At 46.0% G+C, this 71,709-nt stretch overlaps 1 protein-coding gene across 1 annotated transcript; it reads right to left on the bottom strand.

Annotated features, from left to right (window-relative positions):
- Positions 1-25,382: 25,382 nt before the first annotated feature.
- On the bottom strand, positions 25,383-40,707 carry AKR1B1 (aldo-keto reductase family 1 member B). The gene is made up of 10 exons (XM_055307251.1): positions 40,563-40,707; positions 32,272-32,439; positions 31,471-31,587; positions 30,665-30,742; positions 30,242-30,364; positions 29,652-29,758; positions 29,041-29,122; positions 28,567-28,650; positions 27,663-27,745; positions 25,383-25,760 (listed from the first exon to the last, which is right to left on the bottom strand). The coding sequence occupies exons 1-10, from the start codon at positions 40,626-40,628 to the stop codon at positions 25,718-25,720; spliced, it is 951 nt and encodes a 316-aa protein (XP_055163226.1). The 5' UTR covers positions 40,629-40,707; the 3' UTR covers positions 25,383-25,717.
- Between the last annotated feature and the right edge of the window lie 31,002 nt (positions 40,708-71,709).

Below are 71,709 nucleotides of genomic sequence, written 5' to 3'. Positions count from 1 at the left end.
ATTTGAGGACCTTTAGCTCTTACCTGGAAACGGGGATGCTGTGTTCCCCACCCTCTGTAAGTTTTAAATTAGACACCTAGGCTCACAGGGGCTGTATTTACTTCCAGATAGAGAAAACGGTGGTTTCTCTGGCACTTGTTTTCTCCTGGAGGCCAGGACGGTGCGTGACGGAAAATGATCGCAAATATTTGATGAATGGAATGGATAGGAGGTGATGGAAGGAAGGGGGGAAGGAAGGTGGGTAGGGGGTAGAGAGGGCTGGAGGAAGGAGGGAAGGAGGAGGGAGGGAGAGGAGGAGCTGAGCAGATGTGGCTGTCCTCTTCTTTCTTCTCCCTTCCAGTCCATCCCTGTAACCTGCCCCAGTGGCAACTCTGATTTGAGTCCCACTGGGTCCTTTTCCACAATGGCTGATGGGGAGGGAACAGCTATACTTTGGAAGCTCAGTAGTTATATGCAAACAATCTGCTAATCTGAGGACCTTTCGGTGACTGATAAATGTAAAAACCAAACCAAAGCTTTGTTCGTATCATTTGCCCATTTCTGTGGTGTAAATACCTCCACTGTGGCCTATGTTGAGCCACCGTGTTGGCATCACTGAACACAGAAGAGATACACAGTCTCGGAATATTTTACCATACAGATGTAATTGTAACCCCAAGAGTACAGATCATAGTAAAATGTAATAAAATAATTAGGAGGTGATTAATTTTGAGTATTTTTACCTTTGTGTCTAATATGATTTATTTAATTATAAGTTATCCTTTTTTAAAAAGAAATCGTGTTTTTGCAAAATTACTGAAACCGTGGCAGTCGAGTCTCATGGGCTGGTAGCAGCAAGTTCCAACATATCATCATTTTGCCCCGGGAAATGTCCTATCACTACTGAACAGGGGTTTTCTTTCTGGATCTCTCCTCTTGAGGTTAGCCCTCCACTGGGCATGGAGCAGCTGTTTCCAAGTCCTCCCTGATCCACTGCCCAGTGCTGGGGCTATGTGGCCTGCATGTGGACTTCCAGATCAACCATGCCCAGCACCCAGTGAAGTCCCCAGCCCACAGGAGGGAGGTTCAATGAACATTCACTGGTGAATGAATTATCTGGCACAGAAGGTACTGTGCCAGGGTCAGAAGAGATCAGTTGGATTCTGGTCTGGTCTTGGGTCTTGGGTCTGCCATTGCCAGGTTGTTCAACTCTGTGGTTTCCGGGTCTCAGTTTCCTCATCTATTGGAGGAAGGAGTTAAGCTACGTGATTCTGAGGACTCTACCAGTATCCCCAGGACTCTATTCTCCAAGATGATTGGCCCTGGGACCCCCCAGCCTGAGGCCTTGGCCTGCTCATCTCACCCTCAGGGCTTGACTTCATCGTGAGGTCAGGGTTCTCTAACCCCTTATGGCTAGATCCTGGTGCCACTGATGTTAGAGACTGATAATGGAAAACTTTGCTTAAGAATCCACTTGTTCCGGGATGAGCACTGGGTGTTATTCTGTATGTTGGTAAATTGAACACCAATAAAAAATAAATTTATTAAAAACAAAAAGAATCCACTTGTTCCATTAGTGGCACGATTCCAGCTCCTGGGACAGGATTTCCCCCAGAAATTCCAGAGAAGGGTGTGGCTACATCACCAGCTGGAGCAGGTCTTCACCAGCTGAGCCACCAGAGGTGACTTACTACCTTGTGGGGGAGGCTTCCAGTCCTAGCTCCTTTCCTCTCTGTCCTGGGGAAGATGTCAATGGGATAAGAAGTCTCACGTAATAGAGACTATAATAAAAGCCAGTGAACTGTATGCTTTAAAATGGAGAATTTTACGTTGGATGATTTATCTCAATATTATATATAAATTTTTAAAGATTTTATTGCTTTATTCATGAGAGACACACAGAGAGAGGCAGAGACACAGGCAGAGGGAGAAGCAGGCTCTCTGTGGGGAGCCTGATGTGGGACTCAATCTCAGGGACCCCAGGATCACGCCCTGAGCTGAAGGCAGATGCTCAACCGCTGAGCCACCCAGGTGCCCCCAAATTATCTGTTTTAAAAAGCATTAGAAACGACAAATACCCACCATTTGCTTCGACATGGATGGAACTGGAGGGTATTATGCTGAGTGAAGTAAGTCAATCGGAGAAGGACAAACATTATATGGTCTCATTCATTTGGGGAATATAAATAATATAAATAATAGTGAAAGGGAATAAAGGGGAAAGGAGAAAAAATGAGTGAGAAATATCAGAAAGGGAGACAGACCATAAGAGACTCCTAACTCTGGGAAATGAACAAGGGGCAGTGGAAGGGGAGGTGGGCGGGGGGTTGGGGTGACTGGGTGACGGGCACTGAAGGGGGCACTTGATGGGATGAGCACGGTGTGTTATGCTATATGTTGGCAAATTGAACTCCAATTAAAAATATGTAAAAATAAAATAAAATAAAATAAAAAGCATTCGGATACTTGCTGAGGCAAAAGCAGAAGCAGAAGAGGAGGAGAAGGAGGAAGAAGTCACAGAGTAGCTCTTAGGGGTAAAGAGAAGTGAAAGAATATTCTAGGATTTTCTGGACTAATTCCGGCAGAGGGTTTTCCTTTTGGAAGAGAAATTAAAACTGAGTGCAAGTAAGGGGGATGCCCTTACTTGATTTAATATGTTGGATAATTAGTGCTCAGATGGAACCCAAGTGCTGAGTTCTGGAAGAAGCACAAGTCAGAGTGTGAGAGCCTCACCCTGTGGGGGTGAGGGGATGGTGGGAGAGCAGAGCAGGGTATTGCCTGGGCTCCCCGCAGCCCCAGTCCCCCTGGGATTTCCCTCCCGACCACTCTCAGTCCTTGGTTGTTTACAGCTTTCAGACAAGCGTCAGCTGGCGGCTTTGGGTTCCCCTCAGCCACAGCCTCTGTGGAAAAACCCTCTTTCCTTTTTATTCAGCTGAGACTGGGTTGGCATTTTCCCAAAGGAATCTTTCCTCAGAAACTCAAACCAAAAAAGCACAGAGGTATTAAAAAACAACAACCCACAACCACCCATTTTCCCGGAGGGTAGATTTCCACTGTGGTCAAAATACAGGCCAAAGCTGGGGCAAGAGACCTGGTGGGATCTCCTCTCTTATCTCAAATCTGAACAGGGACCCTGCTCACAAAGACTCCTCTTTGAGACCATTAGTGTCTTTCCTTCCCAGTCTCCTGTGCCCCCCCCCCCCCGCCCCTTCCCTGAAGCCCTGTCTGACGCTGGGCCTTGGAGAAGGAGCCTTGAGTGGCCGCATCTCCGAGGGCTTAGGCAGGACTTTTTATGATGCTCCTTTCCAGATTAATCCCAGAGTTACAGAGCGACAGATCTGTTAGAAACCGTGTTGACCTCCTGGTCCAACTCATCCTCCTGGTAGAAGTATTTTGCCCAGGATGACCCCCGGGGGGGTGGTGGAAGGTGCTTATATGGGGCACAGAGCTGGGCCCTCGGCATGGGGCACCTCAGAAGCCAGCGCAGGCCCTTTTGTGGTTTTAGAGAAGAGACTAGAAAAACCTTGACAGGTGGCGTGGTGGGACAGGGGAGAGAGGAAAGCAGTGCCACCTCCGGAATTCTGTTCCCTAGTGGGTGGTGGGTACTTTGCTGTAGGCAGCGCTGGGCTGGAGGGAGCAGGCCCAGGGAGCCTAGGGGCTAGCAAGGCCACCTTCAGAGAAACAGGGGGCAGTAACACCCAGCTTGGGTCTTCCTCTGCCTGGGGAGACAGGCCGGTCTGTGTACATTACCTGACAACTCAGGTCCCTGAGCTGGGCCTGCCCTGTTGGCAGGGCCCCTGTCCTCCTGCAGATTGCCTCGCTCCACGTCTCTCTGAGTTTTGCTGCCTGTGCTCACAGATGTCTGTGAGTTCGTCCTGGCAGCCCCCTGTTAGCTGCACTTCTCACACCCCTGGCAGCCCAAGGCCCACAGAGGTGGGATCCACTGGGGCCTGTGTCTGCTGACCACTCTGTGCAGGCCTGCTGGACAGCAGACGTCTTGTAAAGGGGAAGGACTGCTCGTTCCCTCTCTGTCACCTTCCCTCAGGGACAACCCCCAACAAGGTATGACAAGCCTGGGGCCCAGATACTGCCGTTTTGAGGGGTGCAGCTTTTTCAGGTCTCACCATGCACATGCATGCACGCACACAGACGTTTCTCTAAAGGTAGGTGTCCAGGGGGTCTTCAGCGCTCCCCTGTGCCCCTGGGTTCCTCCCTCGGAATGTGCCCTGTGGTGTCTTCTGGGGGATTTTCAATTTGGCCTTTTATGGGGTCACCCAATATTTAGAATGTATTCTTTCTTTCTAGAAACACAATGGAAGTTAGAATTTGTTGTGTGTGTGTGGGGGGGTAAGATTTTATTTATTTATCCATGAGAGACACACAGAGGCAGAGACACAGGCAGAGGGAGAAGCAGGCTCCCTATGGGGAGCCCGATGCAGGACACGATCCTAAGACCCTGGGATCATGAGCCTGAGCAGATGCTCAACCACTGAGCCACCCGGGTGCCCCTGGAAGTTAGAATTTGGATCACTTTTTTGCTCAGGGAATTTTATTTTTTTAGCCAGTGTGGATTCAAATAGGTATGTGGGACAGGAGCTCAGCAGGACTCCACATCTAGCAGCAGGCAAATCCTCCCCTGGACAGCTGAAGGAAGGTGCTGAATACACCAGCAGAGGCAGCCTCAGGCTTGGCTCCCCACCATGTTTCAAGGGGTTGGGGAGAGGGACATGGGGAAGGGAGATCAACTCTCTCCAGCAGCATCTGACTTCGTTCCCATGCCCTTGTATTTCAAGAAAATAGCTCACTAGCCATTTTGCTCTAAATTCTTTGATTATCAAAACTTTTTTGAGGTTGGACTGAGGCTTCTGGTGCAGGGATCTTAGCTGTAAGAAAGGATCTGTGGCAGCTTCCACCTCCTGAAGGACTGTGAGGTCACAGGCGTGTCTGTCTGTGGAATCCTTTCTAATGACAGGCCTGAATCAGGCTTGGTGGGACTAGCACAACAGAGGTGGGAGCAGAAGGGAAAGACAGGAGCCCATAGGAGCTAGTCCCTGGCGAGCCACTGCAGAGACAGAGAGCTCTGGGGGAGACCCACTCTCTAGTGCCCTTTGGCTCTCCATGGCCAGGAGCTGCCGGTGTTGGTGATCCCGTCCTGCCCTAAGTATCGACTTCCTAGGACTGAGCAGGGTCTGCCTCTAGCATACATCAGGGGGGCTGGGCAGAAATGTGCTTCCTCCAGGTCAGAGGTCTCCACCGGGTGAGGTCCGGCTTGCCAATAGAACCACCTAGTTATCCTCAGAGCTGCTCTGAAGCTTGCCTCAGAGCTTGGCTTGCAGGATAGCTGGCTGCGAGGCCTCACCAAATCTAGATCAAACTCCAGCCCCAGGCCTGCTGGTACCCAGGATCTGGGGATCTTTTTACTGCCAGGTACCCTGTGAGTCCTAAGTAAGACTCGAGCATCCTGGATCCAGACAAAGGGATTCCTGTGGGCTGGCCAGAGAAGGTGGCCACAGCCGGGTCGAACGAACAGGAGGGGAGGCTGTTCCAGGGAGGAACCTTTTTTTTTTGGAAGTTACTGAGGTGATCATTTTGCAATATATGTGCATCAAGTCATGATGCTGTACACCTTATACATACACAGTAATGTTTATCTATTCTTTCTCAATAAGACTAGAGGGGGGGGGAATGATAAACATGGATGCTTTTTGCAAGTCTACATGAGCAGAGAGGGGGGCAGAAAACCGGGATGGGAAATAGACTATTTCCACAGAATCCTTTCCAACCAGTGTGTTTTATTCGCACATTAGTTATTGCAGTTTACACCCAGGATGTCTCAGAGCCGCAGAAAGGACCTTCACTGAATCAGCTTCCATAACAGTGTTTGTCACAGCCAGGACTTCCAAATTCTCATGGGTCCTAACCACGGAGCAGAAGTCTTGCCACCAGAGAAGACACTGATTGCTGCTTCCTGGTTCAGTGGACTGGAGGGGATCCGGGTTGAGTGCATACAGTTGAGTGATGGTCAGGCTGAGATGAGCCGGTCACCAAGACTGTGGGGCAAGCTGAGGCCCAGGCCTAGTCAGGGCAGCCTGCAGGAAATCTTGGGCCTGGAGTGACCGTGTGGCTGACAATGTGCCCTTACCAGGGAAGGGCGTGAGAATGACAGAGAAGGGCCTGGAGCCAGTGCAATGACTGTCAGTGCAGTGACTTAGGAGAGGAGCCCATCTTCCAGCGGGCAACCACCACGCCCGAGGATGCAGATGCCCGCAGCCGCCGGCGCTTCAGCCACGCTTTCCCATCCAGCCTTCAAAACGGTTCTGAGACGCGGGTATCAGCGCCTCCGTTTTGTAGATGGTGAGCTGCTGGGGTACAGGGAGGCTGCGCGACTTGCCCAAGGATCCACCCGCAAGCGGGGGAGCCACATTCACCGCGGGAGTGTGGATCTAGAGCCCACGCGGCACCTAACCATTAGGCCTGACTTCCCCTCAGGTCAGGACCTGAGGAAAATGCACAGCAGAGGACAAAACGTGGCTTTGCTCATGGGACGCCGGAGTGCACGCCTTCCACGTGGCTGCTTGGTTCACTTCAATGGCGGAGCCTGGGGATGCGAGGGGGAATGGATTCTCCAAACTAAATAAACTCCTAAACTGGAGAGAGTGGCAGCATCGAGGGCTCGCCCGAATAGCCTGTGCAGAGCAGGAGCCTCGTGCCCTCGTGGCACAAATGCGGGCAGGGAAGCCGGAAAGACCAGGGTGAGGGCACGTGTCCTCACCAAACCCCAGCCCTCGCCTGGGGGCGGGCCCAGCGGGCAGCTCACCACCCAGGGCCTGAATACACAGCGTGAAGCAGGCACTGGTAGCCCCGTGCAGGGCGCAGCAGGAACCAAGGCCCACGGGACCAAGAGACCCTGGCATGGCCCGAGAAATGGCAACTTCCAGCTTGGCTGGAGGGAAGGATCTGTGCAGGACAGAGCCAGCTGCTTCTGGAAGTTTGGCACCAGTTGTGAAGAGTTTGGGTCTGAGGAAACGGCACCTGCTGTGGGCCTTCAAGTGGAAAACTCGTGATCAAACTTTCATTTTATAAGAGCTTTATGAGAGGCATTCCAGCTGGAGACCCATGGATGGGAGAGCGTAGTCATCCGGCTAAAGACGGCACAGGTCTCACTCAACCTGGTAGTGGGAGGGGGCATCCAGGGAAGGGTTTGGATGCCAGAACTGCTCTGAGGACAGAGGTTGGCCAACTGTCAAGGTGGAGAGCAGTGAGAAAGAAGGAGGAGGCCAGAGGATTCCCAGACTTCTTAGCTGGGCAGATGGTGATGTCACTGAGCAAGACATAACCAGGGACAGTGACTTCACTGCCTCTCAGGTTTGGTTCCCAGGTGGCAGGGCTTTCAGCACATTCAAGGAGGTTCCCACACCACTGCTTCCATCAGAATCAGAATCATCTGGCTTGTTTGGTAAAGATCCAGATTCCCAAGCCATTCACGGAATCTGTGGGGACGAAAGGGTCCTAGATAATCTTGATTCCTTCACCCACCCCTGCCCACTTGGTCTCCATCCCCTTAAACATCAGTGCTGGGAACATAATAAAAAGAGCAAATTTTAGAGGGAAGATAAGGAGTTTGGCTTTAGAGGTGTTTGCAGATGTCCAATAGGCAGTTAGATATTATAAGCCCGAGCTCAGAAAAAAGCCACTGGGGCCGAGGTGGATATAGAGATTTGAGAATATAACTGAAGGAATAATTTGAAATCGTGTATGATTTCTCTCTTTTGCCTTCACAAGTCTATGACCTTTACAATATCCTGCCTCAGGTAACCGTATGTCTGGGAAGAGATTAGAATTTGTTACAGAAGGATTGCTTAGGACACAGCTAAATTGATATTCAACTTTTGACATTCAAAATAGGATTATGGCAGGACAATAAACTTTAAACTAGGACTCCCCTCTCTTGAGGGGAGGATTCACCAAATTCCTTTACTGCCCTCTGTCCCTGTTGGTTCCTTTACAGCTAGGCCCCTGCCCTGAATTTTGGGCTCAGGTAGAGATCTGTAAGAGGGTAATATGACATAAGGAGGTCAAAATAAACGGCTGGCTGGATGGGGAGATTTAGGGGAGAAGAAGGAGAAGATGGTGGATGTAGGAGGGGCACGGGGCGGGGGGACACTGAGGATTCTGTAGCTGATGGTAGTAACACTGGGCCCCAGGTGGGCAGACCCCACAGCAGCACCAGCACCACATAAGAGGCCAGCCAAGGTCATATCCTGGAAAGCCAGTGACCTCATCGGAGGACTGGACAAGCACATCCACCGCCAGGGGCCTCTTCTAGCAAAGATAGGCCATGGCAGCTGAAAGACTGAGCATCTTAATCCAAGAAAACCTGAACAGACACCCAAGAGACTTGATAATTACCCAGCCTGATTAAGCTCCATTAGTCATGTGAAAACTGCAGTTTTTAATCCTGTATGTTGAAGATGTTATATGGACTAAATATTCAGCTCAGCAGAGGAGTGCATAGATGGTCATAGAAGCTCTGAGAATAACTGGATGTAGCTGAGGAATGTGGGAGGAGGGAGAGCAGAGGTCAGGTGGGCGGCCAGGTGCGGAGAGGCTGCAGCTGGTGGTGCCTGAGAGCCTGGAAGCCTCAGTTCAGGGAGCCCATGGTGAGCAATGCCATACCCTCACAACAAGAAGGGAGGCAGGATGAAGGGGGGAGGAAGGCTCATTTGATTGGATGGTTGGGAGATGCCTAAGAAGCAGGTGGGACTATTGCTAGGAAAGAAAGGTGCCAGGTAAATCCTGGTGTTGAGTGAGTGGGTGCTGGAAGCAGTTGGAGTCAGTGCGTCCTTCATAGGGCTTGTCCATGGGGTAGAGGCAGGTCATACACCTGAGGACGATTTGCAGGGTAGTGGGAACGGTACCGTGGGGGACCTGGGCAGAGAGGAGGGAAGCAACCAACCAGAGAAATCAAGATGCTAGGAAAACAAGAGGCTGTCAGTGTGCAGTGTCTTGGGGAGAACACGAGAAGGAATGACCATGAGAAAAGGTGACTCTGGGAAGGAGGAAGGGGCCTCTCTCCCTAAGAAGGCCAACCAGCAAAGAAACAGGTGTTGTCAGCTGGAGATGAGGGTTTACCCATAAATGAGGCTAGAGACACGTCCCCCTCTCCTTCCTTTAGTGACCACAGAGTGAGGCCGTTTGTAGGTGAGGCTGCCCAGGTGGGGAGGCGTCTGGTGAGGGGGGTGGAGAAAGGCAGTGCCATGTGTGGGTGACGCACCTGTATCCTTGGCCTCCACCCCAGGCCCATCTCTAGTCAATGGGAGGGACACTGCCCCCAACGCCTGGGCTCAGGGACTCACATTCTGGGAAGTGCGCACAGTGGAATGTTACAGATGGAGATCAGGGAAGGGGTGGTGGTGGTGGTGGTGCTGGGAACAATCCCCAAGGTTTTGTCATCTTAATTCCTCGGTAACATACTTTTATGAATAATTTTTACTTATTGCCCAAAGAACATTGTCAAACCAATAGCAGGATTTTTTTCTCCTAAATCAAGCTTCTATTTTCCCAAGTTTCTTCTCAGTCCTAACCCTAATACTCTTGCGACTTTTATGTTTTTTTTTTAAACCACAGAGCACAGATTTCAGCAAATTGCATTTTCTGAAAAAATGGCTAGGGCGACATTGCCAGTCCTGCATGCTGGTCCAGAAACTTGTTGGTCTCTCATGAAAGGTGGAGTCTCTCTTCCTGCCCCTTGAAGCCAGATGGGACTTTGTGACTGTCTCAAGTCATGGAAATGAGGTGACACATAATTTCTAAGACTAGGTTCCATAAGGTGCGTCGACTTCCACCTGGCTCTCCCCCTGGGCCCTCTCAGCCTTGGAGCCCAGCCACCACATTTCAAGGAAGCCCACGCACACACAGGTGTCCTGGCCAAAAGGTTCAGCTGAGGTCTCAGCTGACTGCCAGCATTGATAACCAGACATGAGCAAACGAGCTTCGGACGATCTGCGCTCAGCTGAGGCCCTAGGCATTGCAGCTCCAGAGAAGTCATGCAGTTGTGTCCTGTCTAAAAAAAAAAGGTGGTTTCATGCCATTAAGTTTTAGGGTAATTTTTTTGCAGTCACGGTAACTAAAACACATAGATTTGTTTTATAACTTTTGCATTTGTTAGCATGAGCATTTACTCATGTTGCTTCATAGCCATTATTATTTTATTGGCTGCAAAATATTTTGAATTAATGTAGTATTGCTTATTTAAATATTGTGCATTTATTCTTGGCTATTTGGACTGCTTTTCATTTGTCATTCTTGGATAGCATTTTTTTTCTTTGAACTGCTTCATTGGGACAAATTCCCAGAAGTGAAATTACTTTTGGGTATGAACATTTTTATGACTCTGCAGATGTACTACCCAGTTCCTTCCCAAACAAAATCGCATCAATAGATTTTTGCCATCCATTGTGTTTGGCAGTTTTGGTACATAAAGCCACCTTGAATTTGTTTTGAGTTGAAGTGGGGTGTAAATAAACAACCACCTTAAAGAAAAGCCTTTAATGTCATGGGCATTAGACACCATCACTGCTTTTAAGTTTTGCAAATTTAATCAGGGAAATTGTATTTTATCTTGTTACAATTTGTATAATTTGTATCTCTATATTGTATTTTATCCTTGTTATAATTTGTATCTCAATACTCAGGGTGAGTATTGAAGCTGAGATTTTGCTATATTTTAGGTGGTTTTTCCATATTTTAAAAATGGTAAAAAATTGTTTTGTACATGGAAGTATCTATGTATATTCTTTATCCAATAATATATTTATAAGAGCTCTTGATATCAGTGTTTTTTAACTAACAGTTCACGAGTAGATTATGAAATCAAGTAGGTGGTTCACAATGAGCATTAAAAAAAACTAGAATAGAGTAGAATAAAAACATAAAAAATTGTTCTCTGACTGTATTATCAGAATTAAATAAAAATGCAATTTCACACATAGTGTGTTTTTTGTGTGTGAAACTCTTGCTTCAGCTTCAAGTGTTGTGGGTCATGATGCAGAATTTTAAAAGTTGCCCTTTTAAAAACAGATTTATTAGGCCCTTTTCATATTGATATAAACATTTCCCAAGCTGTGTCTTACCTTTTTATATTGGATTATCTTTCTCTTGTACCATTTTAATTTTTCATGGGGTCTGGCCCAGCAGTCCTCTGCAATTCCTTATTTCAGTTGAAAACAGAAATTCATCTTGTTTCTACAAAGCTGATAAATGATCTGTCCCATCTTTTTGTCAACTCAATTCTTACTGAAGTGTTCTCTGGACACCCCTGAACTTATAAAAATTCATGTCAGCTCAGCAAAATGCAAATGGAGAGCTCGGGTACAGATGCTCTCATGGCATGGGCAGATCAAGAATATGCCTTAATCATGAAAGCACAGGCCCCGGTACTCACTTGCCGTGTCAGAGATTATGTTGCCTCAGCAAACTGAAGCACAAATGCTGCATAAGCAAATGTTCTAATTGTAATCCAAAGGTAGCTACAGAATGACCAGCAAACTTGAAGAGAAAGCAAAGCTGAAAATTCCCAAACACTTGGAAAGAGTCAGAATGATAAGGGGAGCTGAGTTTGGGGATGGATATCAGTTGGAGATTAAGAAAATGATAATAATACTCATGGCTAGTTATTATGTATTTTCCAGGCTCATTTGCTCCTCACCATCTCGTGTAAGGTTGATCACGATTTGCATTCTGCAGGTGAGCAAATGTCAGTCCTAGAAAGCTACGTGACCTACCTGAGGTTACTCAGCTGGCAGGTGCCCGGGATTTGAACCTCAGACCCATGCCACATCTCACAGCGCAGCCAGGGCTTGAAGTCAAAGGACAAAGGTGACTGCCTGGGGATGGTTACTAACAATTTTGGAGTCTCGAAGGAATGCTTTTATTGCCCTATGGGGAACCTTCCAGATTTCCCCTTCCACTCCAGGGAGTTTTTTTTTTTCCAAATAACTGGATCTAGTCACTGAGCATAAAAGCAGCTGCTAGCCCGTGCAGTGCTGGAGGTACACAGACCGATGTTTTGTATTTCATCTATTATTTTACTGGATGGACTCCATTCAGGACATGAAAATTCCTAATGTTTCCAGGGCTCAAAGAGGCTGTGGAGGACGAGGCTCGGGGCACAGATGCGGCAGCCCAAGAGCCTCCTCACTTATAAGATGGGAAGAATAATAGTACATTCATTCCTGTTGTTGCAGACACCACCCGATCCACCATAAGCGATACACTGATTAATATTATGATTGTTATATAACATAGTTATTTCTTTAAAGTCAGTGCACAGGCATCACCCACTTTTCAAAAGTTCTCATTGCACCACTTTGCTTTTATGAAAGACCTACATTAGTAGTTATTTTTAACTGAAAGAACTCCAAAGAGGATTTCCTCTTTTACAAAAAAAACCCAAGAGGGATGGATGCCTGGGTGGCTCAGCGGTTGAGCATGGGCCTTCCGCTCAGGTCATGATTCTGGAGTCCCAGGATCCAGTCCCACATCTGCTTCCCCGCAGGGGCCTGCTTCTCCCTCTGCCTGTGTCTCTGCCTCTCTCTGTGTCTCTCGTGAATAAATAAATAAAGTCTTAAAAAAACAAAGGCCAAGGGTGTAAACAGTGTTCCAAGAGCCCCTCTAGAGACAGCGTGCACCCTGGCACCCTGCCCCGGGAGGGTGTCCCCACCAACCTCTGCCCCAGGAATGACACCCAGCCTCTCAGCATCCAGCCACCATGGCTGTGAACCATGTCTGTGAACACCTGCTTTATCACATTTTATTTTGGGCATCTGTTAGCAAGGTGTGTCCTCAGGTACCAGGAAAGCTTGGGAGAGGTTAGTTTCGTTTGAATGCTCAAAACGAATTCCGTATAAATTAATGACAATCTTTCCTTCGATTGATACCCTTTTGGCTTAGGAAGGTTTTCTTTTTTATTTTTAATTTATTTTTTATTGGTGTTCAATTCGCCAACATACAGAATAACACCCAGTGCTCATCCCATCAAGTGCCCCCTCAGTGCCCGTCACTCAGTCACCCCCACCCCCTGCCCTCCTCCCCTTCCACCACCCCTAGTTAGTTTCCCAGAGTTAGGAGTCTTTATGTTCTGTCTCCCTTTCTGATATTCCCACTCATTTTTTCTCCTTTCCCCTTTAGCTTAGGAAGGTTTTCATAGGACTACTCTACTTTTAGATGGTGGGGGAAACCTGGCTTTATATTAGTTATACTTTGCTTTCTCTGGATTTTAGGATATCATCTAGTTTTATTAGCAGCATATTTATAGAGTTTTTATGCTGATGTTTGTAAGTTACATTTAATCACCTGGCATTTTCCTAATTCTTTAGGTTCCCAGGTACATGCTATTTGGGTGGGGTGACCATATATCCTGGTTTACACTTGCTGTCCCAGCCTAATTATTAATAGTGCTCCCCTTTCAATTCAAAAGTATCCTGGTTTGGAGGCTACACCATATGGCCATCTTATTTGGAGAACTGCAAACACTCTTATCCCTGGTCACTGCTACATTATACGATCTGGGTCAGGAGGACCAAAGCGTGGCATAGAATCAAGGGCAGTAGCTCTTACTTTTCATGTCAAGACCCCTTGGGATGAGCACTGGGTGTTTTTCTGTATGTTGGTAAATTGAACACCAATAAAAATTAATTTATAAAAAAAAAAGACCCCTTGGGTGGCTACAGAAGCTTCAGAACCCATTCTAAGCATATTTTTAAAATAAAAATTGTAATAGATAATGTAATATTTTAAAACTAAATGTAATAAAAATGTACAGGATTACAGAGGAATTCCATAAATTTCAGAGAAAGCTATCAAAATGTTGAAAAAAATGACGTGGCGATATATATATATATATATACACATATACTTTTATCAGCAATAAATAACAGATCTCATGACTGGCTTGATAGCTATTGTAATTTCAAAGCAGTGACGAGCATAAATGATATTTTGAGATATCTGTAACCATGGCAACACGATACAGAAACGCCTGTGATTTCTATTCGTGACAAAGTCACGGCATTTCTGCTTTTTTTCTGTATTCTGTATAGAATAGAATTCTTTCCCTGACCAAGTGCACAGACCTCTTGATTCTGTTCAGGCCCCTTGTGGGCTCCACTTTAGAAACCCCTGCACTCAGGCGGCTGTTTGTGGCACCAAGAGGGAGACAAACTGCACAAAGGTCAAAAGAAAAGAAAAAGACTGAAATGATCCTAGGTTTGGAGATGGGCACAAGAAGTGGAGGCGAAAAGTAATGTGAGAGGTTGCCAGGATGTGGATAAATTGAATAAAAAGGGACAATGGGTCTGTCACTGCCTCTGCTGACAGGCGAGTAGGGACAAGTATAGACCATCCAGGATACAGCCCGCCAGGAACATGAATTTGCAACGTGGCTCCGAATGCGGACTCTGAAGTCTGACACACCTGGGTCTCCATCCTAGCCCTGCCATTTACCAGCGTGTGCTCTGCGCATTCATTCACTGCTCTCTGACTCCGTTTATCTCATTTAGCAGGAGTAATAATACCTATCACACGAAATTGCTTTGAGGATCAAATGAGACGATGTGTGTAAAAAGCTTGGTGCAGTGTCTGGGATATTTTTACTCGCCCTCCACCAATAGTTCTAGCAAGGGTATTGTGGTTACTATGGAGTCCCACTTCCCAGAAGTAAACGAGGCTCCTTGCAGGTCACTAAGCGTCACTGAAACGTTGGGGTTGACTCACATGTGGCCAGCAGAAGGCAGCAAACACCACACTATAGGCTGAGGAGGACACGAGAAGGCAGTGGTGGATGTGGATGGAGAGACAGGTCCTTCTGCTCCCACAGAATGAGTTCGATGAGCTAGGCTCCTTCTGCCCCCTTGACTTGGCCCTCAGTGGCCGGAAGGTTGTTCAGCCCCTGTGCTAGGCACTGTCAGGAATGTTCTGGGCAGGCTGCAGGCCAGGGACTGGGCCAGACACCAGCTGTTTGTGTCTACCCCATCCCAGCCAAGCAGGGACTGGAGAGAGCCATATAACTGGGTCCCGGGAATAATTCTGCATGCAATGCGGGCCTCTCAGTCTACTCTCACTTACTCCCCCCTTACACTTACCCTACTATCTACCTTTTCACCTGCCCTCCAGGTCATCCCAGGAGCCAACAGGGTGTGTACTGGCTGTGCCCAACCGAGGAGCATCCAACCTGGGACATCCCGCTCTGCCCTCTTTCCTTCCACAATGAGTAAATAATTGCCTTATGCTATCCTGTCCTGAATAATCTGGAAGGCTTTTGAACTAGTCACCTGTGAACATATATAGAGAAATCACCCCTATATTATAGAGGTGGAGAGTCGGCAATTGGTGTCACGATCTATCTCCCCATCCTTTTGCAATCCTTCTCTGAAACATCCCAGAAATGAGGTGTGATTCAGTAGGATGCCAGAACACTGGGCACGAAAGAGGCAAGTCGAAGCAAGTATTCGTTAAACTGTTGCTAAGGGGAGGTTCTTCCCTCCTCCGAGCCACTGATTAACCTCAGAATCATTCGTGGATCTGTATCTTGAGGTTGGAGTGATCTCCTTTCCTGTGCCCCTTAGATGCCCAACTAGAACATGGAACTAGGGGCAGCCCTGGTGGCGCAGTGGTTTGGCTCCACCTGCAGCCTGGGGTGTGATCCTGGAGACTCGGGATCGAGTCCCACGTCAGGTTCCCCTGCATAGAGTCTGCTTCTCCCTCTGCCTGTGTCTCTGCCTCTCTCTCTCTCTCTCTCTCTCTCTCTCTGAATAAATAAATAACATCTTTAAAAAAAAAAGAACGTGGAATTAGGTCTCCAAGAATATTCCCTGAAAGGGACTAAAACTTGGGAAATGGGTAGAGAGAGAGCCCCTAAGAGATCCAACTTGATTCTCCACTCAATGATTTTAATTTTTCTGCAACTTTTTTTTTTTTTTTTTAAGGACCAGAATAGTTCTCACAAATGAAATCTGATACGGTTCCAACAAAGAAAGCAGATAAAAAGGAACTGGCTCTGGTGGAGGCAGGAAGGGAAAGGACAGAGGAGACCTTGGCCACCCCTCCTTGACTCTCAGCCCTGACCAATAAATCTGAATCTCCTTGAAAATACTGTTTTGAGATCCTTGGCTTCCCAGTGGATGATAAACCAGGGTAGCGTCTGGTTCAGATGAGGCCACAAATTGAGGGTTGGGGGTATCCAAAATGATGAATGCAGACCAAGATAGCACCAGTGCAGGTGACCTGTAGGAAAAGAAAACTGGATAAACATCCAAAGACATAAGCTTTGATCCTGGCTGTTCCACCAGTGGTCTGGCTGGTCTTGACAGAGTTGCTTGGCCCCTCTTACGCAGTGAAAGCTGAAACCATATGGCCTCTGAGATCAGGCCTTTCCAGAGACAATATTCTTGTCCAAATTGGCTGATTTGTGGTGACTGCGAGGGAAGCCCACACGATTCTCTCAGTGCCTGGGTCCAGGCTGGGAGCCTCGCTGCAGGCTCATATGGAAATGTGCAGCAGGAATGTGTTAATCGGGGGGGCACCTGGGTGACTGCCTTAGTTGGTTAAGGGTCTGCCTTCGGTTCAGGTCATGATCTCAGGGTCCTGGGATCAAGCCCCATGTGGGGCTCCCTGCTCAGCGGGGAGCCTGTTTCTTCTCCCTTGCCCTTTGGCCTACTTGTGCTCTCTCTTGCTTGTGCTCTCTCAAATAAATAAAATCTTTAAAAAAAAAACACCATAAAGGAATGTGTTTATAACCATAGGCCCCTGTCCAGGCCCTATGCTGGGTCTTTGTGGCCTCCCCACTATACTGAGTTATGGGTATGTACCTGCCGCCTATGGCCAGTGCCCCCTTCTCTGGTCCCTATGGTGCTGTGCTCTGGTTCCACAAAAAAACATATCTGACTTCTCTCCTGGGTCTTCAGGCTCACCCTTCCCTCCCGGGTACCAGTTACCCAACATGTATGTGAAAGTCACTGGAGAATTCTCTTCCAAAATCTGCTGTCTCATGTCTAACCATGTCTCTCACTTCCTAATGCCACTGTCACTATTCCTGGTTCATAACTCAGCACACCTTGCGTATGACTAATGAACGAGTATCTACACAGCATAGCAAACCAAGAACAGTAGGAGAGGACATAGATTTTTTAAAAGATAACTCTGTTTTTAAATAAATCGATAACATGCCTTTGGGCACTCACAGTTTTCTGTGTCTAGAATTAAGACAGCCCTAATGGGGCCTCTGGATGGCTCAGTTGGTAGAGTGCATGACTCTTGATCTTGGGGTGCTAAGGGTTTCCTTTTCTCCACACCCTCACCAACACATCATTTATCTTTTTTTAATAATAAATTTATTTTTTATTTTATTATTTTTTTAATAAATTAATTTTTATTGGTGTTCAATTTACCAACATACAGAATAACACCCAGTGCTCATCCCGTCAAGTGTCCCCCTCCGTGCCCGTCACCCATTCACCCCCACCCCCCGCCCTCCTCCCCCTCCACCACCCCCAGTTCATTTCCCAGAGTTAGAAGTCTTTATGTTCTGTGTCCCTTTCTGATATTTCCCACACATTTCTTCTCCCTTCCCTTCTATTCCCTTTCACTATTATTTATATTCCCCAAGTGAATGAGACCATATAATGTTTGTCCTTCTCCGATTGACTTATTTCACTCAGCATAATACCCTCCAGTTCCATCCACGTTGAAGCAAATGGTGGGTATTTGTCGTTTCTAATGGCTGAGGAATATTCCATTGTATACATAGACCACATCTTCTTTATCCATTCATCTTCCGATGGACACTGAGGCTCCTTCCAGTTTGGCTATTATGGACATTGCTGCTAGAAACATCGGGGTGCAGGTGTCTTTTTTTTTTTTAATAATAACCACTCCAATAGGTATGAAGGGATGTCTCAGTGTGACTTTTTTTAAAAAAATTTATTTCAGAGAGAATGTGTTTGTACGTGGAGGGGCAGAGGGAGAGGGAGAGAGAGAGAGAGAGTCCTCAAGCAGGCTCCCTGCTAAGGGCAGAGCTTGACTCAGGATTCAATCCCACAACCCTGAGATCATAACCTGAGCTGAATTCAAGAGCCGGCTGCTTAACCAAATGAGCCACCCGGCGCCCCTCTCACTGTGATTTTGATTTCTATCTCCTTAATGGTTAGTGATGTTGAGCACCCTGTTAGGGACTTGTTGGCTGTTTGTACATCTTCGGGAAAATGTCTATTCCGGTCCTCTTCCCGCTTTTTAAACAGATGGGTTTTTTTGCTTCTGTTTTTGTTTTTGCTATTGCCAACTCCCACTCCTGAATTTTGTTGTTTTTTTTCTGAATTTTGAATACGATTCTTTGCTCTTTATGGTTTTATGATCTGTGATTATATCCTTACAAAAATGTACTATTTAGTTTTGCCTATTTTAGAACTTTGTATTAGTAGACTGTTTTTTTAAAGATTTTTTTTTTTTTTTGAGAGAAAGAGAACACAAGGGCAGGGAAAGGCAGAGGGAGAGGGAGAGAATCCTCAAGCAGGCTCCCCACTGAGCATGGAGCCCATGCAGGACTTGATCCCATGACCCTGAGATCATGACCTGAGCCAGCCACTGAACCGACTGAACCACCCACGTGCCCCTGTATGAGTAGACTCATTACTGTACATATTTCTCTGTGACTAGCTTTTCCTGCCTCAGTATTCTGTTGTTTAGGTATCTGTTCTCCCATGAGATTCGTCTGTGATTTCCCCTTCTGGAACTCTCCTAGTATTTTGAGTATCAAATTTGTGCTGGCTGCATAAAATGATTTTCAAAGTATTCCCTCTTGTTCTGCTTTCTGCAACAGCTTGTGTCGGACTGGCATTGTCTGTACCTAGAACATTATGCTACATAACAACACTTCTTTTCTTTTTGAGATTTTATTTATTTATTTGAGAGAGAGCTCCCATGAGTGGGAGGGAGGGGCAGAGGCAGGAGAGGGAGAAATGGACACCCTGGTGACCAGGGAGCCTGATCTGGGGCTCAATCCCAGGCCCCTGGGATCATAACATGAGCCAAAGACAGATGCTTAATAGACTGAGCCACTGAGGCGCCCCTATAACAATGCCTTCTATAAGCCATCTTTATCTGCTTCTTTGTGGAAATATTTTAAATTATTCTACTTCTTCAGTGGTTTTAAGACTCCATAAATTATAAGACTTCTAGGTATTGCTTTAGCTGCTTCCCAAAATTTTGATATGTCTTATTTTTACCATTCCACATGTGTTTTCTACTTTATATTGCAAGGTAGCCTAATAGAACCAGAATACAGACTCTGGAGCCAGACTGCCCACATGCAGACCCAGTACCACTGTTTTCCAGCTGTACATTCTTAAACACTTTGTTCATTCTGTGTGTCCCTGGTTTCTTTCTCTGCAAATGGCATGATAATAGGACCAAACTCAAAGGGCTGATTTGAGGATTAAAAAATAAATAAAACTCGGGATCCCTGGGTGGCGCAGCGGTTTAGCGCCTGCCTTTGGCCCAGGGCGTGATCCTGCAGACCCGGGATCGAATCCCACGTCGGGCTCCCGGTGCATGGAGCCTGCTTCTCCCTCTGCCTGTGTCTCTGCCTCTCTCTCTCTCTGTGACTATCATAAATAAATAAAATTAAAAAAATAAATAAAACTCATAAAATGTTACATGAGACATAATTAGTAAATGCCATGTGCCATGTTTCTTCTTTAATCCTTCAGTCGATTGTGTGTTTTAAAATTTCTGAGTGTGAATATGGGGATGGGCAGTTCCTCGTTGATGTTTTTTGCTAATGTTTTTTACTTTTATTAAATTGTGGTCAGACACTGTGATCCATAGGATATCAGTTTGTTGAGGCCAGCATGCTGGCCTAGCGTATCACTGCTTTTCATAGATGTCCTACACGTGCTTGGAAATACGTGTTCTCCAAGAGCAAGGTTAGTGATCATGCCATTCAACTCCATACCCTTGGTAGTTATTGTGCCTGCTCGATCTAAAAGAGATGTGAGCATTTTTCAAGTGAGTAATCTAGGCTCGTTATATTTTGTTTAGAAAAGCAGCTCTTTCTGAGCATTCTATGTTTTTTCTTAATAGACATTTTGTTTTTGAATGGTTTTATAGAAAAATTTCAAAGACAGTACAGACTTCCCATATACTCCATACCTAGTTTCCTATTATTAACATATTATATTAGTACGGTACATTTGGCATAATTAGTCAACCAATATTGCCAAATTATTGTTAGCTGAAGTTCAAACTTTATTCCGATTTCCTTCGTTTTTACCTAAATGACCTATTTCCTGTTCTAGGATCCCAATTTGTTTGTTGTGTCTTTTAGGTTCCTCTTGGTTGTGATAGCTTCTCAGACTTCATGTATTTGATGACCTTGACAGTTTTGAGAGGTATCGCTGTCGGTCAGATATTTTATAAAACGTCCCTCAAATACAATTTGTCTCCTGTTTTCTCCTGATCAGACTGAAGTTATGGGTTTGGGGGAGGAAGATCATAGAGGTAAAGGACCATCCTCATCACATCATGTCAAGAGCACATATTATGAATGGGACCTATCATTGCTGATGTTAACCTTGAACCCTTGGTGATAAGGCTCTACACATATGCAAGTTATTGTAATCTTTATTAACGGAATGTTACTGTGATAAAATCTTGATGTAATACAAGAGACTAGATCCAGACACCTGGATTCTAGGTCCATTTCCATCACTAAGTTGCCGTATGAGTTTTGGCTGGTCACTTGACCTCTCTGATCCTCAGGGTTTTCTGTTGTTGTAAAACCAAAGGGTTGCCAGGCTGAGTAGGACAATCAGAACACGGTACTCTTTTGAAATATTGTTTGCACATTTGTGATTCTTCCGAAACACTTTCTAAAAATATGCAGTTCTAGGTTTGCAAATTGCGGTCGCCAGCCTCCAAGCAGAGCAGTAGATAGGGCTGATCTTTTGAGGAAAGGATGGTGTGTAACTTCTGTGACGTCAGAAGGCTAGATAATGAAAGACGTTATGGCTCCCACTTTGCGATTGCCTGGATCATTCATCAAGGAGAGGCAGCCACCATGTCATGAACGCTCCAGCAGCCTTACGTAAAGGAAACGGGGTGAGAAACTGGGGCCTCCTGCCAATAGTAAGTCCTGTCTGGCCAGTGACTGAGTGCACTACCTTGGAATCCGATCCTCTGGATTTCATCAAGCCTCCACATGATGCAGTCCCAGCCACCATATTTGCCTGCCACCTCATGAGAGACCTCCATCCACAATCACCCAGCTAAGGCACTCGGGAATTCCTGAGTTCCAACAACTTTGTGAGAGAAATCTTTAAAGCTCTTAGAAACAAACAACAAAGGGTCGGATGGATCCCAAGGCTTTGCAGCGGTGTTCAGGCCCTCATGGTTTAGTGGATTGTGTGTGAGGGTATTGACTGGCTTGGGTCCCACTCTCTTCCCCGCTCTTAAACCACAGCAGCTCTGCCTTCTGGTTTATAGATGGAGGGTCCATGGAGGACTCTTTCAAAGAAAGAAGTCTGCAGCCAAAACTAAATTGCAAAACACTAGATTAGATGGCCTCTAACACTCAATGATTTCATCCATCAGTACAAAAAAAATACTTCCTGCAAACACATAGGCAGTATTTTCTTTCTTTTGGGGAGGGCGGGGTACAGGAGAGACAGAGAATCTTAAGCAATGCCTATGCCCAGTGCAAGCCAGATGTGGAGCTTGATCTCAATACCTTGAGATCATGACCGGAGCTGAAATCAAGGAATGGACACTTAAATGACTGAGCCCCCCAGGTGCCTCGGCAGCATTTTCTTCAGGGCCTGCTCTTCTTGACTGGAAGCACAGTCCTTGAGCTTGGAAACAAGAGCACACAGTGTGCTGTTTACAGATAAGTGTGTCAGGTGCTGCCCTTTCTGTGTGTGAGGTCAACACAGCCAAGGGTGCAGAGGAAGCGCTGCTCTCTGGGCAGAGCCCCCATCCTCTGGGCAGAGCCCCCATCCTCTGGGCACCAGCTGCCCTGCTGAGTGATCTGTTGCCAACATTCACTGGGAAGAATAATGGCAAGCAGGTCCTGAGTGCTGTGGGCAAAGCCCAGGATAGGGGCTGCCCATTCCACAGCTGGTCTCATCCCTGTTACCCCTAGGAGTTGGGCACCTTGTCACCTGGGGAAATAGAGAAGGAAGGCTAACCAGCTCGCCTGAATCACAGATTAGGGTGAGGAGAGCTGCAAGACCATGTTCTTCTGCATCTGTGAAACCCTTTGCCTCCTTCATGTATTCCAGGCCACAATTCAAACCTGAGCAGCCCCTCTTCGGGTCTGAAGTACACTGATTTGATACCAAGAGGTTGTCATAGTTGCTATTAAGAAAAGCTCTTTGGGATGCCTGGGTGGCTCAGGGGCTAGGTGTCTGCCTTTGGCCCAGGGGGTGATCCCGGGGTCCTGGGATCAAGTTCCACATTGCACTCCCTGCGAGGAGCCTGCTTCTCCCTCTGCCTATGTCTCTGCCTGTGTCTCTCATAAATAAATAAAATCTTAAAAAAAAGAAAGAAAAGCTCATCGATTTGGTCACTCGTTCACACAAACGGCATCATTGAGAACCTGCCCTGTGCCCCAGCGCTGTTCGAGGCACTGCAGATAGAAGCAAAGGGAAGCAGACTGGTGCTCCCTGTGGCCCAGGCTGGGGCATTGTGTGGCTGGAGGAGAGCCTGGGAAGCCATCAGTTGTTTCCACTGCTTTAGCCAAACTCTGGGAAGGGGAGGGGAGGTTCCTTCAGGACCCTGAAGACCCAGATCCCCTGGGAATACAGCTAGAAAATGCCTTCCAGGGTCAAAAAGACAGGTGGGACCTGGACCCGGATCCCAGAGAGCTGTGAAGTGCAAAAGTAGCCCCTGCTGTCCGTCTAGGAAGCCTCCTGCAATTGGACCCAGGCCTAAGCCTGCTGCCCTTGGCTGGGCACCTCCCATGGGTGTGCCTGGGAGCACAGACCTTGCCCAAAAATAGCTCGCTCGGCAACTACAGTCACACGGAGCAGGGCTCAGCGTTGACCAACAGCGGTCTGAAGTCAGGTCTGCATTGTTCAGCAAGATTGTCGAGTGCAGGTCTTAAACGCCTAAGTGATTCAATTAAATTTAGTTTTGCCTTTCAGGGGGTCCCATTATCTTATTAACAAGTCTGCTCTTTGGCTGGGACTTTGTCTTGGTGAAAGTCCAACTATTTTGTGAATGTCACTGGGAGGCCCCAGCAGAGCTGGTCAAGGCGGGACGCCAGGCTATGGTGTAAGTTCCACGGCCTCAGCCCCCTGGGGAGCCACGTTATTCAGGCCCAGGAGTCCACGGGAGAGTGGAGGCTGGATTGGAACCCACCCCCCTCACCCAGGAATGTGCAGGGCCGTGGGGGTCTTAACTCCACACAGGGGAGGAGGGGGCTCCACACTAGGAAGGCACGGCCCGTGTATACAAAGACCCCGAGGGACCTGGGAGTCCGTCTGTGCCGCCTGGGATCAGTCCTCTGCGGGATGAAGCAGGCCCCCCAAGGCTGGCCTCACTGCTCCTTCACGCCACCTCTCAGTGCCCCTGGCCCCAGGGCCACTGACGGCCACACACACCCCTTTTTTTTATCTTCAAAATGCAGAACAACTTCTTTAATCCAGAGGCTTGAATTCTCCTCCCCTCTCACAAGCCAGGCGAAGCTCCTTCTCAGGGATAGGCTCTTAGCTATAACCGGAGTCTCTGCTTCGGAGGAGGGAGCGGCGAGGCTAGAACAGGGTCTTTTGACTTTTTTGTGTTTCCAGCCTGACTTTCAAGTTATCTTATTTCGGTAGCTTTTCCTTTTTTTTTTTTTTTAAAGATTTTATTTATTTATGAGAGACCGAGAGAGGCAGACACAGGAAGAGGGAGAAGCAGGTTCCATGCAGGGATCCCAACGTGGGACTCAATACTGGGTCTCCAGGACCACGCCCTGGGCCAAAGACAGGTGCTAAACCGCTGAGCCACCTGGGCTGCCCAGTAGCTTTTCTTAAAGCAGGGCTCCAGCACACTGGTGTCAGGCTGGACTTCCTATTAGCAGTCACCCCAAAGTTTTTTCCAAAGTGTGTTAAAGCCAGCCCTGGGCTAATTGGAGAAATAAGGTGGGGACGAGGTCAGAGCTTATTTGGCTCAGTTTACAGTAAAACGGTAGGGTACTCTGGATGATTTAGAGGGTGACTGCAGAGATTTGCAGCCTAACCTGGGGTAAGGCGGGACTCACCTATCTGGAAGGGGAAAGCGGACCGCTGTGAGGAGCAGGTGCTAGGGAGACGGGCCCAGGCCTAGAGCTGGAGGCTGTGGGCAGCAGTGAGGGCTGGGTTCAGAGTCCCCATCTGGCCCAAACGCTGCCATGCGGGGGCACCAGCAGCCACTGTAGCCCAATAACCTAAAACCTTGGAGGTAGGGCTTACCTGCGGATCACCTGCAACACAGGGAAGATCACCTAACCGGGGCTCCGGCCATCCAGTAATACTCAGCTGCAAAGCCATTATCTCCATGAAACCCCAAGTTCACTCTTGCCCGGCTCATCCTATTCCCAGCCTCTGTCAATTTAATTCTCACAAAGAAAATGTTACTAATAAAAACAGGCAGCAGCATCCGTAGAATCAAACACAGACCTTTACTGGTGCGAGCCTATTTCCAGCATGCCTCTGTCCAAGTCACACGAACACACAGCAAGAAGGGGACTGTCCATGCCACAGGAAGAGGGCTTTCACCAGAACCAGACCCGGTGGGCCCTGACCTGATTTCCAGCCTCTAGAACTGTGAAAAATCAATGTACTGACCCCACTCAGTGTACGGTATTTTGTTACAGCAGTCAGCACTCACCTGGATGCCGTCCGTCGATGCTGCTCTTCCCTGAGTCTAGATGATGAGCCTCACGAAAGCAGTTTTTTGTCAACAGTTCTCTGTAAACAATGGTGCTTGGCAAACATAGGATTTTGGTCTTCGCAGGTAGGAGGAACAAGAAGGGACCTTGTGAAGTTCCAAATGGGCTTCAGTCCTCTCTCGGGTCTAACACACTGGCTCTCAGCCTTGGCTGGGCCTGCAAACCTCCATGGCCTGGGGACACCCGGGGCCAAGTAGATGGGTCCCTGGGGTAAGGCCAGACATTAGCAGCATTTAAGGCTCTCCAGGTGACTCGAATGCGCACCCACCCCAAAGCTAAATGGATGAAATCCCGGGGTGAGGGGTCCCCGGCTAGAGGGGAAGAGGTCAGGTATTCAGTCTTCTTGCCCAGCTGAGTGGTCTGCTTTATAGGCATGATGGGACGAAGGCTGAGGGACACAGAAGGTGCCGTGTTTCAATAAATCAAAATAAAACGAACAGCATCAAGTTCACAAAATAACTCTTTATTATTTCAGGCAAATAGTCTGGATGAAAGGGTTACCGTTCCCGGTAGCCAAAATCCAGGTGTTAGTGGCACTATTTCAACTTTATAGATTCAACTTAGTCAGAAAAGGGTGCCAGGGTCCGACATTCCCCAGCTGGACAAGAAGAAGGGCAAAACTGGAAGAGACTCTAACCTGCTGATACTGCTCTTGAGACCCAACACCTCACGGGCCCATCAGCAGGTCACAGACCCACCACCGAGGGGCGGAGGCCACTCTACGCTACATACGGGAGGAGGGACGTGGGGCACCTGGGCGGACAGGCACCGACAGCTTCAGAACTCCTCAGTGAATGGATAGTCCTTGTGGGAGGCACAGCTGTCAGGAGAAAAGGAGGGACACGTCAGCTTTTCAGAGAAGGGATGTCGACATGACCAAGTACAAAAAGCAATGGTGTCTCATTAGAGGCAGGAACACAGGCCTCAGGGGCGCGCCAGTTCAGATGCACAGCCCTCCAGGCTCGTCAGCTGGCACAGGTGTGATGGACACCATCCTCCCCATGTGCCCAGCACTGTGCCTGAAGCACATGGGGTGCCAAGACACGATTCCTGCTCCCTGGTCACTTGGTCTAAGTGGCAGGACTGAAGAGCATCCCACAGTCTAAGACTGTAAGAAGGTGACGAGAGAGGTTAGGCGTCCATCTATGTGAGAGCCGGTGCTCCGGGGACACAGAGGGAGCACGGGGCCCTCTGGAAGCTGCCTGGTGTCAGCTGGGTCACATGTGGGACACAGGAAGCAGGGGAGGAAGGAGGCTGGGTGCTGATCCAGGGGCAGAGGTGCGGGCGTGTGTCAAGAGGCCCACAGGCCCACCCAGTGGGCCAGCAGCTCGTGTAAGGGATGTTCTGGCTCTCATGCTAGGAAGACTGGCTGGGCACAGCATGAAAGGCCCAGGGTGAGCCCAGCACAGGGAAGAGGACTCTCAAACCACCTAAAACATCCCTAGAGTCTGGCCCCCATTCTTGCGTTCCCTCAGACCGGGATAGCATCACCCTGCCCCCAGCGACAGAGGCTCTGTAGAGCGAGAACTTCCAGAAAGCAGCCATGTTCAAGTGTGTCAGCGAGAAAGCTTCTCAGGTGACCTGGGAATGCAGCGGCCAGTCTCTCCATCCCCCGCTAAACACCAGCAGCCCCCAGAATCACCCGACAGCGGTTCCTGGAGCAACACTGGACAGTGTATAGGGACCCACTGGAAAACCACTGTGGTGTCAGCCCTGATGCTCCAACATACCAGGTCAGCAGTGGGAAGGGCTCAGGGAATGAATGAATGACAGAGAGACTCTTAACAGACAACAGAGGTTACCTGGAAGAGGACTCTCTACTCTCTCCCTCACCCACTCGGTCCCAAACTGGTATTAATGCCCACAGGTTAAGCACCAGTGACACGAGCACAGAGAGGGCCTGGTGTGCCAGCCCCACGCTCACAGACATGGTGACACCTGGTGCATGGGACAGTGTCCTCGTCCAAGGTGTGGACCAGGGGGGTGGGGGCGGGGCGGCTAGAGGAGGAGCAGGGGTGGAAGGGGGGGGGGAGAGAAGGAGAGGGAGAGAGAAGGCTGGCCCCTGCCCCAGCTGAGGGCAAGTCCAAACCTGGCTCGGGAGACTATCTACCCCGGGAGACAGAGAAGAAACAGAGGCCCCACACACGGAGACAGGAGGCCCCAGGCCCGCCACACATGGAGATAGGAGGTTTCTCCTGGAAAGCAGGGAATGACTTTTAAACTTTAGTTACTGTACTGTAGGAGAAGGGAGGGAGAAGAAAAAAAAAAAAAAACTCAGCAACACCTTCCCTGTCACCTCCCTCCAATTCCAAATTATAAGCGGCAGGGAATACAAGCAGCCAGTGAAGGGGCGCGGGGGGGCGTCGAGAGATTTCCTCAGTCCGTGCACCACAGTCTCCCCACTGAACCCCTTCTATTAAGTCGGTGTAAGGAAGACTCATGTGCGAATTCTTCTGGGAAGGTGGCACAGGAGCCACATGGGATCAGCGGATTTCAGAAGAGCCTCAAAGATTTGAAAATTAATGCTTAAAATAGGGGGTTGCTGCCGGTTGGGCCGACCACGTCCCTGGGCTGGGGAAGGTACCCAGAGCACATGTCCTGGCATCTTCCCCACGGCCATGAGTGGCTCAGCTGACTCGGGCTGCATTGTTTCCTGCGGCATGTGGACGGGACCCCAACACCACGGCCTCCCCCAGCAGGCCCTCCCGCAGGCCTCACTCACCTCACCAAGGCACAGACCCTCCAGTTCCGGTTGTAGTTGAGTAAGGTGGTCATGTCCACACTACTCAGCTCAAAGTCAAAGACCTCAAAAGAAAAAAAAAAAAATCCAGTAAGTTCTTCAAAGAAAGGTCAGGCACAGAATACCCAAGTGTCCAACGGTTCTGCACAGGGCCATCGAGGAGACACTGCCCTGCGTGGGGAGCCGCAGTGAGGAGGACACAGCAGTGGGACTGACTGGGGTGCCCTTTGGAGAAGGGCACCACAGCGAATGGGGAGAGACCCCTGCCCTTCAGGAGCTCCCGGCAAATGGTACTGTTAGTACCACTGAGTCACTGTGGAAACCAGAGAATGCAGCACTTCCGTGACAAGTGCCAGTCGGGGGAAAAGAATGGATCACAAGGGTTTCTGCCTCCGTTTACAGGGAGGCAAAGTGAAGAGGAAGATCGACCCCAACAGAAGCAATGATTGATTGCACAGCATGAGGGAGATGCCACAAAAAGCACTGAGGCTCCCAGAGGAATTGGGAACGGAGCCCAACTGGGGAGGTGCAGGATACAGAGGACGGTATGTGAGATGGGTCTATACTGCCAAGTAACAGCTGGACAGAAAGGACAAAGGTCCGTCAGGAAGGGGGGGCTCCCAAGAGGCCAGCAGGCAGGCCCAAGGCAGCACCCGGGGACCCGAGGAGGGCCGTGGGGTTAGAATGTGCAGAGGGCAGGCTGCTGTCCACTCCATGCTCTCACACCTATGGGCATGTGTGCAAAGACTACACAGGTGTGGACACAGGCTGGCTCCCTGTGAGGTGACAGGAAGGTGGGGGTGCCACACCAGACAATCCAGGCACGACAAGAGGCCCTGTCCCCTTCTCCACTGAGAACAACTAGGCCAGCCAGCCAGGGTCTCACCTGAAAGTTCTCAGCAATGCGTTCGGGGGTCACGGACTTGGGAATCACGACCAAATTCCTCTGCACGGGGAACCGGATCAGAACCTGCGAACAGACGTGCCAAGTGTTCGTCTACGTTACTATAATCTTCTATGTGGTTGGGTCACTCAGTCTTATACGGCCACTCTCTGAAGAGGGAAGTTCCAGAACTTCACATGGGAGAAAACGGAGGCTCAGAGAGGTCAGGGTCATCCCACCTATGCCAGCAAATGCTGCCCTTTCGAGTGGCCTGTAGAGGTAGTCGGAGGATGCTACCCTCCCCATCACCAAACAGCAATCTGCTAGCTTCCTTGTCTGTGCCCCTTTCTACCACCCACTCCAGGGCCTTGAGCTACACTTCCAGGGAGGCCATGGCTAGGCCTGGTCGCCTCTCCCTCCCCACCGTGAATGCAGGGAATTCTGGGAACAGTCACGGGCACCTGCAGAGGACAGTACCTGGGCTGTAGTTTTATTGTGCTTGGCTGCGATCGCTTTGATCCGGGGATCCTCCAACAGGGAAGGGTCCTCAGGCTTGGCCCTGGAGACAAAGATGGTCCATGTGAGCAACCACCATCGCTTTCACTCAAGGCAGCTGGCAATTAACTGCCATTGACCTTAGAGGGCAGCCCTGCACGCCCCTCCTGATTTGAAGTTCAGGTACAGGGATCCCTGGGTGGCGCAGCGGTTTGGCGCCTGTCTTTGGCCCGGGGCGAGATCCTGGAGACCCGGGATCGGATCCCACATCGGGCTCCCGGTGCATGGAGCCTGCTTCTCCCTCTGCCTGTGTCTCTGCCTCTCTCTCTCTCTCTCTCTCTCTCTGTGACTATCATAAGTAAATAAAAAAAAAAAAAAAAAAAAAAAAAGAAGTTCAAGTACAAACTCCCAACCCGCTGGGAAAAGAGCAGCCATCCTGCTACTAGAAATACCACCCAGGAAACCCAACAAGAGGCTCTGGGGTAGGTTTGCAAACGAGTGCTGGAAAAATGTTCCTTGATGCTGAGTTTTTCTTTCTAGCATTTCTAACCTTCACCAACGGACAAGAGAACACGATCTGCTAGGAACCTCACCAGGGCCTGTCGGGGGAGCCAAGGGGACTATAGGCGGTCACCACGATGCCTTTGGCTTGGCAGTACTGGATTAACTTCTCCTGAGTGAGGTACGGGTGGCACTCGATCTGCAAATGCAAACACGGACAGATGCTGGCCTGTGGGCACAGGTGTCGGGACACACAGAAGTGCCCCCTCCGCAGACAGAAAATGATGTCCAAACAACATAGTGTCTCCCTGATGAGCTAGAACAGCTGTCCACACTTCCCAGCTCCTGTCCTCAACAGGAATAACAATGATGTGCTCATGGATGTACTGTGGCCGTGGGCCCTAAGGGTTTATTTTGGCTTTGGCCATTTATCAACTGTGACGGGTCTCAGGATCTCAACGTCTGCAGGCTGATACTCTGGGAGGCCCTGAGTCATCACAAGCCAGTCTCAAAGCCTGTGTCTCCTGCAAGTTCGGCTCCCAGACAGGTTGTCATCATGGTCTGTCCCAAATCAGGACCTGCCTCCTGGCTGCTCCCTGGGTGACACGGACCTTAAGTAACTGCCAGGTTCAGACAGTAATAAAGCAGGCTCCCGGACACACCCTTCCCTCAGGATGTTTACCTGGTTAACAGCAGGCTTATATTTTAAGCCAGGTTTGTTTAAGATCTTCTCGATTTGGAGATGGTTAAAGTTGGAGACTCCGATGGCTTTCACCAGCCCTTCATCCACCAGCTGTTCCATGGCCTAACAACAGAAGAGGGTGCATGTGCTGCTAACACGTGCCCAAGAGGACAAAGACAGGAAAAGCATCTCTGGCTCTGGTTTAACAGGTCCTATCCTTACTAACCGGAGCCACTGAATGAGATCTTTGAGAAGCCCAGAGACACCAAGACACAAGTCAGGCTGGCTTTACTAAGACAGGGAGAACAGAGACGGTGACCAAATACTTGAATGCAGTGAAAGACAAGGCAGGGCAGAGCAGATCACTCACAGGAGAAGGGGAACCAGAGAGGAAGGAGAAGACCGAGTCAGGGACTGCCTTACCTCCCACGTGTCCACAAAACTGGTGTCACTGGGAATCACATTGCCTTCCCCATCCAGTGGGAAATATTCCTTCCCAGCCTGTTGTTATAATAACAATCAGTCAATAATGACAGCCTTCCACAGACCTAAGTCTTTGAAAGCAAAGTCCAAAAAAAAAAAAAAAAAAGGAAAATCACTCTTAAGTACCACAGCTAAGTTTTCCAAATGTAACCAAGGGCAAACCCATGGGCCAGCAGGAAGAAGGAACAGGCCCCAGACACTTGTCCTTTCAGATGGTTGCAGCTGCCGGTCAGAGGGAACCAGCACAACAAAACAGGGCTGGCTACAGTATAAATACTATGTGCCTTCACTCTGGCTGACAAAGCACACAATGGACCCTATGGCCAGAAAGAAGGCAAAGGATGTGATAACCCATTTGTTTGAGCAGAGACTCAGGCTCTGCCAGGGAACAGGTATGAAGCTTCCCTAGGATGGGGCCTGTGTGTGGAATGCATGGCCGTACCCACGTGCATGAGGTCTTTGGGGCCCTGGCAGCTTATCACCTGGGCCACGTGTGTGGTCACAGTTTGCAACAGGACCACCAGCAAATGACAAAGCACAGTGCTTCTCAAATTCTGTAATGGGCAAATGCGTCTGTGGTTCACATTCAGCAGGCCTGGGGGGCGGGGGGTGGGATTTCTAACAAGGGTAATGCCACTGGCTGCTGCTCCAGGACACACACATAGGGTGTGTGCCCGGCTGTACCCAAGCAGAGGAGGGCCTAACACATCACAGGCTGCACGGAGGGAGCACCCCCTGCCGCTTACCTTGAAGCCCGTGGGCCAGTGAATAAGGTAGAGGTCCAGGTAGTCGAGCTTCAGGTCGCTGAGCGTCTTCTGGCAGGCCGCCTTCACCATGCTCTTCTCGTGGTATGTACACCACAGCTGGAGCCAGTGAGAGAGCATGTCTTAGCTTGCGCGCAGGAGGCTGTATCCCAGCCGGGAGCCAGACAGCTCCAAGACACAACCCACCCCTTTCACTGTGATGCTATGATGGCGGTGGGCGAGTTTCCATTGCATGCAGTGCATCCTAACTTTCCAAAGGCAGGCCAGATAATTAGGTCAGGGAGACCCTTTGCTCAGAGGGACCAAAGTGAAGGCATGATATAGAATGGACAGGTCGGGAAGGCCCCGGCCCGAAACACGAGCTCTCAGGGCCACTTTCCTACACGGCTGGTCTGTGGGGCCAGCCTCATCCTCCAACCCTGTGTTCCTTTGGGCCAACAGCCTGCAGGTGAAAGATGGTGCCAGCAGTGGAGGTCGTCTCCAGATGGAAACCAAGTTCCGTCCTCAAAGGTAACTCCCTGGAAAGGGAGGCCCAACCCACAATCAAAGTCTCATCAACAAGAGGCTCTAGCCAACAGTGCTACACAGAATGACCATCCCATAAAGAACAGGTGACTGGTGGAGCCTCTGGTCAACCCCCTACCCCAGAAGAGTGGCCTCCTGAGCAATAACCATAGCATATTCAGTGGCCCCAGAGGATGGCTTCGGCACCTAAGCTGACGCTGCCACTGGACAGGTGTAGAGTTTGAAGCCTATGGCCCAGGCTGCCCTGCAGAGTAGCACCTTGCTGACGATGAAGAGGTCCTCACGCTTCACCACCTGCTCCTTGAGCTTCTCCTGGATGGCCAAGCCCACCTCATTCTCATTCTGGTACACGTGAGCGCAGTCAATGTGGCGGTACCCAAGGTCGATCGCGACCTTCACAGCATCGGTCACTTTGCCGGGAGGGGACTGAAAGGAAGAGGAGCGGGAGGCATGCAGTTAAAATAAAAAACGAAGCAGCCCAAGGCAGCGTGAACCCCACACTCTTCACTGAAGCTCCCGCCCGTCTCCAGTGGCCTGCAGATGATCTGCGGCTTCCTAAGCAGCTTCCTAAACCACTCGCTCTCAAACGAGCTGGGGAACCGAGGTGTAATGCCGCGTGGTGTCACGTTAGGATATCCTGGCCACCACGGAACGGCAGCCTACACCACCTTCAAGAGATGTGCCAACATGGTCTCAATTGCTTCTTTCCATTTGTTGTTTTACAAACCACGGTATAAGAAAAAACCCCTACCTGCATCTACTGGGTTTCCAAGACAGTGAGGGGCACGGGCACGGTTTCCTCCAAATAGTTCAGAGCCTTTTACCAACTGCTGTACACATTAACCCACTGCCCATCCGGTGTCTGAGCTGGCCCTGAATGCCCATGCTTTACTTCTCCTTTTGGGTGTAGATCCTGACATTGGCAATCACTCATTCTTAGGCGGTTCTGGGGGATCACAGTAAAGTCAAGCACGTTACTGATACAGATTCAGAGGCCCAGATCTACAGTGAGACTCTGTCGTGAGAGGCAGGGGTGGGACAGGCCCCTCTGAGACATCAGCGCAGACATGAGTCAACAGAAGAGGGAAAACAGGAGTCGACAGTTTTTGGGCAGAGCCGCACTGCACAGCTGTCAGTGCCCAAGCCAGCTGCCGGCTCTGTGACCAGGACGGGACACAGGTTCCCAGGACAGACCTCCTGGGAGTGGGAGGAGGTGCTTGGGAGCCTTCAAGCTCTGCCCGCACCCAGAGCGACCACCTGGAGGTTTACTCCGTCTCCTCACTGATCCTCTCAGACCACAGACGTGACAAATACACATGTGTGCAACAGACTGTGCAGTGAACACGGTGCATTCCTCCAGGGAGCTGGGGGAGAAGAGAATGGAAAGGAAAACTGCCCGGGGCCACGGGCAGCTGCACATGTTCACGGGTTTGGCATCAGCTGTTGGGAATGGGCACAAGGGGTAGGAAGGGGGACAGGGCGCCAGTGGGAATGAGCGTCTGGCCAGAGCTGCCGGCATGTTGAGGCTCAGCCCCAAGGCGGGAGCAGGGCACATTCCCCAGGTACCTGCCACTGCAGCTGGCACACAGGCAGAGGCATGACCCAAGCCAGGCCCAGGAGACTCGGTCTCGGGAACCACCAGGCCAAGCTTCCATTCTGTGGGGGTCTCCATGCTGGGAGAATGGGAGCCTGGAGCTGCTTGCAAGACAGTGGGGGCTAGAGATAGCAGGATCCAGAGAGATTGCTCCGGGTGGCATCACGAGTAGCCCTGGCATCTCGTAGGTCCATGAATCCCCACCTCAAACGTACTTTTTTGTGTGCCAAAGATTAAGTTGGTTATTCGGTTGCTTGGAACCAGAAAACTGCACGCTAGGATAATCAAGGCTGCTGAGAGAGTGGCACAAAATTGGGAAAAAGTTCATGTTGTATTTTCATAGAGAAGCCAAGGACAGAAATGACTCAGGAGATCAGCTAGGGACACATGTACTGGGAAGATGGCCACACTGCTTTCCAAGGGAGAGAAAAACAAAAGCAAGAACTGTCTGGCATTTTATTCAATTTGTAGAAAGAAGTTGTAGCAATTTGTGACAAGACTCCTGAGAATGGAAACTGTGCGCCAGCCTCCCCTTTTGGGACACCTGTGCCATACGGGCCACATGCTCTGCCGAGGGAGGACTGACTGGTCTGGCCCTGAACAGGCCTTGTGGTTACCAGAAGGCATGGGCCTGGGCCGATCATGTCACTGAATGCAACCCAACCAGTGCGGTGTTCGGTAGACACTGGCTCAAACTGAAAATATGGACGTTTTCACTAGTTTCAAACATGTTAGTACGCTGAATCTTTATCACAACCCCCAGCGGATCCTGTTATCTCTATAGATAAGGGAAGTAAGGCATGGACAGGTGATGCAAGTGGCCCACAATCACATTCAGTCAAAGAGGTCAGGACTCAAACCTTGGCAAAGGACCTGAGAGCCATGCTCTGCCAAGAGGTCTGTCCTCCTGTGTGAACCCCGAGAGGCACAGAGACATCAGTCACTGAGGACAAATCTGCTGGGCTTGCAGAAGCCATTCTCTGCAATGAAAATATGCCAGAATCCACAAACTACCTTCAATCATTAATCATCTCAATCTAACCCTTCCCAGAAACTGCTCTTACCACTAATGAATCAGCCAATTTAAGATTTGGTAAAAAAAAAAAAAAAAAAAAAAAAAAAAAAAATTAAATTTAAATTAAAAAAAAATCCCACAATAAACTTGGTAATGCTATGACGTGATTATACTATCTCTCCGTTTCATATCTGCACTTAAAAACTCACACAGAAGGGAGCAGTCCAAACTGAAACTTTGAAAAGGAATTAAATCATGATATATTTCCAGACATCTCACTGCAGATCTGCAGAAAATCCTTCTAGGAAATGCTCAAATCACAAATGACCAAACTGTATAAATCCTGTAGACTAAATCATGTTTTAACTTGATTCTGCCAACGATCCGCCCTGTGACTTAGGCAAATCCACGCATGCCCAAGTCTCCTGGACCTTACAGCTCCAGAGCACTAGCTCAGGCACCAACCTGACCGTCTAGGCGGACGGCATCAAGGGAAGACAGCGAGAACTCCTGGCCCCGGGGCCCCCATCACCTCCACTAGACAGGCCTCCCTGGCTCCTCGCTTTCTAACACCAGCAGCCAGCCAATACCAACTGAGACCATCATATTAGCACCCTTCCCCTTAGCATACGCGCACTTTCAAAACCTCATCATCTTCCCTTTGCACGTAGCCCTGACCTGTCACCTTAAGATAATAATCCTCCCTCTATTCCCTCTGCAAGGTTCAACTCCAAAGGTTCTAAAGTGGGGTCAGTGGTAAAAAGACAAAGTATTTCAGACTGAATATCCCTTGCAGTATTAGCCATGGGGATTTCTGGCAAGAGGGGATTGTGCTCTTTCTGATGCATTTTTCTTTTAGAAATTGCCTCTAGTTTGCAGGTATTACTTTTGCAATGAAAGGGGGGTGGAGAACAAAGGGAACTTTACTTTGGGGAAAAAAAATCCCAGGTAAGATGTATGAGAAGTGTCCCAACATAATCCTAGAGTAAGGAATAAGAAACCGTAACTTCTGATGCGAACTTAGATTTAATAAACAGGGCCATCGACCTCTGAAGCCTTTAAAAGTACCATGATCACAGAAAAGCTGTCCCCAAGAACATTATTTAACTTCTTCCAACTAAAGCAGCTTTTCTTTACAGAAACTCAACCTGCATCTAAGAGAAACTCATCTTTTCTATTACTAAGCTAGTTTAAATACTAATATAATTTTCTATTTTAAGTGTTCATTTAAGTGTAAGTCATTTCAACCAAATTCAAGTGTAACAGGAATTTGTGACTTCTCAGAATGTATGCCAAGTTCCAAAGAATTTGCTTAAAATCTTCTGGAACAGGACCTGGCAAACTTTTTCTTAAGATGCCAAAATATTTTAGGCTTTGTGGGCCAAATGGTTGGTCACAACCGTTCCACTGCGTTGCTGCAGCACAGAAGTGGTCATAAATAATACATACGCATGAGATCCATTCTAATAAAACTTTATTAACAAAAAACAGGCTGGGGGTTGTAGTTTACCAACCCCTTTCTATGTCAGAAGGGCATACAAAGAAATGGGAATTAGGCAAGAGGCCCAAGCCTATTCGCAAATAAAATGTCTGGTGTCCGATTCCACATCAGGATAACAAAAAGTTAGGTATTCTGATACTGAACGTGGGTGTTTTGGGAGCTAAGAGGGTTTAATCCTTGTTCTAATTTATTTTTTATTTTTTTATTTATTTATTTATTTTTATTTTTTTTTAATCCTTGTTCTAATTTAGCCAATTGACAACATAGTGTCAATCATACTTAATCATATTAAATACATGTCAATTGTATATTGATCTTAGTTGATTTCAGGTAAATTTAAGCAAGCTGGCCTGCTCACTCTGTGTGGCACAATGCTCCCTCTCTGCACAAATGGGAGACTGTGGATCTAGTAGTTTTGTAGAACACCAAGGCTTAAAACCTGCCACAGCCTTAGGACTCCAACAGACCAAGCATGGGGGAGAATCCAGAGGATCACTACAACTTGCTACCTTTCAGCCAATCTACAGTCAATAGAAAGTGCACTTTCCACTGTTTGGTGCAGATAAGTCAACCCCACTGGGCTCCCCAACAGGTTGTCCGCATCATTTTACAGTTCCATACAAATTAGGAGTTGACTGCGCTTTTCATTTGCCTTATCACATAAAATCAGGCAATCTGGCTACTATTTTGCATCAAAGCTCATAATCTGGCTTGGCAATAAACACAAACTAATAAAACTGAAATGAACTTCCTCGTGCTCAACTCAAATCAGTCTCTGCTGAATTCTAAGACACGGAGCTCTCCACTTGGTTGAGACGGGGATAGACAGGCCCTGCTTGGGGAAGATTTATTTAAAGATGTTTGATCTTGAAGTGTGCCAGTCGAGGCCTGCAGGGGGACGAGGCAGGTGAAGGGTAAAACCAAGTTATTGTCGCAGTTCTGATGCCAGCACCGAACCTGGGATCTTGGGGCCATTACAAGCTCGCTCCACTCTGGAAATGTGGCAGGAAAGTCTTTTCAGCACATTTTCTTCTACTTCATATGTTCATAAAGGGGGAGATATCACCCTGGCAAAAAGTGGTTCAGTGGGAGCAAAATAATTCACTTATTTATTAATTAAATCTTAGCTTACACAATGGTTTGTGGCCCTTTGAAGGGCCCATACTTTTTCCCCCCAAAGTAAAGTTCCCTTTGTTCTCCACCCGCCTTTCATTGCAAAAGTAATACCTGCAAACTGGAGACAATTTCCAAAAAAAAAAAAAAAAAAATACATCAGAAAGAGCACTGCCCCGTCTTGCCGGAAATCCCCATGGTGAATACTACAAGGGATTCAGTCTGAAATACTTTGTCTTTTTACCACTGACACCACTTTAGAACCTTTAGGGTTGAGCCTTGAAGGTGGAATAGAGGGAGCATTATTATCTTAAAGTGACAGGTAAGAGCTACGTGCAAGGGGGATGATGATGATGTTTTGAAAGTATGTGTATATAAAGGGGAGAGGCGCTAATATGATGATCTCAGTTGGTATGTTAACATTTTATGTGGGGGGGCAAGTAGGGAAAAACGTATCCAATGTTCCTGGGTGGGGGCAAGTAGGGAAAAACATGTCCAATGTTCTAAACTATTTAGAAGAGATAATGCAAAAGGGGTTATGAGAAACACAGTTGTACTCCACTTCTCAGCTTGGAGTATGTAGGTGCATTATAATGACCATATCACCAACAATTTTTCAGCTAGATCAGAGCGTTTACTAGCAATAGGACTGCGGCTGGCGTCAGAAGTAATCTCTGCTTTAACAGATTCCTGGCAACACAGTGTTGGTAGGTGTACTTCCTGTCTAATGGGGAAGGCAAGCTTGCCGGGGAGAAACACTCGCTACGCTGTACGGGGTCTGAGGCAGAGATGCTCACCCGTCTGCCTGAAAGCCTCCCCTCCAAAGACAGAAGGGCAAATTTAAGGACCTTTGATGCAAAAGCAGAGGAGACCACTAGAGCCCTGTGAAGGATCTGGATGGTGCAACAGATGTCATGACAGGAGAGATCCACAAGAATAAGGAACCAGCTAGCCCCTTGCAGAGCCACCCTCACTTCTCACAAAGATAAGCAAATGCTACTTAGATCACTCCTTCTTTTGCCCAGCCTCTGTGAAGAAATATGTACACACACATATGGGGGAAAAGGGAATAGCCACTCTCTATAGAACTGTTATACTTGGGGATCCCTGGGTGGCTCAGTGGTTTGGCGCCTGCCTTCGGCCCAGGGTGCGGTCCTGGTCGGACTCCTGACGCATGGAGCCTGCTTCTCCCTCTGCCAGTGTGTCTCTGCCGCTCTCTCTCTATGTCTATCACAAATAAATAAGAACTTAGTCTGCCAGAATGAATGACTTAAGTGTAGATTTTTATGATGCTATTTTAAATAAATATGTAGCACCTCAGGGCATTAAGTGCTGAGGTGCAGGATTTAAAACTCTCTTTATGAAGCACCTCAGTGGCTCAGTTGGTTAAGAGCCTGACTCTTGACTTCAGGAGAGTGAGATCAGGCTCTGCCCTCGGCGTGGAGACTGCTTAAGAACCTCTCTCCCCCTCTCCCTCTGTACCCACCCATCCAGCTTTCACGCACGCTCTCTAAAAAAGAAATAAAACATAGGGGCGCCTGGGTGGCTCGGGCGGTTAAGTGTGCAGATCTTGGTTTCAGCTCAGGTCACGAGTTCAGAGCCCTGGGCCTGACAGCCCCGTATCAGGCTCTGAGCTCAATGTGGAGTCGGCTTGAGGATTCTTGCTCTCTTCCTCTGCCCTTGCTCGTGTGCTCCCTCTTTCTCTCTAAATAAATCTAAGATAATCGAATCTTTTAAAAAATGTTAAGACCCTCTTTTTAATAACTTTATTCCTTATTCACCCTAGAGCAGTAGTTTTCAAACAATGGGCTATGGTCTGGCACATAACTTCTGAAACCACAAAAAGGAATAAAGGTATCAGAATTCATCCCACCTAGTAATGTTTTGCGGATCTTTTGTTCAAGTTTTAGGTATATATCTGCATGTTGCCTGCATCATTATATAAACTGTAATGATTGACTACTGCCACGAAAGTGTCTTTTTCACATCCATTCCAAGAGAATAACCCTCAACAGATGAGATTTAACGCAGTATCCCAGTCTTAATTTAATTATGCCTTCAGAGCCAACCATCCATCATTGGACTTTTTGAAGGAAAACACAAATTATACATACGCTGATTACCTTGGCCAAGAAACACTTTGTGCGTGAAGCAACTCTTGGACCCTTACTTACAAATTTTCATCTGCAGCTTTTAAGGGTAGAGGTAAACACCACCCTCTGCTCCACATCAATTCTTTAACGGTGCCCTTGACCCTTGGTCTCTCCTTTCCTTGTCCGTGCGTACATATCCAATGCCCAGGTCCACATTCAAAGTCCCTGCAAAAACCTGGGTCATCACTATAGAATGTAATACCCCAAAGCTAACTTCTGAGGAGCTTTTATTTTTAAGATCTCTAAAAATGTGCTCCTGCGAGAGACAGAGAGAGGCCGAGACACTGCAGGAGGAGAGGCAGGCTCCCTGCGGGCTCCCTCCAGGAGCCTGGGATCAGGACTGAGCGGGAGGCAGAGAGCGGCTCACCTGCCGAGCCACCCAGGTGCCCCTCTGGAGAGCTTTGAAAAATACTGGGTTTCGCTCCAGCGCCCGAAGTACCACCGTGCTGTGCCGCCTACTTTTCAGATCACCAGGCAGCCTTTTCATCCCTAACTGTGTCTCAAAGCGCGGCGCAAAGATTTCAGCCCTGTTGAGGCTCCGGAGAGTCTCCATTCGCGCGCCAGCTGCGTTCCCTCTGGGCAGCGACCACAGGTGCCCAGCTTCTCCGCGGAGCTCTGGCCCGCACCTGCGACACCCACGCGCAACCCCCCCCCCCCGGGAGGCCGGCTCGGCTCCGGGGGCGGGGTCCGCGCCGCGCGCCTGGGGCCTCGGAGTGGGGGCACCGGGGGCGTCCGGGGCAGCTCGTGGCAGCTCCGTTAACGACCTGCAGCCGCCGCGCTTAACCGGGGGGCTTATTCCTGAGAGTAGAAGCGGGAACAGAGACGAACTACTGAGAGGAGAGACGGGCGCGCGGTGCCCCCGGTGCGCCGCGGCTCGGCCGAGGCGGGCGCCCCCCAGGCTCCTCGCGGTTCGGCTGCCGCGGGGCTCGGTGGTCTTCGTCTTCCGGCCGCGGCCCGGCCGCGGTCGGGTTCCCAGTGCGGCCCGGGAGGGGGGTCCCTGCCCCCCGCCCCCCCCACAAGCGGCCCGCGCAGCGGCCCCCCGCCCCCGCCCGCCGCCCGGCAGGCCCGGCCGGGCCAAGGACCGCTCCACCGAGGCCCGGGCGTGCCGTGCCGGGCGGGGGCCGCCCCGGGTCACCGCGGGTCCCTGCCGCCCCACGCCCCCGGGGCTCCTACCTTCCAGGTGCCCAGCCCCAAGATGGGCATCTTGGCGCCGTTGCAGAGCACGAGGTGGCTGGCCATGGCCGTCAAGCTCCGCGGACCGCGCCCGAAGACCACGCGGCGCTGCCCGGCGCAGACCTTTAAATAGCCGCTGCGGCGGGCAGAGGGGGCGGGGACGCTGGGCGCGCGGATCCGCAATGGCGGCTTCTGATTGGCCGACCTGGGGCGCCGCGCCCGGCTCCTCCCGGACGCCTCTTCCGCTGGGTCCCAGAGGGGCCGGATTCTTTCCGCTGCGCTGGCTCGCCCCCGCCCCCGCCCGCCGCGGGGGAGACCTGCCAAGCCCGGGGCGCGCGCAGACCGCCCTGCTGCAGCCAAAGGGGCGGAGGTCCGTGCAGAAGTCGACTGGGAAGGAGCTCGGCTTTCGTGGTTTTGTTTGTTTGTTTGTTTTGTTTTTTAAGGAGCCCGGAAGGATACGTGTGTCTAATGCCCAAGCCTATGGTCATGCTCTTTGGCAATTGGACCGATGTCCCAGTCTAATCTATAGGAATCATACGGACAAGTAGGGCTTGGCGCAATTTGCTTTTGGAAAGGTGCACACCAGGGAAATGGCTTGCAGTCCTGTTGCAGAACACCTTCTGGAGGCCGCAGTTGACGCGGCCTGTGTGTGGCTGCCTAGGGCAACTTGGCACCCCACTCCAGCGGCGAGCGGCGAGCGTGGGTGAACAAGTCTTCTCCCAAAGCCGGCGTCTCTTGAGGTTAGGCACCCCTGATGAGCTCGGTCCAGAATACACAGGAGAATACATTCGGTCTTCAGAAAACAAGACTCTTATCAAAACGGCAAGTTTCAATAGGATAACTTAGCAGAACTCTCTAGAAGAGTAAATAGAAACCCACCAAAGAAAAGTTCACTTTAGTACTACAGCTTCTAGTATTTCGAAATCAGGAGATGCTCAATAATAGGTTGACTAGCTGAAATTGTCAGGTAAGCAGACATTATTTTCCAATACGCCCAAAAGAAAGTTACTGGAGGAACTTGGAAGATAATTTGGATTTCTTTTCAACAACCTCTCTCCATGATTCTCTATCCTACCCCAAAACGGCTCTTTCTGCTCCATCACCCTCTAATCTTTCCTAAGTATGCAAGATTGAGACCACATCTGCAGGGGACAATGACTCAGGAACCAGGGCTCACTAAACTCCATTCTGGTGATTTTCCACTTGGTGACTTCTAAAAAGTGTCCCCTAGGAAAAATTTACACACAACGGGTTAGCCCAGATACTTTTCCATTTGACTTTTATAAAAACTTGTTAGTTGGCAAATTCTGACGCTACTTGTCCCCAAACAATAGAATTTTAATTAGGACCTTCGGCTGGGGACTTGGTTTGTAATAAAACAGCAGTAGACTAATACTCTTCATTCATAACATTTCTGTTGATGGATTATATCCAAAGGATTTTTTTTTTCCAAAGGGCTAGTCCCTTGGGAAAATGACACACCTTAAATGATCAGGTTGGTATGCACGGAGGGGTCATCTGTAGAGACATGGACCCAATATGAACGTCTTACTGTTTCTGTGATGATTGAGGATGAAAACTGACTGCATGAAGATATAGCTAAAGTTCTGACTTTATTCTGTGTGGGTTATGCAAATGTGAAAACTCATACCTGGGCATCTTCTGTAGCAACAATAGTACTATCATTGGCACGTATTGAGATAGTCTTCTAAGTGCCCCACTGCCTGTGTCATCTCTGTAAAATGCCATTGTGCACGTATTAAAATTATGCTTCAAAAAACCTTCAGTGGAATCCTTCCAAGAAACATTCTTGTACTTCATATCGAGATCAGAATCTTCATGTTCTGAACCAGTAATCCCGTCATGAGAACCACTAATCTCATCCAGAGGAAATCATGTAAAAGAAGCGTGTTTGCGAGTGCGAATACATGGTATAGCCCTGAGACTAGGGTGAGGAAAGTGAGCTATCATTCAGATACAGCCTGGATGTGGGCATCTCCTTAGGCATGACTCCCTGGGCACTTTACTTGCTTTGTGTGTGTGTGTGTGTGTGTGTGTGTGTGTATGTGTATGTGTGAAAAACAGTTCTAACCACATAAAGTAAAACTGTTAAGTGTCCAACTATAATAGACATGATATAGCCATTGAAAATGAACACCATATGTAAAGTGAGCCTGAAATAATATGAATGTGAAAGTAGAGAACAAAATGTAAATATGGCCTCATTTTAAGCATGAAAAAAAAAACCCACGTAACATATAAAGTGAGGAAGAAGCCAAAGGAAATGGGAATACTGTATGTCAAACTATCATTAATCAAACATGTTTTGCAACTACAAGACACTCTCCAATTAACTCTCCAATTCCCGTAGGATGCAACTTAAACTCCTTAGCCTGGCATTCAAGGTCCTGTGAAATATGACATAACTGTGAATATATGAAAAAATCACCAAATCATATACTTTAGTGGGGTGAATATTATGGCACGTGACTTATATCTCCAGAAAGGTGTTATGAACAAACATACAAAGCTTACATGTGATCTGTGCAACACAAGGCCAGAGAGTAGGTTCTGCTTCACAGTGTCACTCAAGGCCCTAGACTACAGGTTCTACTACACTGTTTTGTTTCCCTGCTGTCCCAATCCAAGTCTTCAGGCTTTGCCTTGGGAAAGCCAAAGAGCATGAGAGAGTCTCAAATGATCATTCAATTATGTGGGTCTGGAAGTGGGACCCTTCACTTCTCTCCACAGCCTACTGGCCACACCTGTTTACGGGGTCCTGCCTGTCTTCACTGGGATGGGGAAAGGCCATCTTTTTGCGTGCCAGAAAGGAGAGGAGAACAGAATGTAGAATACAGTAGGCACCAGAAGTCTCTTTCACCATGACAACCAGCCATTGAGTCTTTATTATATTTCAGGCACTGTCTTAGGCACTTTACATACATTATAGGAAGATGCGGCCTGCTGCTGGTAATAATATAATAGCTCACATCTGTTGAGCTTGCTAGTCTATAAACATTGTATGTATCAAATCACTTAATTCTCATAGCTGCACTTTGCAGTGGGTGCTATTATTAATTCACTTTACATATAAGGAAACAGGTGCAGAGAAGAGAGGTAAATTGCTAAGGTCTCAGAGAGAGAGTAATGGCATTGTCAAGATTTAAACCCAAGGAGTTGGACTAAAGCACCCAAACTCTTAACCATTGCACTGGTGGCTTTCAAATTATTTTACTGTGACTCATGTGACACAGCACACATGTAGGTAGATAGAAGAGAAACAAAACATTGACAAGGTAATTCTTATCCTTATTAGGTGTGGTATATTTTGCTGTTGCACATTCCAGATTATTCTCATGCTGGTCTCAATAATGGTTCACTCATAGTTCCATGATTGACAATTTCATGATCCGCTAGCAGATTGTGGCTTGCAATTGGAAAAACCTCTGCCCTCCATCCACTCTGTGGTCTTGCCACACAACTCCTCATCTCAGGCAGCAGGAAATCCATGAGAAACTCATGTCAGGGATGTGATGCCAGCTCCAGGAGAAATCCACAGCATGAGCCTTTCTACCCTGCCCGCAAAGCTGTCTCTCTCCCCACCTCGGCCCACTCCATTCTTCTGTACCCTCTGCCAAGCAGTCGTAACTGTAGAAAGAGGACTGAGACTGGTCCTTTAGTAGCTAGAAGCAGGGAGAGGTAATGAGGCAGGAGAGAAAGAGTGTGGAAGCCTTAAGAACAGGACAGAAGCCTTAGCCCCTGCCAGGGAAGGAGGTTGGCTTTAAAACCCCAGGGTGTCAATATTTATCCATAGTTGTTTGCAAGGGGAACTTTAGATGGCAAACATCATTGAGAGAGTTGTCAATATTAACTTTCCTCGTAGATACTGGAGGATGATAGCAACACCAACAAAAAAAAAAAAAAAAAAGAAAAAAAAAGAGAAGATGGAGAAAAAAATGAAAAACATGCTGTCCCTTTTAGCATAGCTACTCAATACATTCTTGTGAATAATAACATCTACTATTTTCTGGGTGCCTTCCACGCCTGAGACATTTCAAACACATTCTTGACTTTATCCTTGCAAACTCCCGGCAAAGGCGTGACCCTATGTCTGACGTTTTTCAGATTGAAGAAACTGAGATTTGTTAGTTATTGATTTGCCCAAGACCAAAAAGTTAGTAAGTAGCCATTCTTTAAAAGTTTCATATTTTGTTCATCATGGATTCTTCTTGTGTTTAGATTTTTAAAATACTGCATTAAAATAATTTATTTTGTTTGTTTGTTTGTTTGTTTGTTTTTTGAGAGAGAGAGTGAGAGAGAGAGCCTGAGCAGGGGAGGGGCATAGGGAAAGGGAGAGAGAATTGGGAGCACGCTCCATGTGGGGCTCCAATCTCACGACCCTGAGACCACCAACCTGAGCTGAAATCAAGAGTGGGATGTTTAACCTACTGAGCCTCTCAGGTGCCCCTAGTTTACTTTAATTACTGATACTTGGGGTGCTCTCCCTCCCTTAAATTCTGCAGTGAGGCAAATGTCTCATTTGCAATCGCTTTCCACACTGCGGGGATCTGTGACTGCCACGCTCTTGCTCTTCTGAGTGCAGGCGGAGGACAAGTGTGAGCATCTCTGTGCTTCCGCACAATTCCCAGCCCCTACAGCAGTGACTCCACCCCCCCTTTTCTCCCAGTGGCTGAGACTCTCCTGTACCTGTGCCTTCTCCTTCCCGAGTGAGGGGACTTAGGATACTGGGTGGCCAGAAGGGAAACATATCTATACATCACTGAGGGGGGAGGGGGGAGGTGGAATAGGCCTTGCAGTGCAAATAAGTAAGTCTCCTGTACTCCAATCTAGGAATAGGTTACTGGTGAGATTGAGGGGTCTCCTTGTTTAACTGGGGTCCTGGTTTTGGTGGCAGTGGGGGGTAGGTGGACGGTACAGAATTGCAGACACAGGCTCTGGTATTTTAAGCAGTACACAGGAGCAGCTGGTCATTCTCATCAGCATGGATTTGCATGAGGCCATAGATAACTTCTTGGTTGCTAGCTCCAATTTCATCTGTAATGGCCAGATCCACAGCTTTGCTAAGAAAATCTCCTGGAAGAAAAGATCTCTGTGCACACGCAAAGTGCATGTGGTATTATAAAATTTGGCACCTGTATTCATTCAACAAATGCATTCATTTATCCAACAAATACTTACTGAATATTTAATACTACCAAGTACTGCTTTAGGTGCTGGGATTACAGAGATAAAGAGAACAAAGTCTCTGATCACATGAAGCTTCCTTTCTAGAGGAAGAGATGGCTAGTAAACACAGCTAAAAATGAGTCAATGTAATTTCTGGCCAGATAATGATAAAGTATATGAAGAAAACAAAGGTGATGAGGACAAAGATGAGTACAGGGTTGGAGAGGGAGCATGAACCCCTGGTGCATACCCAGAGAGACACATTCCAGTAGGCAAGAAGGGTTCTGTATGGACCTTAAGGGTAGAATGAGTTGAGTGGGGGCAGGGTGTGTGCAGGGGGAGCGGTGGGAGAAGCAAGGACATTTCTGTGGGTAAAGCAGAGAGAGTGAGCTGCAGGTTCCTAGGAAATGAAATTGGAGCTGAAATGGGGGAGGTAGGCACAGGTCAGATTATCTAGAGCCTTAAAGGGCCATCACATAACAATTTGGTTTTATTTTGAATGTGATGAGAAGCCATTGGGAAGGTTTTTAACAGGGGAATGCCACAATCTGATGTTCACTTTATTTTTTTAATATTTTTTTTATTTGTGATAGACATAGAGAGAGAGAGAGGCAAAGACACAGGCAGAGGGAGAGACAGGCTCCATGCCAGGAGCCCAACGTGGGACTCGATCCTGGGGTCCCAGGATCGCGCCCTGGGCCAAAGACAGGCGCTAAACCGCTGAGCCACCCAGGGATCCCTGATGTTCACTTTAGAAGGCACAAGATGCACCACTGCCTCCCAAAACCTAGGCAATAGTCTGAGCTTACAATTTAATGGGACTCTTGCTGTATCTGCTGGCAAATGTGACTTCATTCTGGGAGTTGCAAGATGCAATACTCTGTCTTTTCCTTTGCTTGGTTGGAATGTCCCAGAATGCCCCAACCACAGGACCCCCCCAAAAGTCTTACTGATGTGATATGCATCCTGAGTTACGGTAGGGTTTATCTCCCACCCTCTGGGAGGCATATTTATTTCCTAAGTCCCCAATGTATTAGCCCTTTCTTGCTCAGACAGTCCAATTAGCACGATGCAATTGATATAGTGGATCAATATGGGATGTCCAGAAAGCCTAGACAGTTTTCAACTATGACAAAGGACAAGACAGGTTAACTTAGCCGGGGGGCACATCTGTAAGTTGTGTTCTGTCTGAAGGCAAATTTTCTCTCTGATCCTCTTTACTGATGAGAACAGAAAACATTCATTTGCCAGCTACACAGAAATGCAAGGAGTAATTACTGGAATAGACCATGGAATCTAAGCTGACTAAAGAGGAAACTGAGGATGAGAAGACGTTGACTGTCTAGGAAAGTGGTGATAAGAGAGTGAAACGAGATGAGGTTAGCGGGTTAGGGGTCTTTACGGTGTCAAGGAACTGATGAAGTCTGAGTGTTAGAGGAAATAAGATAGGGTAAGAGGTATTGGGGAGGATGCTAAAATTTGAGATTTAATTGTTGTAGATGTATTGGTAATGGCAGTAAAGACAAGAAAAAGTTTGTAGCAAGTGAGAAAGCCAGCGAACAGACATCAGAGGCACCAAGAATTAGAAGGAGATTGTAAGTCACCAAGAATGATTACAGAGGGGGTAGTGGAAAGTAGTAAAATCTCTGACAACCAAGCCAGAGTGACCCTGAGGTCAGTGGAAGGGATGATGGGGCACATAATGATATGCCATGAACTTCCAAGTATTGGGATGTTGAGAGAAGAAATGGGATGAGATCTGCAGGATCCAATGGGGATATTTTCCTCACTTTTGGGCTCACTGCTATGAGGATCGACAGAGGAACACACCAGTGGCCTCTGTAGAGAGCAGAGGGGGAAAGCACTGTCCTTCTTGGAGCTCACACTTTCACTTTCACTTATTTACAGCAAGTTCCTGAAATGAACATGGATATGCGATAATAATAGCCCAAGGCATCTGGGTGATGAGGTTTGTTGGCAGGGTCTGAGCATAAATGTGTGACAACCTTTATTTCTTTTGGGGGATGGGAGTGAGGGGTGGAATTCTGATTTGTAATGATTTCTCAATTTCTCTGTAGTAGGTACTTTCCCCCACACCCGGTTTTAAGCTGCCCCACCTGGGAGAGAGAGAGGGGGCAAGATCAAGGTGAGTCAAGTGAAGCCATCGCCTCAGGCTCAAAATTGAATGTATAGCCGAAACCCCCCTCAGTTACCATAGAAATAAGATTTTAATGCAATATTTTGAAAAGGAATGAATTCATTACATGAGTGGAAACCATGATTCCACTTAGGGGAAACAATATTGAAAGAGTTAAAACAGGGTAACTGAGTGGGGAGTGCTTGGGAGTAGGGGAGGGGCTCCTTTGGTCTCTGAGGAGGCTCCACATTTCCTTAGAGATTTTCAAGTACTCTGCGAAAATCCTGAAAGAAGTTTTGTTTGCTCCTGCAGGCCTCATCAGTTTCATCAGAATCAGGGCTTTGAGTCACCATTGGAATCACAAGATTTTAGCTAGAAATGGGAGCACACTCCAACTCACTGACTTTGCAGAGGCCTTCTGGAGGCACATGATCAAACTTCAGGCAGTTTTTTCCCTTTTGTTAAGAGGAAAGGAAAGCCCATTGTCAAAACAATTTGCCAAGCTTGAACATTTATGAGAATGAAGGAGTCATTAATTATCGTATATATTTTTAAATATTAGTTCTGTGAAGGAAATGCATTTTCAACGCAATAAAAAAATCCATGATTGTACAATTTGGAGGATGTTTTTATTGCATTTTTCCAGGAAGGAGTTCAGAGCTTTCTTTCAGATCCTCATATGAATTTTTGACCTCCCAAAAGTTAAGATGATCAGAGAGCAGCTTCCGTAAAATGTAGATGATAAAAATACACACTATAAACCCACAGATTGCCAGTGGCTAAGTGACCGTCCAAATCGAACAGTAAGACTGTCAGCAAATCTTTAATACTGCTTGGGGAAAACATGTCTTTTGAGACTATATGATCAGTTCTGATTTTTAATGCAGAAAAAATCCCTAGCAAGTTTTATAGGAGGTAAAATTATAGTTGAGAAAATGTTCTAATTCCACGCTAAACAAGCAAAGGGAATTACGTTTTCTAGGAGAAGATTTCTTAGTGGCTGTGAAAGGGTTATACCAGCCCTTCTTTGTCTCTTTCTTTCTGCTGCCTGGAATGTAGATATAATGGCTGGAAATCAAGCAGCCCATTGGAATGGTGAGACAGCAAGACAAAAAGAACCTGGATTCTTTAAATGGTGCAGCTGCCATATTGGACCTGGATTGTTCTTCCTTGATAGAACAAAAAAAAAAAAGAAAGAAAGAAAGAAAGAGAAAGAAAGAAAGAAAGAAAGAAAAGAAAAGAAAAGAAAGAAAAAAAGAAAGGAAAAAGAAAGAAAACTTCCTTCTTATTTATGCTACTGCTTGCCGAAAACTGCGCACATGACCTACTTACACATCGTAATCACCCAAAGAGGTATATACTATTATACTATTATACCAGTTTTATAGATGAGGAAGCCAAGACCCACAGAAGCTGAGTAGGTGACAGGTTGAGTTAGACAGTCTGGCCCCAGAACCAGTGTTTTAACTCCATGTCATTCATTTTCCTAAGCACTTAACAAATTTTAACTTAAATAATCCCCACCAGGGAAGTGCCTGGGTGGCTCAGTGGGTTGAGCATCTACCTTCAACTCAGGTCACGATCTCAGAGTCCTGGGATTGAGCCCCACCTGAGGCTCCCTGATCAGCGGGGAACCTGCTACTCCTTCTCCCTCTGCTTGCCGCTCCCTGACTTGTGCTCTCTCTCTGTCAAGTGAATAAATTAAATCTTCTAAAAAAATAATAATCCCCACCGGAAACTTAGAAGATAGTTACTGTTATCTCCCTGGCCAACTTGTAAAAGAGGCAGTCTAAGCATGTACCACATAAAAAGTACCATATCACAGAGAGTAAGGTGCACCCTGGGTTTAAGCCAGGGCTCTGAGTCTGGGTGGGGTTCTCTGTCTGGCAGTCTGTGATATGGCCTTTCTCAGAGGCAGCGATGAGCTCTGTGCCCTGAAGGACCATTATCTGGTAAATGTTTATGAGCCGCTTTTGTCTGATGAACAGATACCTATCATTGGTGTAAACCCTGGTCAAGCACCTTGATTTAAATCTGGTACTGAAGAGGCATTGAAGAGGCATCAATCTGGTGGCATTGCTAAAGGCAAAACTATATACTCATACTGCTTTTAGAGGCAGAAACTAAAGTTAATATTTGCAAAAGCTCTCTTCCATGTCCATTATAACAAATGTCAGAGAGCTAGCCTTTGGAGCAAAGCTTAGAAAAATATTTACCCAAATCATAAACTGATTTAATGCCCTCACACACTAAAGTTAGATTTCTCTATTTTAAGAATATCAGAGCTTGCTTAGCAAACAAAACAAAAACAATACATTTATGTGATGTTTAAAAAATGCCATAATATATGTTCCTAGCCTGGAAATCTCTGGGCAACCGAAAGTCAGAGTCATAGTCAACACGTGTTAGTCATGTTCTGTTGGAGTTTGAGAGGGACTGCTCTCCTTTTCCTGAGTTTGAGAACACACTGAATACCAGACACAAGAATTAGGCATACGGAAACCCAAATCCCAGCTTTGTTTCTGACAGGGCTGAATTGAAAAATATGGTTTGAAATTTGTTGACAGGCTTGATAACATGCCCGCTGGGATTGAACATGCCCACCAGGGTCAGGCAAAGCTGGACTTCTGTGTCTGCCTCTCAGAGGCAGGTCATTGACCGGGTGTAAAATGTATGCAACGTGAAGACAGGGAGACCAATGAGCAAATCCAGAAAAGGCTGTGCCAGTCATGCTCAATTCAAATTCAGGAAAAGACCAGAATTCACCAAATAAGTAATTCGACTGTTCTTAAAGAAGAGTAAGTGAGGGGATGGATGAAAGGGAATGAATGTTATCTTCTAAAGGAGTTCCCCGAGAACACAATGTCCTACTGTCCTACCTCACTGGGGCAGCAGAAAATCTACAGAAATATAACCAAGAGGTCCTGCTAAGATGACTCATGTGAAAGATGATGTGCTAAGTGTTTTACACAGCAAGGTGACAGGTAATGAAGTAGTCTGACTCCAAGACCCCAGACAGAACCTCCACACTGCCTGGGCATTTCCTGTCACAAACAGCCAGCTTGGCTCAGAAAGCCCATTCATTGAAGGAGTGTCACGGGTAATTCACTCTTCAATTGTAAATGGAATCCTCTCCTCTGTGCAGCCTACTTACATCCAGGCTTTATTATTCTACCTTGTAAGTGGGCATATCTTACAGGTGAATTTTTACAGTTAAGAGGGATTAGGTAGCTTGCCCAAAACCATATAGAGCCAAAAAGAGGATGGAGAATCAATACCTTTAGAAAGCCCCTTCATTTTTTCCCTTTATTTCATTGCCAAAGAGAAAATTATCCCCCAAAAGCATGAACCAGGTTGAGGTATGTTATTTGCTAATTGACACCATAAGATTTCTTGGTAGGAGGGGTTGTGAGGTCTATAAATAGAGAAGGGCCATGGTGAGAGCTAGCCTTTGGAGCAAAGGCTATGCATCTATGATGAGTTCAGTATTTATTTTCCTGGCTCCTCTAACTGCCTAGATCAGAGACCTATTTCTTCTTCCTGTGAGATCTTCAGAAAGTTCATAACTATGGGACACTCTTAAATACCACGTAGCAGAGATAATACATATCTGTCAGTTATAAATCTCAACAACTTTTTTTTGAGATATGAACTTGGAGGTTTTGTGTTTCAGTTATAGATTTCTTTTTTTTTAAGATTTTATTTTATTTGAGACAGAGAGAGAGCACAAAAGCAAACACACAAGCAGGGGGAGGGGAGGGGGAGAGGGAGAAGCAGACTCTCCACTGAGCAGGGAGCCCGATGCGGGGCTGGATGATCCCAGGACCATGAATCATGACCTGAGCCAAAGGCAGACCCTTAACTGACTGAGTTACCCAGACACTCCCACAATTACAGGTTCCTGAGGGTCAAAAAGGACTGAGGAGGAGAAGCTCTGTCCAGCTGGAAGATGTAACGAGATGTCTCTCAGTGGAAGATGAACATGGATGTCACTTGGTAGGACATGGGAGTGGGCAGTCCTTTAATTTCTTTATTTATTTAAAAATAAACAGAGTAACACTAAAGTAACTAATGGTTTATTAATTTCATCAAGAGTTATTCTTTTATAGAAAGAAGGAAGCACATGCATTGCCAGTTTTGCAAGACTTTGTTCATACATCCTCCCATTTAATCCTCATAAATCCCTGCAAAAGGAGGCTATAATCTCTCTCTCTTTCTCTTTCACCTTTTGATCTTTAGCATATGAAGATCCTTGGGCTCAAAAAGATTAAGTAACCTAAGTACACAGATCCAAAACCAATGCTCCTTTCAACATGAAGTAGCTGATAAAGAGCAGAGCTGAAATTCAAATGCACGTTTCAGTCTCAAGCCCTAATCAGTACACTGCCCCACTGAAATCTGAGAAACATTCCTTTTCACCCACAGGAAGCCATTTGATTTGAGTCATGACTTCATAGACAGAACAAAGCTGGCTGCCTAATGACAGATCTGCGGTTCATATGCTCAGACTTTAAAAAAATCTACAAAGTAATTACCATTATCTTTTTATAAAAATATTTATTTATTTATTTATATTTATTTATTTATTTATTTATTTATTTATTTAAGAGGGGAGGGACAGAGAGGGGCAGAGGGAGATGGAGAGAGAATCCCAAGCAGCACAGAGCCAGACACAGCCTCCATCTCACCACCCTGAGATCATAATGTGAGCTGAAATCAAGAGTCAGATGCTTAAAAAAAAAAAAAAAGAGTCAGATGCTTAACCAACTGAGCCACCCAGGTGTCCCCCAACATCATTATCTTTGAAGCATCCTTTAGGTACAATTATGGATTGCAGCTTCAGAGTGTGTTATGAAAGATAACTTTACTAACTTCACAGAACCTTCAGTATCCATCCCTGTTTGAGATATATCATAAGGAATTGGCTCATGTGGTTATGGACTGTACAGATCTGTAGTCAGCAGCCAGCAAGATGGAGACCCAGGGGAGCCAGTGACGTAAATTCTGCTTAGAGAGCAGAAGAAGACTGATGTCTCAACTCCAGTATTCAGGTAGGCAAAATTCCCTCTTGCTAAGCCTTATTTTTTTCTTTTTTATTCAGGTCTTTAACTGATTGGATGAGCTCCCTCCCACCCACCAGGAAAGGCAATCAACCTTACTTAGTCTAGTGATACAGATGTAATCATCCCTATAGACAGACCAGAAATAATGTTTGATCAAATGTCTAGGTACCCTATGGCCCAGACAAGTTAACCTATTAAACTAACCATCACAATCACTAACGAATGACATTGATATTAAGGAAGATCATCAGGATCTTCCACCACATATACCTCATTGCCTTTAAGAAAGGCAATATGTGCAGATAACTGGACAGTCATATTGGTAAAGTCTAGAAGTTTGCACCAGTTCTGTAACTTTTTTTTCTCTCTCACTTTTAATAATTGTTCTCTTCACATGCCTCCTGTTTTAAGCTGTTTCCTAATTCCATCACTAGCACTTGTCCATCAAAAAATAGGTTTTCGCCAACAATGAAAGTTAGCATGGTATGAAAGCACAGAAGGCTGGGACCCAGAAGATTTAGATTTGGACTCCACTTCTGCATCTTACTAGCTAATGTAAGATGAAAGAAAGAAAGAAAGAAAGAAAGAAAGAAAGAAAGAAAGAAAGAAAGAAAGAAAGAAAGAAAGAAAAGAAAATTCAGCATTTTGAAATGTAAAATGTCAGTTTCATGTCATTTAACCTAATAATGGTGGTCAGACTAAGTGTGTGATACATGTTATTTCATGTAGCTCTCACAAAGCCATTGTGAAATAGGTTTCTCATTACCTATGTTTTACTGATGAAGAAATGGAGGTTCATAGTAGGGCCACAAGCTATTGTGCAGCTAAACTGAAAATCTACAGGTCCTCCTGTTTCTATAGTCAACAGTCTCGTTTATGACATGAGTCACTTAGCTGATATCATTTCTTCTATTTATCATCTGCAAGGACAAACTCAGGATTCTCTTTTTTCCATTAGTTATTATCAAAGGGAAAAAAACCTTGAAAATTGACAGAATTCATAAATAATAGAATAAAGATAAAAAGAGATCAAGGCAACAAGTAAAAAGATAAAATTAAAGTGTCAGATCTGGATACATGTAATAATAACTATATTATTATAGTTATAGTATAATAATAACTACATTATATTATCATGAGGGAAAGTAAAAGTGATTAATATGAATGTGTGATACCAAAAAAACCATGTGATACCTTCTGAACTTAAGATTCCTTTAAGATATATTTTGTTCCTACATTAGGTCTCATTCATTTGGGGAATATAAAAAATATTGAAAGGGAATAAAGGGAAAAGGAGAAAAAAAATGAGTGGGAAATATCAGAAAGAGAGACAGAACGTGAAAGACTCCTAACTCTGGGAAATGAACTAGGGGTGGTGGAAGGGGAGGTGGGCGGGGGGTGGGGGTGACTGGGTGACAGGCACTGAGGGGGGCACTTGATGCGATGAGCACTGGGTGTTATTCTATATGTTGGCAAATTGAACACCAATAAAAAATAAATTTATAAAAAAAGATATATTTTGTTCCTTATTAAAAAGGAGTGTGCTTCAACCAACTATGACAGTGTGTAAATTGTTATAATCAACACAGACAAACAATGGATTTCTTTCTAGATCATTGTTTAGCTTTTGCCTTATCCAGATTGCAAGCTTTCCTTCCCAGGTAGGAAATGGGGCCAAGGACAAATTGTCCCCCTCTTATTTCTTTGAAGAAAGAATTTCAGAAGGCATTGGGTATAACATAAGATGGAGCCCTCAGTAGGGAAGGGTTTCTATCCTTTCTGGGATCCAAGACTTAGATAATCCCAATGAAGGCCCACCTATGCCTTGGTGGGTCTATGGGTTCTTCTACCTGTGGGTTAGGAGGGAAATGGGGGACCCTATCCCCAGTCCCACGTCTGCTATAGCCAAGGCAAAACACTGTTAAAAGTATATGTCCTCTTCCCTTTGTTCCCCAGACCCTCTCACAGGGCTGTCCAACCATGGCAGCTTCATTGTCAGGTGATACTTGATATACATATCAGTTAAGGGGCCTTCAGGCTGTACCCATCATAAGCACTAGAGTTTAGAGCTCAGGAAAGCAGGCAGGAGTTCTCAAAGATGATGGGGGAAATGAAAATCATGAGAAAAAATATTTGTATTTTTTCATGATAAGGAACACTATGATCAGCCTACTAGATCTTCTTGCTTGACGTGCCCTCCCAACCCCAGTCAGCTATCTGGAAGGAAAGGGAAGAGAGCCATTCATGGGTCTCAGGCCACATAAAATGGAATCTTCACTCCTTCCTTGAATTAATTCCTAACATCCAGGATCCATTGTCTTTAGGTGGGGAGGTGGTTATACTTTAGGTGAAGAAAAAAAAAAGAGTAATATTTAAAAATAACTGTTTTTTAAAAGTAAAATTCTATTTGCCTCCTGCTGGGAAACCAGAAGCAAGAGAAAAATAACTCCAACAAGGAGTAGTTCTGTTAAATTTTTTGAGTGTTCTCACATTTCTTCCATTTTTCCTATGTGTCTGCTCGCCCTGCAATGCAGTAAGGAAACCACGACGGGGGTTAAAGTATAGTAAAACCATTGAAGTGTACAAAGTGGCAGGCTTAAATAAAGTTAGATCAAACAAAACCAAGTCAGATCAGTATGGTTCAACCGACAGCATGTTGCACCGTGCACCAGCCAGCGAGGCCTCAAAGGAGGTCATAACCTGGCATAGAGCAGACAACTAGAAGTAACTGTGAGATGGCAGGGCAAGGGCAATAGAAATGCAGAGATGGGAGGATGGGAAAGTTTACACAGAGGGGGGTCCTATTCACACTTGGCCTTGAAGTTGGGCTACATTACCAAGAGTGTTTGGGGAGGGCATTCTAAGAAGTGGTTATGACAAGAAGCAAGGCACCTCCACATGAGTAAATATGCTGGGGTCAGGAAATGCCAAGGACCTTGGCACAGATGGTCAGGGAGGTCCTGGGGGAAGAGAAGGGACATAGAATGTGGCCAGAAAAGTAGACTGGTCCAGACCTCGTAGGTCTTGAGTGTCAGGCAAAGGGAGATTTAACTTCATCTTGTGGACTGTTCTGGGGAATAATCTGATTTCTTGGGAAATCAGAGTGTGTACATGGCTAAGCAGTGATTAAAGAAGTATTAGCAATGCTGTCTTAAAGAAACAACCATGGAATTTTCACTAAGTAAACAGATGGTTCTGTTTGCTCAGCACTGATTGTTGTGAGTGGACATACCATTGGTTATTGTAGATGTCATTCTTCTGTTTGAATGTTGGGGTTATTTCTTTGTGCACTTCTCTCAGCATTTTCTTAGTAGCTAGCAATAATTTCTAAAATTCTTGCCTAACTTAGCTACGCCCAGGAATTGAAAAGAAAGGATATTTTTGTTCCAACTTGGGCTGGAATTGTAAACTGTACTCAGGGAAATCTGGCCTGATGGTGACAAAGGCATAAAATGTTGGAGCCCAAAAAGGAAGGAGGAGCCTGGGGGACAGAATCAGGCTGCTTGACAGCTTCTCCTTCCTACATGTAGTTTTTTCATGCATTTACCCCATAAATATTTATAAGCATGTTTATTTTTATAATTTACATTGTTTACATATGTTTAGAATAAATAACTTCGTAAATATTTATATATGAGGCATCCTTTTCTCTACAAAGATTGTGTTCTTTTTAAAATTATTTATTTATTTATTTATTATTATTTTTTTTATTTATTTGAGAGAGAGAGAGAGAGCATGAGAGAGCATGAGCAGTGGGGAGGGACAGAGAGAGAAGGAGGAGCAGACTCTCTGCTGAGCATGGAGACTGATCTGGGGCTTGATCTCAGGACTCCAAGATCATGACCTGAGCTGAAGGCAGATGCTTAACTGACTAAGCCACCCAGGCTCCCCAAATTGTGTTCTTTTATTAAGAAGCATACTCAGAACTGAAACCATCTATTCCACATGACTATGGTCTACATTAAATGAGTTTATTTTCTTCATTAAATTACTTCTTAAGGAAATTCTTGCCCTGGAAGATAAAAATAGCAGAAAACTATAGTGTTCATTTCAGGAGCTTCCTAAAGGACCCACCAACTCTTTAATACTAAAGCAGCAAATGACTGTTTACCCCAAGAATCTTTGAAGACTGTCTTCAAAATCTTTACCTGGTGGGATCCACCAAACCTAGTCTATTCTCCCATAATTTTTCCTGAGTTCTAATCTCGTGCCAATCACCATCCCTTCCTCCTTCAAAAGATCAGACTCAACATTTCAGTAAATATCCCAACTTTGCCTTGTCTCCCCTCTGAGATTCTAACAAGACTCCATAGGCACCATTCTGTTCTGGAAGCCTAGTTGTTTGGTGTGATTTGGGGGGCCCAACATTCCAAAGAAGCCTTTCTGTGAAATTTGCAGAAATGTGAAGGTTTGTGTTGGAAAACTTTATGGGGAAAAAAATTTAAAGAATTGAATTACTGAAGTGCAGTCTTAACTAAGAATTAGATCACCAAATGATGATTGGTGATCTATGATCACCAATGATTTTTCTCATCAAATAGTGAGAAAAGTCAGATGACTAGGTAAGAAAACCATGTGAGAGATACAGAGAAACTGGTAAACCAGGTAATTGTTAGCAATACATGATAAAAAGCAAAATGAGTGTAGAGAGTTGGATCTTTTAGGAAAATGATGAGACAGCTTCATTTTTTACTAAACAAATATTGAAATTATTATCCAGTTACTAAGAATAAGCTGTGGATTAGACCATATACTTGACTTATTTTGAGAATAATCTAAATACCATAGCATCACGAAAATGTAAGAAAATGGATTTTGCTGGATATTGGGCTTTTGTAATACGATACCACAAAAACAACTATTTAGACAAGTCAATTTAATAGTTTCAGTGGCAATAAGCTTTTATTGTTTATAAATTAGCCCAACATTTTTTAAAGGATATTTTTTAAAAATTTTATTTATTTATTCATGAGAGATACAGAGAGAGAGAGAGGCAGAGGCACAGGCAGAGGGAGAAGCAGGCTCCCTGCAGGGAGCCCGACATGGGACTTGACCCCAGGATCATGCCCTGGAAAGAAGACGGTGCTAAACCGCTGAGCCACCTGTAACCCAACATTTTGATCTTGATCTGCCTGAAGCTTAACATAATGTACAAAGACGTGTTTTCGAAAGCTTATAAAAATATAAATTTGACTATGTAGAAGCAAATGGATTCTGATAAATACGATCCAAAGATTTTTAGTGTTGTGAAAGCATGTAAATTTAAATTTAGCTGAAAAAATTCAGTGTAAGTTGGAGTTTCTTCCTCTTCAACTATAAACATGTTTGAACACAGTTATAATAAAGCTTATGCAGAACTGAGAAAACAGTGATGATTACTTATAAATTAAACATTGCTTTTAGATTTCTGAATTGAGAAATTACTTTTTGGAGAACTTGGAATTTAAATTTCCTCATAGATATATCAATGTTGACATGACCCAGTTAGGAAATTTATCAAGATGGTTGTTTTGCAGGTGAATCATTTAAATTCACAATAGCCAACAATATGACACTATCAACAGTGTTGAACTACTTCTACTAGTTAAAAATTTTGTTATGTCTTGATATGGAAAAAAATAATGAATAATATTTTTGGATTTTGATGAATTCATATGTTGATGCTTTCTTCCGAAGAATTCTCCCACCGGAAGGGGAGAGTCTGGCTTATTCATGTAGTATTGTTTGTTCTATAAATTGGAACAAAATTAAAAAGAATAAAGGTTTCAAACTAATAACCTCAGTTTCCACCTTAAAAAAGTTAAAAAAAAATCAATGAAACTTGAAGAGAGAAAAGGAAAGAAATAATAAAGTTTAGAACAGAAATAGATGAAATAGAAGACAGGAAAATAATAGAAAAATCAGAGTTCAAAAAATATATTTTTAAGCAAATCAATAAAATTGATTAATCTCTAGCCAGACTCATCAGGTGAAAAAAAGAGAAGACACAGATTACCAATATTAGAATGAGAAATGTGACATCACTACACATTCTGTAGATATTAAAAGATAATAAAGGAATGTAATGAGCAATATTTTGTCAATAAATATGGTGACATAGATGAAATGAGTAAATTCCTTGAAAGACACAAACTCTCAAATCTCACTCAAGAGGCCCCAGATCACCTGAATAGCCCCACACTTACTAAAGAAATTGAATCTAGTCCTTTCTCCTAAAAAATCCTCTAGTTCCATATGGCATTAACGTTGCATTCCACCAAACATTTAAGGAAGAAATAATATCCATTCTTCACAAATTCATTCAGTAAAGTGAAGAAGAGACATTATTTCTCAACTCTTTTTATGAAGCTAGCGTTGTCTTGATACCTTGATATCTTGATAGAATCAAATATATTATAGGAACAGAAAACTATAGACCAATATCTCCTAAGAACATGGATACAAAAATTCTAAACAAAATTGTAGCATAAAATTCAACAACATATAAAAAATATAAAATCCCATCCTGATGGTGTGAGGTGCTATCTCATTGCGGATTTGATTTGTATTTCCCTGATGCTTAGTAATGTGGAGCATTTTTTCACGTTGCCCATGTGTAGGTCTTTGGAGAAATGTCTATTCATGTCTTCTGACCATTTCTTGACTGGATTATTGGTTTTGGTGTGTTGAGTTTGAGAAGTTCTTAATAGATTTTTGGATACTAACCCTTTATCTAATAAGACATTTGCAAATATCTTCTCCCATTCTGTTGGTTGTTTTTTGGTTTTGTCGACTGTTTGCTGTGCAGAAGCTTTTTTTTTTTTTAAAGATTTATTTATTTATTTATGATAGACATAGAGAGAGAGAGAGGCAGAGACACAGGCGGAGGGAGAAGCAGTTTCCATGCCGGGAGCCCGACGCGGGACTCGATCCCGGGACTCCAGGATCACGCCCTGGGCCAAAGGCAGGCGCTAAACCGCTGAGCCACCCAGGGATCCCCTGTGCAGAAGTTTTTTATCTTGATGAAGTCCCAATAGTTCGTTAATCTTTGGTTTCCCTTGACTTTGAACACTTGTCTAGCAAGAAGTTGCTGTGGCCAGAGGGCAGGTGGGTGGAGGGATGAATAACTGGGTGATGGGCATTAAGGAGGGCACTTGAATGAACTTTGAACTTTGGGTGTTACTTATTTGCAACTAAGATATCACTAAATGCTACTTCTGAAACAACAACAACAAAAAAGGGGAAGAAAACCCCATGACCAAGATGGGTTTATCAGGAATGCAAACTTGCTTTAACATTTGAAAATCAGTTAATTTGCATTTTAACAACCTAAAAAAGAAATAAATGTATAATCATATCAATAGCTGGAAGCACTTTTGACAAAATTCAACATCCATTCTTGATTAGACACTCTTGCCAAAACACCTTCAATTTTTACTTCTAACCTCTTCCTCCAAAGGGGCTCAAACCCACCCATCCTGGAGGAGGTAGGTGGTGGGAGCAAGTAAGGGTGGGGAGGACAGGGAGCAATACCTTACTTGATCGGTTGCCTATGAAAAGCAAGTACCCTGATCCAAAATAAGAAAATCCTACCCTCTTCTTTAACTCCAAACAAAAAAACACTCACTCCTAGAATTGTATAAATTTGCTTAATAATCTTAGAATTTGTGAACTCTCTCTATTTTGTCTTGGTCAATGATCATCCCTTTTCCACATCTGGTGAGGCTTTTGGAAGCATACTCATGGAATGATATAATATCTATTCCTTTCTACTTTGATTTGCACCTGAATATTCTCCGAGGCATATTTATTGTTCAGGGGAAAGTCTTGTGATGCAGGAACCCCTACTGTCTCACGCTAGAAGGGACGGTTGGTTGCCCTAGCAAGAGTTAGTTATTCCTGACAAGTGACCTTATCACATCCACTTAAGAATTTTACCCTCATCTCTCCTTTGCTCCTCTTGTTATTTTTGCCCCCTTCACCATATCCAGTGTTACTAATTTCTCTATCAGTTTCATCCTTCCTTTCCAAATTCCAAGCAGGAGAATCCTTTATAGTTGGAAGGCAACTTAGATGTTATCTGGTTAAACTCATTGATCTCTAGGTCATCAAACAGGCTAGAGAGAGGGGACCAGCTAAATGACACATCTAAATACTGAAGTGGTTATGCATTGCAATAACAGTATCTGTAATAATAATAGTGACCAATGCGCCTATGCTGTCAAGTCTTCCTGATTGCTAGGGACAACCTGTCCTTCAAAATTAAGTAAAAATGTCCTCAAGTTCAGATCTCATTTATGACAAGCAACTTGGCTTCTTTCCCAATGTCTTGGTTCTTGGTGTTCTCAGTCTTGCTGGATACTTCTAGCTCCAGGCCCTGTCCCTGCTGATTTTCTGATGCCCAATCTGCTTTCATTTTCCACACAATGTTGTTGAGGCTTCACTGCTTGGGACATTAGCAGCTGTGGGCCTCATTTCCCTTCTAAAGTCTCTCCTTCCAAAGTTGGCCATTACCACAGGCCATCACCATGCTCACCAGGGTCTTCCTCCAACCAGTGTTAAAATTCTTACTGATTTTCGCCACTTAGGTTCTTAAAAATGATCTTTCTTTAGCTCACCCATCAGGGCCATATAAGCCCTGGTCTTCTAAAACTTGGAGCTAGTTTGTTGGTCTAGGGTAGAGGACATCTTGAGAGGTCACACAGGAAACATTCCTTCCACTCAACCACACGTCTGATACCTAACCAAAGGGTCCCTGAGCTTTGGTACTTCAAATCACTTCTACCTCAGAAAAATTGCCCGTCTACCCAACATGCTGCCCAAGATGAGGAGGGGTCTTTCTTTCTTTATTCACACCTGAGTCAGAATTCTTGGTTATAGGCTATGGTTCCTATTCTGGCTTTGTCCAGGGGATGGATCATAACTCCATGCAAAGGGGCTCCTAAGGCGCCCCCAGCATTTATGTGGGTCCCCAGATGTGGAAATCACACCTTTTCAGGTCCCCATTACATTTGAATATATATAATAATTCCCAAGACCCTAGCTCAGTGGCCCAAATACAATTTTCATAGTATGGTATGAAGATAGAGCAATTTCTACCTCAAGTCTTTTTTTTTAAGATTTAATTAATTAATTAATTAATTAATTAATTTATGAGATACAGAGAGAGAGGGAGAAAGGGAGAGAGAGAGAGAGAGAGAGAGAGAGAGAGAGAGGCAGAGACACAGGCAGAGGGAGAAGCAGGCTCCATGCAGGGAGCCCAACATGGGACTGGATCCCGGGTGCCCAGGACCAGGCCCTGGGCTAAAGGCGGCGCTAAACTGCCGAGCCACCGGGCTGCCCTCTACTTCAAGCCTTAATCTGGTTTTGTTCGTCTAATCTCTGTGGTTATATAAAGATGACTAAATAGATGCTGGAATTACAGAAACGTGCTGCATTGAGTATTTGCTTATCCTTCTGAAAGAAAGTGGGAGAGAAAAATCAACTGCTTCTTTATTCTGCAATAGACATGGGATTGTTTTGACATCTCAACTCTTGCTTTTCTGTTAACTTCTGTCAGTTTTCTGCTAATCGTCTCAGATTGGGTCGGGCCTGACCTGAGGAGCCAGCTCAGTGAGCTGCAGGGGCAGCTGGGAGGACGGAGGATTTCTTTTCCCCTTCCCTGTGCCCTTAACACTCACAGCTGGTGTGGGCCCAAGCTTTGAGACTTTATTCTGCACCTCAAACAGTCTCCAGGAAATGGAACACAGTAATCTTCTGGGGACAGTGTGTCCCTAGGGCAGGCTGAGCCAGGCCAATCTCTGTCTCCTGGGGAGGAGGCAGTCGGCACAGCCTGACAGTCAGACATAGCCTGCATCCTGAAGGAAACAGATTTTCTTAAAAAGCAACGGTTGTGGGGCTGCTGCGTGGCTCAGTCAGTTGGGCATCTCCCTTTAGCTCAGGTCAAGATCCCAGGGTCCTGGGATAGAGCCCCGAATTGGGTTCCCTGCTCAGTGGGGAGCCTGCTCCTCCCTCTGCCCCGCCCCTTCCCTCCATTCCCCACTCCCACCCTCTCTTTTTCTCTCAAATAAATAAATAATCTTTATTGAAAAAAAACATATATACCTCAGGCACTTTTGCTATTAAAGAATTGCCAGTTGGGTCCCTTGCTAGCATCTTCCCAGTTCTTTTCTCTAAAGCCCTTAAATAAAGATCAGTGGGAAAGGGGTCTGTGGTCTCATTGTCACCGGTGTCTGCCAAGGAAACTGTATCCATTCATTTACTAATTCATTTACTCCACTGAATGATATTCACTGTCTTGTTGCATTGGGTGCTGGTGCTGGGAGAGGGTCGTGTGCTTCCTTCCTGCTCTCAGGAAGCTTCGGAAGGACAAGTGCAAGACAGGCAAAGCTTACCTAACTTACTGTTGGTTTGGGTGGTCTGAGTGCAGCCCGAAGACAGGACAAAGGAGACAGTGGCTTCCGCCTGGAGGGGTGAGAAGGGCTTCCCAGGGGAGGGGACATGGACCTAGATGGGTGGGAGAACCGGGCCGGGCAGGAAAGGCCAAGATTAGTGTCAAGATGGAGACCTCACCTGTGGGGGGACAGTCACTATTCATGGCCCAGGAGGCGTCTGACCTCAAACTTACTGGAGTGCTGTGAACATGTGAGTGGTACCCAGGAACTGCTTCCCCTGCCCCACTCCCCTGGCTAGCAGGCATTTTCTTTTACACATGTGGTTTCCTCCACTTACCCCTTAAGAGCCACTACCTGGAGAATATAGAAAGCAGAAGATTTGGGGTTCGCTCATGCCACAAGGAACTGCCCTTCCTATATGCATGGCACTGTCCCACGCCCTCTGGGGGAAACAAAGAAGCATAAGGCACAGTGCATGCTTGAGAATTGCTTATCATCTTATTGGGAGCCATTCAAAAACAATGCCAAGTTCTAAGTGTGAGTCATAGAAACAAAGGTTGTGAGTTTGCCGTGAGTGCTGCCACCTTCCATATTTTATGGAATGCAATACTGAATACCACAGACCCTAAAAATGGTTTTTCTAATCTTCTAATATTCTTTAGGGAATTAAGCTTAATCTGTTTGTAAGACGTGTGCTCACACTGACAAAAGCTTGTTAGTTCAGAAATTCAATGTTGAGAGCTGTATTGCTGATGGCGATGCACACCAGCATCAAGTAACCAACCATCTCTGGTGTCCTATCAATAATCCAACGTCCCTGACTTCAGTCATCTCCTATTTCTATTTTTCCAAGAACCCACCATTACCACCATGACTCTAAGTTGATGGAACTATATGTTTCCTTTCATATTTCATTTGAAGTATAGGGATGCGTGCCAACCCCAGGCCCAGCACTTTCCCAGGTGGGAAACTTCAAAAGTAGAGGACATAGTAAGAGGTAAACACCCATGAGGCGAGGGATGTACTTAGCCAGGATACACTAGACCTTGGGATCTAGCCTTCTCTCTGGATAAACTAACAGAACTCCTCACCTCTCAGTCCTTCTCTACCAATTCACTCACAAGATTTCAGCCCCAATCTGAACTTTTAAATGCAAATATCCTGAAGGAGGTAGTTCTTGGAGACAGGAAGGGTCCTTTCTGGCTCACTGTGAATAGGTTTTCAATGGGTTTATTATGAAAAAAGGAGCAGCACCCCAATGTTTATAAGCAGCAATGTCCACAATAGCCAAACTGTGGAAGGAGCCCCGATGTCCTTCAACAGAGGAATGAATAAAGAAGATGTGGTCTATGTATGCAATGGGATATCACTCAGCCATTAGAAATGACAAATACCCACCATTTGCTTCGACGTGGATGGAACTGGAGGGTATTATGCTGAGTGAAGGAAGTCAATCGGAGAAGGACAATCATCATATGGTTTCACTCATACGTGGAATGTAAGAAATAGTGAAAGGGACCATAAGCGAAAGGAGGGGAACTGAGTGGGAAAATTAGAGAGGAAGACAAACCATGAGAGACTCCTAACTCTGGGAAACAAAGGGTTGCAGAAGGGGAGGTGGGTGGGGAGATGGGGATGGGCACTGAGGAGGGCATGTGATGGAATGAGCACTGGGTGTATACTATATGTTGGCAACTTGAATTTATTTATTTATTTATTTTTAATAAATTAATTTTTTATTGGATTTCAATTTACCAACATACAGAATGACACCCAGTGCTCGTCCCGTCAAGTGACCCCTCAGTGACCGTCACCCACTCACCCCCACCCCCCGCCCTCCTCCCCTTCCACCACCCCTAGTTCGTTTCCCAGAGTCAGGAGTCTTTATGTTCTGTCTCCCTTTCTGATATTTCCCACACATTTCTTCTCCCTTCCCTTATATTCCCTTTCACTATTATTTATATTCCCCAAATGAATGAGAACATACACTGTTTGTCCTTCTCCGATTGACTTACTTCACTCAGCATAATACCCTCCAGTTCCATCCACGTTGAAGCAAATGGTGGGTATTTGTCGTTTCTAATGGCTGAGTAATATTCCATTGTATACATAGACCACATCTTCTTGATCCATTCATCTTTCGATGGACACCGAGGCTCCTTCCACAGTTTGGCTATTGTGGACATTGCTGCTAGAAACATCAGGGCGCGGGTGTCCTGGCGTTTCATTGCATCTGAATCTTTGGGGTAAATCCGCAGCAGTGCAATTGCTGGGTCGTAGGGCAGGTCTATTTTTAACTCTTTGAGGAACCTCCACACAGTTTTCCAGAGTGGCTGCACCAGTTCACATTCCCACCAACAGTGCAAGAGGATTCACCTTTCTCCACATCCTCTCCAACAACTGTGGTTTCCTGCCTTGTTAATTTTCCCCATTCTCACTGGTGTGAGGTGGGATCTCATTGTGGTTTTGATTTGTATTTCCCTGATGGCCAGTGATGCGGAGCATTTTCTCATGTGCGTGTTGGCCATGTCTATGTCTTCCTCTGTGAGATTTCTGTTCAAGTCTTTTGCCCATTTCATGATTGGATTGTTTGTTTCTTTAGTGTTGAGTTTAATAAGTTCTTGATAGATCTTGGAAACTAGCCCTTTATCTGATACGTCATTTGCAAATATCTTCTCCCATTCTGTAGGCTGTCTTTGAGTTTTGTTGACTGTATCCTTTGCTGTGCAAAAGCTTCTTATCTTGATGAAGTCTCAATAGTTCATTTTTGCTATTGTTTCTTTTGCTTTCGTGGATGTATCTTGCAAGAAGTTACTGTGGCCGAGTTCAAAAAGGGTGTTGCCTGTGTTCTGCTCTAGGATTTTGATGGACTCTTGTCTCACATTTAGATCTTTCATCCATTTTGAGTTTATCTTTGTGTATGGTGCAAGAGAGTGGTCTAGTTTCATTCTTCTGCATGTGGATGCCCAATTTTCCCAGCACCATTTATTGAAGAGAGTGTCTTTCTTCCAGTGGACCGTCTTTCCTCCTTTATTGAATATTAGTTGACCATAAAGTTCAGGGTCCACTTCTGGGTTCTCTATTCTGTTCCATTGATCTATGTGTCTGTTTTTGTGCCAGTACCAGTACCACACTGTCTTGATGACCACCGCTTTGTAGTACAACCTGAAATCTGGAATTGTGATGCCCCCAGATATGGTTTTCTTTTTTAAAATTCCCCTGGCTATTTGGGGTCTTTTCTGATTCCACACAAATCTTAAAATAATTTGTTCTAAGTCTCTGAAGAAAGTCCATGGTATTTTGATAGGGATTGCATTGAACGTGTAAATTGCCCTGGGTAACATTGACATTTTCACAATATCAATTCTGCCAATCCATGAGCATGGAATATTTTTCCATCTCTTTGTGTCTTCCTCAATTTCTTTCGGAAGTGCTCTATAGTTTTTAGGGTATAGATCCTTTACTTCTTGGTTAGGTTTATTCCTAGGTATCTTATGCTTTTGGGTGCAATTGTAAATGGGATTGACTCCTTAATTTCTCTTTCTTCAGTCTCATTGTTAGTGTCTAGAAATGCCATTGATTTCTGGGCATTGATTTTGTATCCTGCCACGCTACCAAATTGCTGTTTGAGTTCTAGCAATCTTGGAGTGGAGGCTTTTGGGTTTTCTATGTAGAGTATCATGTCATTGGCGAAGAGGGAGAGTTTGACTTCTTCTTTGCCAATTTGAATGCCTTTAATGTCTTTTTGTTGTCTGATTGCTGAGGCTAGGACTTCCAGTACTATGTTGAATAGCAGTGGTGAGAGTGGACATCCCTGTTTTGTTCCTGATCTTAGGGGAAAGGCTCCCAGTGCTTCCCCATTGAGAATGATGTTTGCTGTGGGCTTTTCGTAGATGGCTTTTAAGATGTTGAGGAAAGTTCCCTCTATCCCTACACTCTCAAGAGTTTTGATTAGGAATGGATGCTGTATTTTGTCAAATGCTTTCTCTGCATCTAATGAGAGGATCATATGGTTCTTGGTTTTTCTCTTGCTCATATGATGAATCACATTGATGGTTTTATGAGTGTTGAACCAGCCTTGTGTCCCCGGGATAAATCCTACTTGGTCATGCTGAATAATCTTCTTAATGTACTATTGGATCCTATTGGCTAGTATCTTGTTGAGAATTTTTGCATCCATATTCATCAGGGATATTGGTCTGTAATTCTCCTTTTTGGTGGGGTCTTTGTCTGGTTTTGGAATTAAGGTGATGCTGGCCTCATAGAACGAATTTGGAAGTACTCCATCTCTTTCTATCTTTCCAAACAGCTTTAGTAGAATAGGCATGGTTTCTCCTTTAAAAGTTTGATAGACTTCCCCATGGAAGCCATCTGGCCCTGGACTTTTGTGTCTTGGGAGGTTTTTGATGATTGCTTCAATTTCCTCCCTGGTTATTGGCCTGTTCTCATTTTCTATTTCTTCCTGTTCCAGTTTTGGTAGTTTGTGGCTTTCCAGGAATGGGTCCATTTCTTCTAGATTGCCTAATTTATTGGCGTAGAGCTGTTCATAATATGTTTTTAAAATCGTTTGTATTTCCTTGGTGTTGGTAGTGATCTCTCCTTTCTCATTCATGATTTTATTAATTTGAGTCTTCTCTCTCTTCTTTTTAATAAGGCTGGCTAATGGTTTATCTATCTTATTAATTCTTTCAAAGAACCAACTCCTGGTTTTCTTGATCTGTTCCACAGTTCTTCTGGTCTCAATTTCGTTGAGTTCTACTCGAATTTTAATTAACTCTCTTCTTCTGCTGGGCGTCGGGTCCATCTGCTGTTTTTTCTCTAGCTCCTTTATGTGTAAGGTTAGCTTTTGTATTTGAGTTCTTTCCAGTTTTTGAATGGATGCTTGTATTGCGATGTATTTCCCCCTCAGGACTGCTTTTGTTGTATCCCAAAGATTTTGAACAGTTGTATCTTCATTCTCATTAGTTTCCATGAATCTTTTTAATTCTTCCTTAATTTCCTGGTTGACCCTTTTATCTTTTGGCAGGATGGTCCTTAACCTCCACATGTTTGAGGTCCTTCCAAACTTCCTGTTGTGATTTAGTTCTAATTTCAAGGCATTATGGTCTGAGAATATGCAGGGGACGATCCCAATCTTTGGTATCGGTTCAGACCCGATTTGTGACCCAGTATGTGGTCTATTCTGGAGAAAGTTCCATGTGCACTTGAGAAGAATGTGTATTCAGTTGAGTGTGGATGTAAAGTTCTGTAGATATCTGTGAAATCTATCTGGTCCAGTGTATAATTTAAAGCTCTCGTTTCTTTGGAGATGTTGTGCTTAGAAGACCTATCGAGGGTAGAAAGAGCTAGATTGAAGTCACCAAGTATAAGTGTATTATTATCTAAGTATTTCTTCACTTTGGTTAATAATTGGTTTAAGTATTTGCAACTCCCACATTCGGGGCATATATATTGAGGATTGTTAAGTCCTCTTGTTGGATAGATCCTTTAAGTATGATATAGTGTCCCTCTTCGTCTCTCACTACAGTCTTCGGGGTAAATTTTAGTTTATCTGATATAAGGATGGCTACCCCTGCTTTTTTTTTGAGAACCATTTGAATGGTAAATGGTTCTCCACCTTTTATTTTCAGGTTGTAGGTGTCCTTCTGTCTAAAATGAGTCTCTTGTAGACAGCAAATAGATGGGTCCTGCTTTTTTATCCAGTCGGAAACCCTGCGCCTTTTGATGGGGTCATTGAGCCCGTTTACGTTCAGAGTTACTATTGACAGATATGAGTTTAGTGTCATCATGATATCTATTTAGTCCTTGTTTTTGTGGATTGTTCCACTGAACTTCTTGTTAAAGGGGAATTTTAAGAGTCCCCCTTAAAATTTCTTGCAGAGCTGGTTTGGAGGTCACATATTCTTTCAGTTCCTGCCTGTCTTGGAAGCTCTTTATCTCTCCTTCCATTTTGAATGAGAGCCTTGCTGGATAAAGTATTCTTGGTTGCATGTTCTTCTCATTTAGGACCCTGAATATATCCTGCCAGCCCTTTCTGGCCTGCCAGGTCTCTGTGAAGAGGTCTGATGTTAATCTGATATTTCTCCCCATATAAGTCAGGGATCTTTTGTCTCTTGCTACTTTAAGGATCTTCTCTTTATCTTTGGAATTTGCAAGCTTCACTATTAAATGTCGAGGTGTTGAACGGTTTTTATTGATTTTAGGGGGGGGGTCTCTCTATTTCCTGGATCTGAATGCATGTTTCCCTTCCCAGATTGGGAAAGTTTTCAGCTAGGATTTGTTCAAATACATATTCTGGCCCTCTGTCCCTTTCGGTGCCCTCGTGAACCCCAATTAAACGTAGGTTTTTCTTCCTGAGGCTGTCATTTATTTCCCTTAATCTGTCTTCATGGTCTTTTAATTGTCTGTCTCTTTTTTCCTCAGTTTCCCTCTTTGCCATCAACTTGTCTTCTATGTCACTCACTCGTTCTTCCAACTCGTTAACCCTCGTTGTTAGGACTTCTAGTTTGGTTTGCATCTCATTCAATTGATTTTTAATTTCTGCCTGATTGGATCTAAATTCTGCAGTCATGAAGTCTCTTGAGTCCTTTATGCTTTTTTCTAGAGCCACCAGTACTGTGCTTCTGAATTGTCTTTCTGACATTGAATTGTAATCCAGATTTTGTAACTCTGTGGGTGAGAGGACTGTTTCTGATTCTTTCTTTTGAGGTGAGGTTTTCCTTCTAGTCATTTTGCTCAGTGCAGAGTGGCCAAAAATAAGTTGTATTGGGAAAAGGAGAAAAAGAGAGAGAAAGAAAGAGAAAGAGAAAAAGAAAAAAGAAAAAGAAGAAAAAAGAGAAGAAAAAGAGAAAGAAAAAGAAAGAAAGGTGAAAAAAAAGGGGGGGAAGGAATCAGAAATCAAAAAGAAAAGAAAAAAGAAAAAAAACAAAAAAAAATTACGGGGGAGTATCTGCTGATTCTGTTTACTTTAAGTCCCTTGACTTCCCCTGAAACTGGTCCATCTAGCTGGTCTTCTGGGGGAGGGGCCTGCTGTGCTGATTTTCAGGTGTTAGCACTTGGGGGAGCTGCTCTGCCCCCTGCCTGGTGCAGGGTTCAGTGGGGGTTGTTTACCCCGTGAGGCCCCAGGAGGAACAACCCCGTGGTGGGGCCAGCTCCGGAGCCCTGGAGTCAGCTCCCGCAGTAGCTCCCGGAGCTCTCCCTCTGCAGGGCCTGGAGGCTCCGGGGCGGGGCCGCTGATCTGCTCAGCTCGGGGCAGGAGCGTCCTCGCTGTCCTGGGCCCTCCCGGCCTCTGCCTGTCCCGGGGGGAGGCCGGATCCTGGGCTGTGTCCCGCCCTGTGCTCCGGGGCCTGCGCTGTTGGATTCGCACTCCCGCCCCGCAGCCCCCTCCGCGGAGCCGCCGCCCGAGCCCCTCTGAGCTGCTCGGGTCCCGCCGTGCGCTCTCCCGGGGCGCAGGTGTCTGTTAGTGTCCCCGGGAGCCCGAGGGCATCCCCGCCCTCCTGGGTCCTGCTCTAACTCCCTGCGAGCCCCTTTCTGCCCGGGAAGGTTGGTGCAGCTCCTGCTTCTCCGGGACGGGGCTCTCCTGTCCTGGGGACACTCGCCCCGGCCTCAGCCCGGCTCCTCGCGGGGCCCCTTCCCCTTGGAGGCCTTTTGTGTCTTTATTTCTTTTTCCCCGTCTTCCTACCTTGATAGAAGCGGGAGCTCTTCTCCCTGTAGCATTCCAGCTGGTCTCTAAATCTCAGGCGAATTCGTAGATTTTCAGGATGATTTGAAGGTTATCTAGGTAATTTGGTGGGGACAGGTCACTTGGGGACCCTACTCTTCCGCCATCGTGCCCCTCCTCCGGCAACTTGAATTTAAATAAGATATTAAAAAAAAAAAGACCTGTGGGGACTGGATCTGGGCTTTGAAGCCCTGAAGCCCTGAAGTGAGGGGTCAGGGAAAGTGACACATTAGGGCAGGCCCTGTGAGTATCATGAGCTTATATTCCAATTGCTTCTTAGCAGAGAGGAAACAAGAAAGTGCCACGTGTGAGTGAGCAGGGACACAGAGAAAGAGAAAAAGAGAAGGAAAGGAAAGAGGGAAGGAAGGCAGGGAGGGAGGGAGGGAAGGAGGCAGTAGAGAAAACAATTAGCAGGTGACCTAGTTCATGGACACCTCCACTTCTAGCCTGGGGCAGACAGTTACCAATTCCTCCCCTTCTCCTGTGTGTAATCCTTTAAGGATGGGGATTAGGGGATTTACACAATTTCTTCACACCTTCTACTCTTTCCTTCCACCTGTAAGGGAGAAGTGAACTAGGGGAAAACTTAAGGCAGGGCTGAGAGGAGTGAGGAGGAATCCCTGGAGGACATCAGCAGGCCCTTGCCTAAAGGATCCGTTATCTGAGC

Source organism: Nyctereutes procyonoides, unplaced genomic scaffold (assembly GCF_905146905.1).
Source record: "Nyctereutes procyonoides isolate TBG_1078 unplaced genomic scaffold, NYPRO_anot_genome, whole genome shotgun sequence".
NCBI lineage: Eukaryota > Metazoa > Chordata > Mammalia > Carnivora > Canidae > Nyctereutes > Nyctereutes procyonoides.
Note: the sequence above shows the minus strand (reverse complement) of the source record. Positions and strands in the feature narration are given on the sequence as shown.

Coding starts and splice junctions, on each gene's coding strand:
- AKR1B1 (XM_055307251.1), bottom strand. CDS start 40,628: ATGGCCAGCCACCTCGTGCTCTGCAACGGCGCCAAGATGCCCATCTTG. Junction 32,440..40,562: donor TGGGGCTGGGCACCTGGAAG/GTAGGAGCCCCG, acceptor TCTTCCTTTCAG/TCCCCTCCCGGCAAAGTGAC. Junction 29,123..29,651: donor GGCTCCCCCGACAGGCCCTG/GTGAGGTTCCTA, acceptor CTTTGTCTCCAG/GGCCAAGCCTGAGGACCCTT.